The sequence below is a fragment of the Equus quagga genome, chromosome 7 (assembly GCF_021613505.1).
Source record: "Equus quagga isolate Etosha38 chromosome 7, UCLA_HA_Equagga_1.0, whole genome shotgun sequence".
NCBI classification, from domain to species: domain Eukaryota; kingdom Metazoa; phylum Chordata; class Mammalia; order Perissodactyla; family Equidae; genus Equus; species Equus quagga.
The window spans coordinates 98,771,536-98,843,624 of NC_060273.1; the positions used below are offsets into that span (position 1 = coordinate 98,771,536).

Sequence of the window (72,089 nt, forward strand, 5' to 3'; positions counted from 1 at the left end):
CAAATATTGCACAACCCAGTTCTGATCTGATATCATTTTAAAGGTTCTGGTTTGTTTCCTGGGGCCAGTTAGAGCACCAATTACTGTGCCAATCAGAGACCCAGCAGGAAAATGATGGCGCGTTCAAATTGCGTAATTTGAAAAGAATTTACAAAAGGACTATTTATAAAAGTGCAGGCAGGGTAAGGTAAACCACAAGAAACAGTGTAGTTTCATACTTGAAGAGGCAAGGAAAGGGAGCAGTCAGAAGAACCTAGTTTATAGAGTTACCTGATAGGGAATAAGACCTTTGAGCAAGAGATTGTTGTCCCCTGCCCATGGCAACCCTGAAGAGAGGTAGCTAAAGGAGTAAATACCTCAAGTCTACTTTCCCCCCTCCCTCTAATCTCCTACCAAGGATCTTCAAACCCTAGCCCAAACACAAACACAAATTACAGAGCAAGAATACATAGGATATATTTTTTTAGAGCTGTACATTTGCATAATATTTTCTTACGTATTATTATGCACAAAAGCTACATAAGTTAGAAAAGATAAAAATTGTCATCTCCTAATTTGCTGTCACAGCACCCTACGTATGACTTTATTATCATAGCTCTCCTCACACTATTCTACTTGCTTGTTCTCCACTAGACTGTGAGTGCCTTGAGGATAGTGGCTATGTCTGTTTGATTCTTAAATTTCCAGAGCCTGGAAAAACACCTGGCACTGGAAGGGGGTCTGTGATGGCTGAGTGACTAAATGATTGTGTCATACATTTGATTCTTAGCATTTCGAGGTTGGAAATGTTTTTGTAATTCGCTTCTTGTTGGAGTGCGGCCCATTTCCCCAACTACTCTGGGGAACCTCAAAGGCAGATCCATAATCTTGCTCATAGTGGATGCTGATGCTTAAAACTGTCGTCCAGGATGCATTTTTCCTGGGTCCGAGAAGAAGAACCAAGCCCACTTGTCTTGAGAAAACAAGCACATGTGGTTCACAGCAGAAGAGAAACAAATGGCCAATAAGTATGAAAATGCTTAGCCTTACTATTGATCAAAGAGACACAAATAAAATAAGAATTTGCCTCTTGCCTATAAAACTAGCAGAGAGTAAAAAGTTGGTAATATCCAGTGTTAGTAAGAATGTAGAGACATGGGACCTCTTGTGCAGTCTTGGTGAGACTACAACTTGGTACAAGTTTTCTGATGATGAGTATCAAGTTGTAAAATGTGATTATGCTTGGATACAGCAATTCCTCACTTTGTACAAGCGCACAGCATTGGGAGAGACAGTCCTTCCTGGGCATCTTGTCCTCCTCTTGATGGGTGTGCCAGGACTGCAAATCCTGCCCACTCTTTTAATGGAACTATGTCTCAGGAAAATTTTATACAGCTGGTAAACTTGAGAAATAATGTCTTCCTCTAGCTCAAGAGCAGGCTTGTTTAGTGCTTGCTATAATAGCAGTGGATTCTCCAAACTCAGTGTTCCTCAGCTGCAACCAAACCCACTGTGTGCATAGCATCCATCTGGCCCATATTGTGTCACCCCTGTGGGATTGGGTGGCAAAGGAGACCAACACAAACATGTAGATGCTCGTGCTGTGTGCTCTGGCATGAGTAATAAAGTCCTTTGTCTCTGGAAAAAAATTATCATACCAATTTTCTACAGATAAATAAACTGGAGATTGCTGAAGTTAAGTGACCATCCCAGATCACATGGTCATCTACTGGCAGAGACAGGACCAGAACCCAGGGTGACTGAGCCTCTACAGCTAAACACGGAACACCTGGATAAACAATTTGAGCAACTTATAGAGGAGTACAGGAACTTATAGGGAGTACAGCTCTCATAGTCAAACTTCATTAAACTAACCTACTGGATTATCTGGCCCTCTACAATCACTCTGAAAACATCCACACTGTTGCCCACCCCAGCTACAAGGTCATTCTCTAGAACAGTGGTTCTCAAAGTCTGGCCCCCCGGACAAGAAGCATCAGCATCCTCTGATGACTTCTTAGAAATGCAAGGCCAGACCAGCTAAAGTTCTGCAATCTGTGTCTTGAGAAGCCCTCTGGGTGATTGTGGCGCCCACTAAAGTTTGCAAAGCACTGCACCCGTGCACAGGGCAACTTCGCTCTCACCAGCTGAGTTGTAGCCTTACCAAAAGACTGCTGGGTTTGTTCCCACACCTGTTCATGCCAGTTGTACTTGTCATTCTATTTAAATATTTTAATTAATTATTACATTTACCACGAAATATGAGGGCACAAAGGAAGAGAATTGTTATTTCTTTTTTTTTGTTTTTTTTTCTTTTTCTCCCCAAAGCCCCCCAGTACATAGTTGTATATTCTTAGTTGTGGGTCCTTCTAGTTGTGGCATGTGGGATGCCACCTCAGTGTGGCTTGATGAGCGGTACCACATCCATGCCCAGGATTCGAAACGATGAAACACTGGGCCACCTGCAGTGGAGCGCAAGAACTTAACCACTTGGCCACAGGGCCGGCCCCTAGAGAATTGTTATTTCTGTGAAAACTAAACTGAATCTTTTAGAAATACTCCATGAGGACAAGTCACTAAAAAATGTTCCTGAAATAAGGAGAAAAAGTAGTAAACATCTAGTGTTTTGCACTCAGTCTGTGTCACAAAAGTCTTTAAATGTTCATTTCACTTTAAATAAACCAAATCTGGAGATCATAGAAAATGGACATGGTTTGGGCAAGAAATATGAAACAGAACACCAAGCAATGATTCTATATTCAAAGAAAAGGCCTTGGGTCTACATCAAAAGATTTGCAATTGAACACGTAATTACAAGTTTTAAGTTAAAATATGTTTAACATATGTGTGTAATGTTTTTTATAATTTTCCACTTAACTGATTTTTTTTCCTTTATTGATTGACCAATTTCTGGCCTCCACTCCTGGGGAGAGAGCTTCCCTTGGATATGATGTAAATCCTGGTAGGGGATTACAACCTGGAATGGAGGATGAGGCACAACTATCTTCTAAGTACTGTTTCTTTCACCCTTGGCTCGCGAAGAAAGAGGTTTGGGTCTCCTTTGTTTACTTCTACTCTTCTGTCTCTGAAGCAAGAGGAGACCATGGTTAAACAGACAAACCTCTGAGCAGCTGTTGTCAGGGGCGTGTTTAATGGTAATACCTGGGACATGTCAGCCCAGTGGCTGATCAACTTGTAACTTGGACTTTGGTCAGAAAATTGTTTGTCCTGCCAAAGGGTACAGAAGCAAAAAGGACAGAGAGAGCAGTCAGAAAGAAGTGGAAGCAGAAACCCCATCACCAACAACCATCAGGAGAGAAGCCATTTGTCCCAGAGAGAAGCCATTCTTCTCCCCATCCCAAGGACCCTCCTTAAAGAACTCTCCCTCAACTCCTTCTCAGAAATCTAGCTCCCACGTTGGCCCACTCCCTGGGTTCACTGGACCCAGGTTGGAAACCTGATTCCCACAGATCAATCTGGTTGCTTTCCTGCAAACCTGGATTTGGGACATAGAGACTCTAAATCTCCACTGAATGCATGAATTAAAGGCATGTACAGCTTGGGCTGGTGGGGTAGCCATATTCTCCCATGTACTGGAAGAAGCAGAAAGAGCCAGCCTGGAACAGAGAGAATGAAACATTTGTGCAGAAACAAGAGATCTTGTGAATTTGGACAGAATAACTTTCTTCAGTTTCCAGTTCCAATCCCTACTGAAGAAGCCTGATTGTATTTCCTGCCTTTAGGGAACATAAACTACCCCTGTATCCTTCTATTAAATTGCCTTTCTCCCCTAAGCTCATTTCAGTAGGCTTCAGTTAGTGGCCTGACACTATTTCTGGAGCAAAAAGTACTTAGTGCCAGGCATCTTCATGAGCTTATTGAAAACAAACATTGGTAGTTCTATGATAATGACTGTTTAAAATCTGAACTTTAAGCAATTGCAGATAGAGATAGTTTACTGATTAGTAACAACAGCCCTGACACAGAGAGACATGACACCCCAGTATGTAAGAGGAACAGCTGAGTATCATAAAAAAATAATAATAATAAAAAGACAAGGGGGCTGGCCCCGTGGCCGAGTGGTTAAGTTTGTGCGCTCCGCTGCAGGCGGCCCAGTGTTTCGTTGGTTCGAATCCTGGGCGCAGACATGGCACTGCTCGTCAAACCACGCTGAGGCAGCATCCCACATGCCACAACTAGAAGGATCCACAATGAACAATATACAACTATGTACCGGGGGGCTTTGGGGAGAAAAAAGAAAAAAATAAAATCTTTAAAAAAAAAAAAAAAGACAAGCAGAATTTGGATAATGTATTAGAGAAGAGATAGACTATTCTGTTAGCCATTCTTAGCCATGGGCATATTTATAGCAATTCTTTATTAATAAAGGAATTGGAAATTAGTATCAAGAATATTGTGTAGCATTTGTTTATTATACGTAATTGAGGTTAAATTAGTTCTTATTCCATACTGTGGATTCAGTCATTTCTCACAAATCCCATTGGCATTTTAATGAAATCTAGAGTTAAAGAACCTTCTTCCCCTCCTCACCCCCTCCCCCTAGAGCACTGTGGAATATGGACACAGTCACAGACCTCATCTACCTAATAAGGTCAAGACTCAGGTGCCCAGAGTGGGCAGGATCAGATGGGCAGTCCCACTGACTGAAATTCTTTTAACAAGCTTATTTCTATCTAGGAGTGTGACACCCTCTAGAAACCATCTAAATGTAAACACCCTTGTGTTTCCTTCTCCTAACCTCATTAAGAAAGTAGATGATGAGGGTATGCCTCAGAGGACCCACAGGAAGAGATTAAGCTGTAATTCAGAGGATAACTAGACTGAAATTACTCTGGGCGTCTCTGCCTGTGCACTGGAGAAGGACTTTGGGACTGAGGCAAGAAGGCTGAAGTGGAAACAAGGAGGCTTAGAGACAGCTAAATGGATGCAGAGTCTGAGGTTGGGAGGAGACGGGAACTAAGGATGGGGTTCTCTTCCTCTTACCCCCAGCACTGAAGTCTTTGCCTTTGGGCAAGGAGAGAAGTAAGAGTGGGCTTCAGGGAGAAGGGGTGGGGAGAGCTGGGCTGAGGCAGAATCTGACGGAAGGACGACAGTGAGGAAGGGAAGTAAAGGACGACAAATGATTAAAGGCAAGAGAGAAGGGATTCATTCAGCTGGATGAGGCAGGTGTGTGTAAAAGTGAGTGAGGGCCTCAGGCTTCGACCAAGGAACCGACTTTTAGTGTAATGGTTTCAAGGTAAGCAGAGCACATCCATTTCACCTCCCTGTTTATGTTTTAAGAAAACATCGAAAAAAGATTTAAAGGACTAAGAGTGTAGAATCTGCTGTTGGACAGACATGGTTTCAAAAGCTGGCTTTCCCACTAATTAGCTGTGTGATCTTAGTTAACTTACCTAATCTCTCCAAACCTCCCTTTATTAAAAGTAGGTGAGGGGCTGGCAGCTTGGAGGAGTGGTTGAGTTCATGCACTCTGCCTCAACAGCCTGGGGTTTCATCAGTTCGGATCCTAGGGGTGGACATGGCATCACTCATCAGGCCATGCTGAGGCAGCGTCCCACATAGCAGAGCCAGAAGGACCTGCAACTAGAATATACAACTATGTACTTGGGGGCATTGGGGAGAAGAAGGAAAAAAAAAGAAGATTGGCAAGAGATGTTAGTTCAGGTGCCAGTCTTTAAAAAAAAAAGTAGGTGATAGTAATTCTCAAGTGAAAGGACTGTCCTGAGACAGAAACAAAATAATGTGTGTAAAGCAATTGATAGTGTCTAGTAAGTCCTATAAATGGCAGTTTATCCACTAACAGATCTCAAGTATTGTGTATGGAGGGCTGATATGTGCCAGCTCCTTTTTTCAGCTTTACTACCTTAATGCAATTAAAGCTACCATGAGTTATGGATGTTTACACCAAGAGTTATTCTTTATCACTATATTCTGTTTCTCTATAATTTTTTCCATCCCCAGAGTTGACATTGGCACTATGAACATATTCTATATGAATCAATCATGTAAAATCTGTAGTCCAAATTGAAATTAGTTACATTTCCTGCTTTAAGAACAACTCAGTTATGTTATATAAATATAAATTTTTGAGTAGACGTGCACTACACTTAGGAGCATACATATATGAGCTGTCTAATATATTATCTCAAAATAGATTTACCAAAGACATGCAAGAAAATGTTTCATTATTTTATAATCTCCTTTCTCTTTCCCCTTCTTTCTCTAAAAAAGAACAGCAATACCCAGCTAAATTATTCTCATTCCAACAATATTAGGTTATTTCTTAAAGTCATCTCCCTCCTTAAATCTAAAATTTTTTCGTACCAGTATATTCAAAAGAACATGCTATGGGCAATAACAAGGAGGAGCCCAAGAGAATCTTCTGCACCCTGGAGCATTGGTTCCTTAGCCAACAGCTTTGAGGGCAGAGGGGACCACACTTTTGTTTGGCATATGAGTGAAATCTGGCGTGTCACTTCATGGTTGCCTCTCATACATATCCTTTGGTTTGTCTCCCATACCCAAACTGAATTCTCCATGCCACCTTCCCAAAAGATGTACAGTTCTCTCAACTCTTTGCAGCTGCTGTCGCATTTTGCGGTAGGACCTCACTTTGTGACCACAATTCCTCAGAAAGATCTTCCTGGTTTGATTTCTGCCCCCTGAGCTGTTCTGCCTACTGTAGTATTTATTCTTGCATTTAGTCCTTGGAAACATGGTTTCTTTTTATAAATAAGTATAAAGTACCATTATGTGTGGGCTTTGGCAAAACAGAGTATTATATAGTACCATATATAGACAACATTACCATTATCTAGGAAAGAGTTATATGAAAATGATGTATTATCTTTTATTCCTGTATAGTAAGAAAGCTCATGTGAGATTCCTGACGGGACTCTAGCCTTTTCTCTATCACCCTCACCTTTGACACACTATCTTGCCCTTTTTCGTTTTTTTTTCCTTATCCTGTTCTGACGTGAATTTTCAAACAAAATATATATACATGTATCATAGAGCCTGATTCAGAAACTGCATCCCTGCCCTATTTTAAAAGCCATTTAAAAACTTATGGTTTAGCATTAGGATAGCTCAGTAAACTCACCCACCCTCAAGATTAACTACTTCATTGCATGCAACCAGTGAGTGAGGAATCAGGAATGAGTTAATTTTCATCACAAATAATATAAGCTCAAAAATAAAAGTTTATTCTATTCTCCATCTGAATTAAGTGAATACATAAAATATGAAGTATGAATACTCAATATTGTTTACAACATTTGTCCAGTTACTGGTGGATATTTTTCTTCTTCTTGCTTAGTCAGCTATATGGTGAGGAATTTATATATGGGGCAGATAGCCAATGATTGCCAACTGGGCATGGCCAACAAACAGGATTTTCTTTGATGTCTTCTGAAAGGTCAGTGTGTGGTTGTCTAATATATATTCTGATGGTGATTATCTGACATCCATTTCATAACCCTCTGTGCCTTGTCTTGATGGAGATCAGATTCTATACTACACAAGTCACAGAAATTTAATAAGCTATCATCGACATAAAGCTAAAGGTAACAAAAGTCTGAGTCATTAGTTATCACAGTTTTTTTTTACCTTATGTGTGGCACATTCTAAAGTGAATTGAAGATGTGCAATTACCGGCTGAACTTCTGAGCACACATTATCATACTATCAGAAAAGCTATATTTTCAGAAAGGATGGCCTGTCATCATTTTGTCAGGACCTTGGAGACAAGTCCAAAAGTTCATATCTAATCAGCATAAATATCGAAGTGCCCAATAGCATAGCATTTTATTCATCTGTTTTTAATCGCAAGCCCCCTGCCAATCCATATGATTATTATAATATATTTCATACATATTCACTAAAGATCAAACTGAGTCAATGCCCATAAAAAGAAAAACAAAATTTTAAGTTGAGGTTTATGTTCCCATCATGATTAAAAATATTTATTTGCTTTATACAATATTGTCTCCTTGAAATCATTATTGTCTTCAAGAAAAAACAATCATTTCCTATTTTCTAGGTTTCACAAGAGAAAAAAATATTCTCAGAGAGTGATTTAATAGAAAGGTACCAAATTTTACTAATTTAACAAATGATTGTCCATTAGGGTTGAACTATGAAGGAGATTCTAATTAGTAAATGTTTTCACCGCTCTTTGTCTACTTTAGCCCTTGTTCAGCCTATGATCAGCTTCTATCCTTCTCATATGTAAAACAATAATCATTGAATGTAAGATGGTTAGTTACTGCCATCTTCCCACCACAGGACCTTTGGACATGCTGTTCCTTTAGCAGGGAATACCCTTCTCTGTTTCCTTAGCACAACCTACAGCTTAATTTCACTTCTTCCAGGAAGCTTTCTCTGAGCACCCTGACTAGGTCAACAGCCCACCTCCACTTTAGATGCTCTCTCATAGTGCTTTTGAACGCTCATTCTTAGAGGCTGTCACAGTTGTAGTTTTATCTGTGTCTCCCTCACCCACTGGCTTGTAAGTTCCATGGGAGCAGGGACTGTGACTACTTTACCATTATATCCAGGGCCTTCCACAAGGCCCAGTACATCAGAGGCACTAAATATTTAGTACATAAACAAATGATGAAAGTAAACTTTGCCTTTTGTATACAGCTTTTATAGGAAAATATAGTTTATATTGTAATATCAGTGAAAGCCTGGGAAAAGCCATATATTTGTAAAATATATATTTTTTTAGTCTCTCTCAACTTAGATTACCTCATGTTTAGGTGGAGCTCTCTCTCTTTCTCTACTGTATCCAGTCTGCCATTAAATTTTAGCTATGAGGCTAGAGTTAGGATGGAGGAGGATATGACAAAGAAGCAACAAGCCTAGTGCCCTGAGGGATTATGGGAAGAGAAAGAGACAGGCCGGGGTGAGACACAGGAGTCCCAGCTCTCCTCTGTCAGCATCAGCTGGAGGTGTGAGTTAAGAGGAGGATGCTCTTCTAATTCGTGTTCGGAACCCTTAAGCGGCATTCTCTCCCAGTTGGCCCCACACCAATAGGGAGGTTTGCCAATCTATTGCGCAGCCTCCTTAGACAGAGTGAGGGCTGGGATTAGCTCCTCAATTTTCTGTCAGTTCCCAAGTGACAAGACTTAGAGATTCCTGCACAACACAGAGGGTACTTAGAAGGGGGCTGTGTTGAGAGCTAGCAGACATCATGAGTTCTGCCTGGCGAGGGGAGAGGGCCACCCCACTTCAGAGGCTGTGCAGTAGACTGCTTAGATCCAGTAGACTGCTGGACGGAGAGCGCGGCAGAGACTCAGAGGGTCCACAGCCCTGGCAAGAGCCCAATGAGGCTGCATCAGAAGGGGTACCACCAGACCCTAACCAGACCAGAAGACCTGTAGCTAGTGGGCCACAAACTGAGTTTCACCAGCCCCAGGCATCAGCCACTCACGCCTGCAGGGCAGGAGGTGATCATCACTGAGGACACCAGAGGACATTGTAGAGGACACTGCATGGTTTCAATGTCTTCTTCCTTCCCCTGCAGCACCCTCTCCTACACCCAGATGTGATTTTAGAGAAGATCAGAGGAAAAGGACAAAGTGCTCAGAAAGGCTGAGCATTTACCTAAAGAGAACGGCACACACACACACAACATGCGCATACTATATAACCAGCTCTTATAGTCTATTTAAACTAAAAGACACTGGAATATTTTACAAATGGCAGGTCTCAGTTCTCCTCATTACCCAGGAGGGTGGGGTTTATGGGGGTTCATAAGGAAGATCAGAACAGAGCAGCTTCAGAAGATAAAGTAATTACATACATTTAAATCCAGTGTGAGTACAATGTATGACCTGCTATGTATTCAATCAATCAAGGAATGGTTGCTGAGTGCCCTCTGTGTGCCAGACACTGTGTGGGTGCTGGGGAGACGATGGGGAGTTAAAGTGGAAAAGTCTCTCCTCTCGTGGGCTTACTGTCTGGAAAAGGTTAGACGGACATAAGATCAAAAACCAAGAAATGCTTCATTGTGATTGTGCTCAAGGCCATGTTCTCCAGGAAAAGTATCGAGATTGGCAGAGAGTGTCACAGGGACTCCATTCACTGATGATCTCTAGAGCAGGCTCTGCTCCGAAGCCTTCTTGCCTAACTGCTGCTGGTTTTTACAGAATTAGTTCCCAATCTTAGCACAACTTGCATCCATCCATCCAGATTGTGGGGATTCACTTTTCCTGTCTAAAGTTTTGCCAAAATCAAAAATAACAACCCCAACCCTAGCCGGTTAAACCAGAACAGACTTGTTGCTGCAGAGAAGCCCCTTGGGACCTCAGGGATCTGCAGCAAGCAGAGGTGGGCCCCAGCTGTCAAGCCTTTTCAGATTGCCAGGGTAGGCTGCCTATCTCAAGGGCTACACGGGGGATACACAGAGGTAGGAGCCCTTTGTTTTTTGAAACTGCTGCACAATCATTGCATTCTAGCCTCCAGACCCAGGAGGGGGTGCTGAGCAAGGGGTGGGGTATCTGGGCTGAGCATATCATGACTCATGGTCATGAGCTCCGTCAGTCCCCTTCTTCAAGTCAGTGTTACTACTGGCAGAACTGGAAGGCTGCTGTTCAACAGGCCACTGGGCCAAGTTCACTGATCAGTCACCGCATGTAATGTTCAGCAGGCAGAGAGAGTGAACTATTATAGCATTTATTGGCTAAACTTCTGGCAGTTGAGAATGTCAGAGACTGCCCTCTTTCTACCATTGCACAAGAGGATGTGGACAGTAACAAGAAGTTAAATTATCAGAGAACTGAGATTTAGGGCAGCAATATATCCCTTTCTTTTATCTTTGTAAGATATTTTCCCAAAATTACTTTAGAGTGACCATGGAAGTAAGAGATGGGTGTTCTAGCCTAGTTCATTTTAAGTGAAAATAATTAAAAGTCCACTACTATGTTTCTGTGCATGTGGGTGTGTGCGTGTACATGTATATATCACCTTGAAAATGACCTCGGGACCTAACTCAGAGGACATCTTTGGCCTGTGTTTCTGTAATGTACCAGTCATGGGACAGTCTCCTCCTTGCCCCTGTGACAGGAGTGAATAGCCCAAGCTAGGCCTATCATATGTGCTAGAGAATTTGAATCCTGAGAGGAGGCATAAGGATTGAAGATTGTTGGACCTGAGTCTTCCTGCGGGAGCACTTAGAGAAACACAGCAGAGATCCCTGGAGCCTCCCCGATTCTGGTCCTTCCTGAAGCCTAGCTGTGCTTTGGCCCAGTATCCTTTCAGCAAATACCCTGTTCAGCTTAAGCGAGCCAGAGCTGGTTCTGTTGCTTGCAGCCAAAGAACTCTGAGTGATTCAGATACTGGTATCAAAGAGTGAGTAGGAGGCAATAGTGCCTCTGAGAATGATGGTATATTTAAAAAGACTGACTGTGTTAAGTGATATCAAAAGCCCATATATGTCTTTGCAGGAGGTTGAGAAAAAAATTCAAGGACTTCAGAGGACAGCCACGTTGGACTGAACCTATTATAAGCATCTTTCCCACTTACCCTCTCATTGCTATTCCAGTAGAGTTCAGAAGACTCTCCCTTAATTCTTGCCATGATAATTAGTTTGGTGAAAGAAGCACTGGAACCATTAAATGCACTTTACTGGCTGTCCTCAGTAAGTTGGGAAGGCTGATGAGAGAAGCTGCAATGGGACAAAAGGCAGTGACAAAAGTTCAGATTCCAGGCCGTGAGGCCAACAGCCATGGCGTGCAGCAGTATGGCAAATCTCTGCTGTACTGGGTGGGAGAATTCTCCTTGAAGGCGCCGGATGATATAGTGAAAGAAAGGCATAGTCAAATCTGAAAATTCTTTCCTCAAAGCACAATAAGAACCTCTAAGCCTTTCCATGGACTGATGAAGCCTGAAGTCACTGAAACCAAACCTGGAGATTAATTCTTGGGCTGCCTTGTTATAATATAGTTGAATTCACAACCTGGCTACATCTCTTAAGTAAATTAGGACAATGATCAAGAAAAACTAGAATCCTGGCAATTAGAGGAGCAACTATCAGGACACACTGAGGAATTGGAGAATCCAGAACCCCCCAAAATCTTCTGAAATACTCACCACTGCTTGCCTTTGCTGGGGAAGCTTACCTCCCTTGCAGAAGAAAGCTAACAGTCATGCCCTAAGTATCACTGTGGCTTGGTCGGTAACCAGAGCTCAGACTCAAATAGAATGAAGTACAGAACCAGAGTAGGGAAAACGAGAGTTACATTACAAGGAATGGCAGGAATTTACTAATTCACGTCATAAAACTTCTGGAGAATATTAATGGAAATGGATTTTGAAGGTGCTGGGTTGAGGAGAGAATATTTTCAGATGGCTTACATTTAATGCATGTGGTAAATTCCTTTTCATGAGGTTGTGGAAGGAATTCAAAGACTTCGGAGGACAGTCATGCTGGATTCAATATTATAAGCATCCTTCTCTTCACTCTCTCACCACCACCGCAGCCCTAAAGACCCTCACTCTTGCATGATAATTAGATTGGTGAAGAGAGCACCCACACCATGAAAACATGCTATACTCACTGTCCTTAGTAAGCTAGGAAGGCTGGTAGGAAAAGCTGAATAAAAAATGGGCTCCCTGAGCTCAGTGGGGTCAGGAGGATCCCTAGAGAGGGTGCCCTAAAGATTATGGTTCTGCTAATTATAAGAGACAGTAGAGTGGGTTTGTTAATCAGACCTAGAGAAGGGGGTAAAATGCAGAGATTCCTGGTTGTGGTTAATTCATGGCGTCCTCAGGAATAAAATTGACAAGCAACCTACTAAGGTCCTACTTGATTAACACAGTCACAGACTCCAAGTAGGGCAAAGGCTAAGACAAACTTGACCTGAACTCCATGCTGGAGAGTCATAGTCTTCAACCACTTCCAGATCTGAGTCAGTTCCCAGCCCTGGAATGTTTTGAATAAGATATTGTATATCCTTGAGAAGGTCCTTTCCATGATCTTACTGCTACCCTTCTTCCTAGGGACCTTGGCCATTTCCATTGAAAATCATGCAGTTGGAGAAATAACTCTAATTTTGAGGATTATTAGATACTAGCTAGCTAACATTAATTCTTTGGGACTCTAAATATCATTATGATTCATCAATCAGAGCAGGGGCATATAGGAGTCAAGTAATAAATGGGAATTTGATCCAAGTCTGCCTCACCCTAAGACCAGCTGAGCCCAAGATATTTTCTATAGATATTTTCTCACTCCTGACTGTAGGGTTGGAATAGCAGCAACCATTGATAATATTTCCAGGTTGGCTTCTGCCCCATGAGTAAGGAAAATTATGGCAAGAAGTGCCAAATTGAAGTTATCAGAGTTCCTTCTCATTATCAAAATACTAAATCAAAGCAATACTAAGGAAAACAGGGAAATCAAGGATCATTCCTAGATTTCAAGATGAATAGATGAGAATAATAGAATGAGACTATTGGTCAGAGACAGACTAACATTCTTTTTTCTGTTTAATGTGTTTTCTATAGCAGTGTAATCCAGAAAAATTTGTAGTTTATATGATCATAGAGTGTGGTCTTTTCCAAGGATATTCTAACTAGGCTCTCAATTACACTGCATTGTCTGCTTCATTCAGCAAGACCACGGCCAATGTTATTTTCCGAGTACCTACATGAAGCTAAAAAGCATTGTTTTATTATTAGTTCTTGCCACTTAGTTATATAATATGATGTATAAGACATTGTGTGTTGTAAACCTTGCCAGTGCAAATGAACTAAGATCTTCTCCAATTGAGTCCTGCCCTGCCCACCTATCTGGAACTATTCCTTTGCGCTTGTCAATGTAATTTTGTTTCCAACTGAGATATCCCTATAAATTATATATATATGTCCCCATATCTGATCAAGGATAACCTAGCAAACATAGTTGTTTGAAAATGGCATGCTACATATTCCTAATATTTTCTAGTGGTTAAAATAAGTTTGCCATATATAACAACATAAAAGGAAAGAACTGAGTTCTGAATGATGCTGTATATACAAACAATTATCATTGCTATTCTCTATCCATTCATCGCTTCAACCAATGTTTATTTATCACCTATTATATGCCAAATAATGGAGCAAAGAGAAGACAGGTCTCTGTCTGTAATGTGATTTTAAAAAAAGGAAATTATAATAAAAATAAAGATGTTTGGTTTCTTGGTATTTCAAACACGTAGGACAATGCCTAGAAAACAGAGGTGCTCAATTATAGAATGCACCTTAAAGTTTCCCCAGAAATCATGGCTCTCTACTCTCTACTGCCAGACTGTTCCAATTACTTTTACATCATCAGGATGTCTCTGAATTCAGATTTGGAAACCTTTCCTCAAACTCATGGAAAATCAATCTTTCTCTCTCACTTCATTTTTCTCCTGCAACATCTTCCATACTCTACCCTGTCACTCCTGGCCATTATCTTTTCACCTCCTACTGTACCAGTCAGCCATCACCAGACACACTATTTCATTTCTGGTCACCATTGTATTTTATCTGGATCACTGTAGCGGTCTTTCAATTTAGTCTCCTAGTTTCGATATTTTTCCCCTCTTTCATCCAGTCTTCATATGGCAGCCAGAATGATCTTTTTATAATACAACTCTAATTTGGTTCTCTCATGCTTAAAACTCTTCAATGGTTCTGCAATGCCCTGGGAAAAAAGTCCAAATCTATTAACATGATTTTCCAGAAGCTTTGTGATCTATTCATTAATCACTTTCCATCCTCATCTCCCTTTTGTTACCCTGGTGCCTTTAGCAAAGTTTTGCTTATATTCCAAATCTATTAACACGACTTTCCAGAAGCTTTGTGATCCATTCATTAATCACTTTCCATCCTCATCTCCCTTTTGTTACCCCGGTGCCTTTAGCAAAGTTTTGTTTATATTTTTCAGCTGTGCTACTGTAAATCCCAGATGAAAAAGAACAATAGAGTGTTTGTGCCAGACAGAAATATTGGAGAGGGAGCAGCACTCCCTAGTGGCCAGCATGGTGTTGGCGGAGCCGATGAGCGAGAGTTGAAGGGAAGAGAAGATGAAATCTGAACGCCTACCGTGCGTTAACAGGGCCAGCTGCCCGTTTGCAAGTGAAGCATCTTCATCCACCGCTTCCTGCATCTTGGGGAATGCAAAGTTGATGTTTTGAAGGAAGATGGTGTGTTTGTTGCTGCCTTCAACTTCAATTTTGTAACTGCCCCATAATCTTATGCTCATAACCTGAAATTTTAACTCTACAATGTTAAGAAATTTCTTTGCCCAGGAAACAACGTGGTCTGACAACAGAGGTTTCTGATGAGCTGACAGTACAGAGGAGTGGATTCCTGGCTTCCATAGATTCCATGTTTTCCATTTCAGCCATTGGTGAGAGACTTCTGAAGACTGGCGGCTTCTGACAACCTGCTCTTTTCTTGAGACACAAATGTGATGTGCGTGATTGGCCAACATCAGAGTTTCCTTGTGGTTTTATGGTTTTATTTGATATTCGCTATCAAGTAGGCAGTCATCTCAGCAAGATTCTACAGAGGTCACATCAAGTTTAAAATTTCAAATCTATTGCCAACTGTGGAAAAATCATATGCTGTAGAAGTACTCACAAATTGGGCCAGATGCATGTTTAACTCCATGAAGAATACTAGCCTTTCCTGCAGAGGTTTTGAAGCAGTGAGAAAGTGATGTGGGTTGTGGCCCATCCTTGTAGGTCCAGTTTCTCCTCCTTCTTCCACTTCACATCCATCTTCCCTTTTTGACTGCTTTATCTGCAAACTTCAGGCTCCAGCACCAGACAAAAAAGCATCAGCCTCCCACACTGTTTAACCAGCTGCCACAATTTGTAAAGTCAAATTCCTATAGTCGACTCCTTATTCTATATATATACACACACATACACATATGTATTTACATTTATATAAATATAAAATATATTTATATTCAAAATTTTATATATAGATATGTATTTACATATACATATATAGTTGATTTTTCTTCTAGTGGCTCTTCTTCTCTAATGGAGCCCTAACTGACTGTGTCTTTGCAGCTCTTCCCCTTGAATCTGGGCTGGCCTTGTGACTTGCTTTGCTTAATAGAATGTGACAGAAGTGACAGGGCCCAGCTCTGAGCCTAGGCCTCAAGAAGCCTTGCACGTTTTCTCTCTTGGAACCCTGTAACCACTGTGTGAACAATCCCTGGCTAGCCTGTTGGAAGATGAGAGAATACTACATGGAGGAGAGTCAAGTCATCCCAGACAAGGCCATTCTTGACTAGCCATAACCAGCTGTCCCACCAAAATATGAGTGATCCCAGCCATGACCAGCAAAGCTGCCTACCCCACCCCCGGCTGACCACAGATGATAAGTGAGCCCAGCTGAGAGCAGACCCACCAGCTGACCTATGATCTTCTGACCAGTAATAAATGCATATTATTTAAGCCACAAGTTTTAAGGTGTTTTTTTCCCACAATAGTGGCTAACTGATGCATCTAGCGTATTAATTTTTCCTTCTTTTATTGTGAAATATAAAATACATACAGAAAAGTACATAAAACATAAGTTTAACATGCAATTATAAAGTGAAAATACGTGTAATCACCCCCTAGGTCAAGAAAAAGGGCGTTGCCAGCACAGAAGCAGCCCCCACCCTCCCCACCTGTGTGGCTTCTCACTTGTTCCCTGATCCTTCCCCACTATCCTGACTTTTGAGATAATCATTCCCTTGCTTATTTTGATAGCTTCACCATGTATTAGGGAAAACAGTATCACTTAGTTTGCCTGTTGTCAGCCTTTATATTCTATGTGATTTCTTTTTTGCCTAGCTTATTTTGCATTGTTTATAAGATTCAACTATGTTGTCCTGTGTAGCTGTGATCTGTTCATTTTCATTGCTATGTATTGTCCTATTTTATATTTTATATGTATATTTATGAATATACCCAGGTTTATGGATATTTGGGGTATTTCTGGTTTGGGACTATTCCTAGACTTTGCCTTTAAGTTTTCTTGTCTATGTATCCTGGTATACTTGGGCACGAGTTTCTCTAAAGCAGTGGTTCTCAAATTTTTGATTCCAGAATCTTAAAAAGTAAAAATTAAATAAATAAAAGTAACTAAATAAATAAATAAATTTTTTTATTTAAAAATGTGAAGCTATTGAGATCTGAGACCCTTAGGAATATTTATTGAATAATTCATTTAAAATAACAATAATAAACCCATTACATGTTGTATTCATTTCCTGAGGCTGCCATCACAGATTACCACATACACGTAGGCTTAAAATAACAGAAATTTGTTCTCTTACAGTTGTGGAGGCCAGAAATCAGAAATTAAAGTGTGACCAGGCTCGGTTCCTTCTGGAAGCCCTGAGGGAGAACCTGTTCCATGCCTCTCTCCCAGCTTCTGGGGACAGTGGGCAATCCTTGTGTTCTTTGGCTTGCAGACACATCATTCCAGTCTCTGCGTTTGTCTTCAAATGGCATTCTCCTGTGTGTCTATGTTTGTATGTCTCAAATCTCCCTCTCCTTTCTCCCATAAGGATACCAGTCATTGGATTTAGGGCCCACCCTAAATCCAGGATGATCTCACCTCAAGATCCTTAACTTAATTACATCTACAAAACCCCTATTTCCAAGTAAGGTTGAATTCATAGATACTGGGAGTTACAATTTGGACATATGTTTTTGCGGGGACACAGTTCAACCCACCACACATGTTAACATAAACAACATATTTTTAAATGAAAAATAGCTATGTCTTCCAAATAAAAATGTAGTGATAAGAGCAACATTGCTTTACTTTTTAGTAACTCTCTTTAATATCTAGATTCACTGAGAAGGTGGGGGCTCATCTGCTTTTACACTGAATCCATTATTTGTTGTTTGGGTTGAGATATATGATGAAAATCCAGCCTCACACAGACAATCTCAGATCCTCTGAAAGGGGTCTTTGGAGCAAACTTTGAGAACAACTGCTCCAAAGTACATACTTTAAAGTATATGCAAAGTGGAATTTCTGAGATATAGATATATAGATACATACGTACATATCTTCTACTTTATTAGATAATGCCACATTATTCTCCAAAGTGGTTGTATCAGTTTACATTTCCACCAGCAGTGTATGAGGGGTCTTGGTGCTCCATACACTCAGCAATATCCGCTATTGTTGCACTTTAAAAATTTTGTCTACTGGTGGTGTGTAATATATTACGTTGCGGTTTTAATCTTATTCATTCGTTCATTCATTCATTCTTTGTTTATATTGCCATTTTATGTATGAAGAAACCGAGGTTTACAGGGCTGGCCCCGTGGCCGAGTGGTTAAGTTCGCGCACTCCACTTCAGCGGCCCAGGGTTTCACTGGTTCGGATCCTGGGTGTGGACATGGCACCACTCGTCAGACCATGTTGAGGCAGAGTCCCACATGCCACAACTAGAAGGACCCACAACTAACATATACATCTATGGGCTGGGGAATTTAGGGAAAAAAAGCAATTAAAAAAAAAAAAGATTGGAAACAGTTGTTAGCTTAGGTGCCAAGCTTTAAAAAAAAAAAAAAAAAAGAAAGAAACTGAGGTTTAGAATAGCAATGTGACTTGCCCAAAGTCAAGAGTTAGAAAATAGAACCTGTTACCGAAACCAAAGTGGGTTCCCTCCCAGCAGGTTAAATCAGACTCTTCACCAGAAGTAGCTGACTCACAAAGTAAAGTATAGTTGCAGCAAATAGGAGACAATGAGGAATCATTTCCAAAGTCATGGCATCCGCGAACAAAGGGAAGCAAGGACATTTATCTTGGATGGGGGATGAATATATTCAAAAGAGAGAGGTGGGTATTCGCTTGCACAGGCTCAGCTGGAAAACATGCTTCCACACACACTGCAGGTTATGGTAACAAGGCCTAAGCTCCTCCTGGAGAGATCTTAGCACTAAAAATAACGCAAAGGTCATAGGCATAGCTCTTGTGGTGAGGGTTGGTTTGGTTCAGGAGGTTGGTGATTGCATCTCCTTAACACAACAAAAGGAAAAACAACAATTTGGAAAAACAGCTAAAATATCCAAACCCACCCTTCAGTTCCTTGGGGTAACTAGTCAGTGACAAAATCACATTTTCTGTTTTGAAATTCATTCTTGTTTTCACTCACGCACAGATAATGCTTCTGTGTCTGACCCAGATCTCAGGAAGGTGCAATCTCCCCCCAATCTCATTTCCTAAGGACTCCTTTCCCCATGGCAGAAGCTTGGGCACCCAGGCTGCTAGAGGTCCTGCAGCTCCCCTGTCATCAACAACCGCCCCCCCCAAACCTCCCCTCACTTCCCTGCCTGGCTCCTACCCACCTGACTCTAGTTCCTTCTTACAAAACCCTCTATTCAGCCTCTGTTGACTATCTTAAAGTGTATAAGCCTCACCAAGGTCCTTTATAAAAAAGGGATTAATACCTAATTCGCGTTTATATGCACGAGAATATCTATAATTTAAGAAACCAACAACTACTAGCTACTATTCACATTATCCACTATTATTTTTTAAGCACTCTAACACAAACCAGCGATGTGATCATATGCAAGTTATTCAACTTTTTGGATCAATTACCTTATCAGTAAAATAGGCATAATAATATCTACCATATTGGGTTGTTTGAAGGATTGAAAGACATATGTCACTGATCAGGAGCACTCAATAGATGTTTATCTAACAAAAGCTTATCTAGTGTTTACTATATGACAACCACTCTTCTAAGCACTTTTTCCAAATATTGAAGACTTGAAATAATCATCCGGGTTAGGTACTATGATCCTCATTTTACAGATGCAAAGACTAAGGCAGAGAGGTTAAGCAAGTGGCCCAAGGTCACATAGCCACTAAGTAGCAGAGCAGGAATTAAAACTCCTGCAGTGTGATGGTCCCAGAATTCGCCCTCCTTGCTAAATTGCTCTCCCCAAATACTTTTTTATTATTTATGATGTAATTCTCAGCAAACTGCAAAACGCTCTACCACCGGTGATTAGCCCCCTAGCACAAAATGAGGTCTTCACAACTTCCTGGGAGCTCCCCCAGCGACGGGAGCACGCATCGACGTAAGCCCGGGAAGCACTGGCTCCTGGCTGGGACAGCCTCACGCCCCAACGACGCACTCGCAAACCGCACCCCTTCTTTTGGCCCCGCCCCGTCACGCTCAGTACGCTGGCCCCGCCCCTCAGGCGGCGGCAGAGGCCAAGCGGACGCCTCGCGAGCTTCCACGTACGCGCTCCAACGCCTCTGCCCGCAGCCCGGGTAAAGAACATCCGGGTCGCTGAAGCAGGTGCCTGAGGCCCCTCCCCTTCCTGCCGAGCGCTCGCCCCACTTCCGGCCACCTCAGGCCTTTTCCGCCTGTTCTCTGCCGGTTTTTCTCTGTTCCCCAAGTCTCTCCCGGCCCCCGGCCCCCGGCCCCGTTCCCTCAGCACCCCGCGCTCGCGCCCAGCGGTCGCCTCCTATCCCGAATCTCTGTGAGGCTCGGAGCGACTCTGCCGTGCGTCTTTGCGGGGCGGCCGGGCTGAGGCCTGCCGCGGGCGGTGCGTCCTCTCAGACCTGACCCCGCGTCTCCGCGCAGCTCCGGTGAGGCCGTCGCCGTCGCCTCGAGATGCTGCGGCCGGGGTCCGCGCGGCGCTGGTTGGCCGCCGCGGGCCGTTGGAGCTGCAGGCTGCTCGTGCTGCTGCTGCTGGTGCCGGGGCCCGGCGGCGCCTCTGAGATCACCTTCGAGCTGCCCGACAACGCCAAGCAGTGTTTCTACGAGGACATCACGCAGGGCACCAAGTGCACCCTCGAGTTCCAGGTACTGCGGGCTCCGGAAGTTCCGGGGTCTGGGCTATCACCTGCAGGGTGCCCCCTTCCTGTCCGTTTTTCTCCATTTGGCTGATTCAGGAGTCACCTCTAGGTAGCTGGTGCAGGGCATTTGGCTTTCCTCTTCCAAATCTTGGGTGAGACATTAAAGAGCAGATACTAAGATACAGGAATTCCAGAAATGCTTCCTGTAGCTGTGGCTTTTCCTTCCTTCTCTAATGTCCTTCATTTTAAGGCCTATTGAACTTGCTTCCTTAAAAGACTTTCCTTTTGAAAAGTTATTCCTGTTCTGTAGTGCCCAGTGTCCATCCCCTACCCTCTGACCCGCGCCTCCACTTTAATCAAAGTACTGCCAGTATCTTAACTCCATTACTTTTCAGTTTCTCCATTAACATTAGTGCTGTCTCTGTCATGGGAACAGCTCCATTCGAGGCCGGATGAGCATTTACCAAAGGTGTTACAGAAATAAAACTGGTGTGATAAATGAGAAGCCCCTTCTCATCTTTGGGATTATCTAAAAAAGAAACCTTATTTAACAGAATGTAGTTTCTTAAGTTGGTTAGAACCATCTTTACTCTGTTTCTATTTTTGTTAGTAGATTTATTTAACTTATTTGAGCAGCTGTTGATTGCTAGGTGCTGGTGATGCAGACGTGATCAAAACAGATAGGTCGCTGCTGTCACCCATCCTGCCCTTCTTAGTTAGGACCTGCTCATTCATCAACACTGTGCTTTAAGAGCAGAAAGTAGGAGATATATTGTCTGGTCTTCGGTATCTATGAAGGCTTCCTGTAGGAAATGATTTTAAGTTGAGTTGTACAGGATGAGTTGCAAATACTTTGGTAAGGAGGAAGAGGGAATAGCTTTTGCAAGGTCCGTGCCAGAGGAAGGGAGGTCAGCAGGGGCCAGACCATGTAGTACCTTGCCAGCCGTGTTAGAGATTTTAGTTTTTCATAAGAAACTGGGAAGCCATCAGAGAGTTGTAAGCAGTGCAGTGACACGGTCCAGATATTCATGATAGCTGCCTGATTATTGCACAGGTAGAGAAAGTATGACAGAATGTTGCAGAATGGATACAGAAGACTGACTAGGAGGCTATTGTAGTGGTCCAGGCTTAGACTAGGGTGGGAGCAGTGGAAAAGGAGAAGAGGGAAAGGATTGGAGAGAATTTAGTGGGTAAAATCAACAGGACTTGATGAGGATTTAGCTATAGGGAGTGAGGGAGGGGAGGCTAAAGATGACCCTTAGACTTGCTTAACTACATGGATTAGGATCAGGGGACAGAAAAGAAAATAGGAATTGTAATGTAAAGTTCTGTTGGAATTTAACAAACGTTTTTTGAATTCTTTTATGTGCAGACACTGCTTGGTGCTGAGAATACTGTGACTGCTACTCTTAGTGGGCTAAAAAATGAGCATCTGTTATGTGGCAGACAGTATGAGAAGCATTTCAGGTGTATTAATTCTCAGGACAATTCGATGTGAAATAAGTATAGTTCTTATTCCTTTTTTATTGATGGAAAAAACTAAGGCTTTGAGGTTAATACTCAAGGTCACAAAACTTAGCTAGTAGCATAATCAGTAGGCAGTCCCAGGTTAAATTCTTAACTACTTTGTTATACTACCTCTCAAAGTTAAATAAGACTGACTTTGACCTCAGGCAGCCTGCATAGACAAATACAGTCATATAATATTAAATGCAACAGTGAAAGTACACTCTAGGTATAGTGCTGAGAAAGGGGGAGGAATCATCAGGGGAAATTTAGCTGAAGGGCTGATGTTGACCTGAGTCTAGAAGGAGAAATAGGAGTTACTCTACAAGGTGGCAGAAGGGAAAAGGACATCCTAGGCAGGTATGTTTGTGAGACCTAATTCCTGAAATTAGCCTGAGCTGGCACTGAAATACACAAGTAGTAGTGTTGCTTTGTAACTGTGGGTCCAAGAGCTTTAGGGGCAGTTGGACCAGTTTGTCAGCATTGTTTATTGATAACAGTGAGATTGATGAGTTGCACCTGGTCTCAGTGAGACCCTCCCCCCCCAAAGGCTCTGCTATTGAGGCTGGTTACATAGCAGGAATATGGCTGTGTGACCAGCAAAATATTAAAAAAAAACCCAGCCAAGACTTTGTTTTGGGCTCACTGGTTCCAGAGTGTTCCTTGCACACTTGGGTGGTTCCTGATCTGAGAGTGAGTGTATGGCTGCCCCTGCCCACAGAGGGAGGACAAAGGAGCCCACCCCTGACCTCTGCTGACCTCTTCCTATGAGACAGCTTTTGGCTGTAATGTTTTATATTGTGTTCTTTTCTTGTAATAAACTGTAGATTTGTAAGCATTGTTATTTAGGGTCCTGTGATTCAAAGAAAACCTGTTTAACTTGCTACTGTTAGTGTAGATGTAAAGCAAAGACTGGTTCAGAGGATTTCTTGCAGTCTGGTATTTTTAGAACACAGAATGAGAAAGGGTATAAAAGAGATGCTAAGGTTACGTTGAGGAGGTACGGGGGAGTGGTATGTCATTGTTAACAGTTGGTTTGGATTTTTCCCTAGGCCACAGGGAATTATCAAAAGGTTTTAAGTGAATGGGGTATGGGGAAGGATAGGGAGGTTGCCCCCCACCCAGGAGATGTGGGGAGGGAGGGTTCTACTGGCATTTAGTGGATAAGAGACCCAAGATGCTGCTAAACGTGCTGTAATGCGCAGGGCAACACAGCCCCCTACAACAAAGAATTATCCAGCCAAATTATCTAACCAAAATTGAGAAACCCTGGATTAGAGGGAGGAAATTGGGTTGTGGGAAGACCTTTTAGGAAGTTGTGGCAATAGTCCTGTTTGGATTGTGGATTAAGAATGGAAGAGATGGGATGAATTTGAGAGAGGCAATACCATCAAGAGATTTCTGTGATTAACTGGACAGGTAGGGACACTTAATTTGAGATGATTCCCAGTTTCTATCTTACGTGACCAGACAGGTTGTAAAGGGGTACTTTTATCTGAAATAAGATTACTTGTCTTAAAGTTTGTTGGAAGAAAAGTGGTGTGATGATCAGTTCTGGTCCTGTTCAGTTTGTATATGTATTTGATTATTCAAAGTACAACAGTCAAGAATGAGTAATTGGGTATATAAAAATGAAGTCATTATTTCACCTAGAGGAAAAGTTGTTGAGGAAGAGGAGGAGTAAATGCCAAAATGATAAACTGTTTTTAGATCAAAACATTGTATCTGTATATTAATATTTACATATTTTTACAGTTTCCTAAGTGCATAATTTTATTTCATTTAATTATCAAAATGATCTTGTAACATAGTTCAGTTATTCATCATATCTCTTAAGTGACAAAAGGTCACATAAGTAACCAATCCTTCTTTGAAGTCCAAAGTTTGGTCTGTCTGTTCTCAGATCTCGAATGTCAATATTATGCTAACCAAGAGGGTTTAAGCTTGGAAAGAGAGACTTGTGCCAGCCAATCTCTTGGTTGGGAACCTTCAAACCCAGCGTCTCTTCTTCATCAGTTCTTTCTCAAGTGGATACATACACCCTATGTTTCTTCTCCAGGCTCCTCTCCCTCTTTCTTCCCATCAATTCTTTCTCGTATATGGAGGCCTTTCTCTTTTTTAATAATTTCCCCTTTTTTCTTTTTTTATGCTTGTCCAGTTACCTCAGAAAAATCTCTTCTTCCTATCTTTGTACAGCCCAGATGGCCCAAATTATAACTGATTAAGCATAAGCCTTTGAAAATAGCTCCAAAATCCTCTTCAAAAGTGTTTCATCTACCCCCTGGCTTTCTTTTCAATATGCTTGCCCTTAAATACAAGCTTTCCAGATAAACAAAAGATTCAGTTGCTTTTGTATTGTTCTGTTTTGTTTTTGCTTTAATCACAAGTGTGTAAACAATATAGTTTAATCATTTATGTTTTTCCTAGAAACAAGTTTGTAAATTATGATATACTCTTAGAACGCCCACAGGTCTATTCAGTTCGTAATGTAGTTCAAAACAAAATATGCATCAAATTCCATATAACTGACCTATAAAGAACTTAAGAAACAACCTATTTGTAATTTGGCAGTCAAACGAGTTTAAGTTCTATGGTTGAAGTATGCTTTGGGTGTTCTGCTGAGGACTGCCCTACTGTACTACCTCACTACACTACCCATGTGTGTGCTTGAATGATGCTAATAGGAAACTGGGGGAGAAAATTTGGAGAAGGAAAAATTATGTGGCAGTAAGCTTAAGGATCAAGAGTATGACTTTGGAGTTCAACTTCTGCCTCTGCCTCTTACTAGATGAGCAATCTTGGGTGGGTTGCTTATCTTAACTCAGTTTCTCTGTTTGTCAAATGGGAGGGAAAAACCCCTCTCTTGTAGGGTTGTTGGGAGAATTAAGTGATATAAGAGATCTACATTAACTAGAACAGTTGTCTGGCTAGTTAGCTAGTTTACTCTTACCTGTCACGTGGAAATTTGTCCAGTTTCTCTAAAGCTTTAGTTGAACTGAAATCTGCCTCCCAAGTTCCCATCCACTGGTGAAAATCAAAGAGTGTAAAGTTGCCTGTGATAGTAAAAGTCCTTTGCCTATAACCTTATTGCCATTTTAACAGGCAACCTGGCTAATTTCTTAAACTTGCTAGTTGCAGTGATCACTTCAATTTTTTTTTCTGTTTATAGGTCATTACTGGTGGTCACTATGATGTTGATTGTCGATTAGAAGATCCTGATGGTAATGTGTTATACAAAGAGATGAAGAAACAGTATGATAGTTTTACCTTCACAGCCTCCAAAAATGGGACATACAAATTTTGCTTCAGCAATGAATTTTCTACTTTCACACATAAAACCGTGTATTTTGATTTTCAAGTTGGAGAAGACCCACCTTTGTTTCCTAGTGAGAACCGAGTCAGTGCTCTTACCCAGGTAAATATAAAGTCAGTAATATATTGATAGTATGTTTAAAGGGGGGAAAACATAATTTAATGTGCATTAACTCACTGATGAACACGGAATTTTGAGATTTTAACAGTCTTTAAGACCTATCTTAATTCTTAGAATATATAAGGCATTTTGCAGAGATTTTAAGCCTTCTTTTTAGTGAAGTCCAATGTTAAAGGATTTTATGAACTTTTAAGTGTAAAGAAAATAAGTATTAAAATAGGATCACTTAGGTAGAAACATCAGTGGCAAAGGCAATTTAGGAATGCTAAACAGTGCTCCGGCATTCTGAAGCATTTTCTGTAATTCATGGAGGCATCGTGCTACCATGGAGGTTGGTATAACTGGAAGCAAAATGATGCCTTAATTAATATAAATATATTATATTTATAAATATATATTATATTGTACATTTATAAATATATAAATATACCACGAAGTAGTTTTATACCAATGTTTAGTGTTACTGAAGTTGCTATTACAATAACTTGCTGTAGCTTAAGGTAAAATATTACAGATTAATGGTAAGTCATCTAACAAAAATAGTTAAGGAAGGTAAATTGACATTTATTTTGAAGAAGAGCTTAATGAAAGAAAGATAGCAGAAGAAATTTAAAGTTAGTGAGCAGATACTGCTCAGGCGATGAGAAGGACTATTTTATTTCTAGTTCAAATACCATATGAGCTTAGATTATATCTAAAAGATACTCAATTAGGTATCCAAAGGAATTATTTACCCCTACTTGTTCAAACCTTAAACTGGTATTTCATTGTCCACCGATTCCAGTTAGTCTCTTGGCCAAAGTCATGTGATGATACAGGCAGTTTTAAAGAATGTGTCAGAGCCTTAATTCATAAACCTATTGCAAGCATTAACAAGATGTATTCAAATGCTCTTGTTTTTAGAAATGACCTCTTTATTTTAGCATCCTGTATGAATGGCACTTTGCTTTGTAAAAAGATTTTTCTTTGGGGCCATTGTTTATAACTTAACATTCATGAATTTTAATTTTGTATAAAAAGGTAGCTTACTCTAAAAACCTAAGTAGATAAATATAAAAAATGAGTGGTAATAAAGCAATTAGTACCACTTTACTTATTTGTATCACATTTTTAATCTTTTCTTAAGTTTGATTTTTCTACTTTCAGAAAGCTAATAAGTCTCTCATATAATAGGGATACTTCTAAAGCAGCTAGCTGTTCATACTTTAAAATTGAAAAAATTACCAACTAGTAAATATAGAATAAATGATAGAGTTTTACTAAATCACCATTATTTTTTGGTGAGGGAGGAAGATTGGCCCTGGGCTAACATCTATTGCCAGTCTTCCTCTTTTTGCTTGAGGAAGATTATCACTGAGCTAAAACATCTGTGCCAGTCTTCCTCGTTTTTGTATGTGAGTCGCTGCCACAGCATGGGCCGCTGATGAGTGGGAGTGGTGTAGGTCCATGCCCAGGAACCAGATCTGGGCTGCTGAAGCAGAGCGCTTAACGATGAGACCACAGGGCCAGCCCCAATTCAGCTGTTTTTAAAATACTTAAAATAACCTTGACTAATTCAATCTATTTTTATGCCATATCTGGCTTATTCTTGTATACATTTGGACTTTGATTTATATTCTTTTAATTGGTCAAATTTACTGACGTGCCATTCTCTTCCTCCTAATTCTTCCTCTTTGAGGAACCTGGCTTGAAATTCTGTAGCCACCAACCCTAACTGAGAAGTATTTCTGCTACGGTTAGCTTAATGTTTCATCTACCACCTTACTGATGCCACAGCTGTGACATTCCATTTTGAGACAAATAGCTATTTCATGGGATCTCTAGCCTTACCAGTTGTCCTTGTGGGAATGACTTGCATTGCCAGGACCACTGGCATAAATGAGTGAGTGAATGAGTGCCAGTTTAGTAGAATGTTAATCAAATGAGAAAGTGAGATCAAGTTGAAAGAAAAGATGAATATGCTAGATGTGTTGTACAGAAAGTATTAAACGTACTAACTGGAAATATTTCTCTTTAGATGGAATCTGCCTGTGTTTCAATTCATGAAGCTCTGAAGTCTGTCATCGACTATCAGACTCATTTCCGTTTGAGAGAAGCTCAAGGCCGAAGCCGAGCAGAGGATCTAAATACAAGAGTGGCCTATTGGTCAGTAGGAGAAGCCCTTATTCTTCTGGTGGTTAGCATAGGGCAGGTGTTTCTTCTGAAAAGCTTTTTCTCAGATAAAAGAACCACCACAACTCGTGTCGGATCATAACTACGTTTTGAGAATTGATGCACCATTGCCACTGTAATATTGCTGTCCTCTAATTAATTTTAGGTACCGAAGAACTTATTATTGGCAACATTTTTAAAACCTTACTCATACACTTGTTGGGGGGGATGTACAATGCATATCCCCAAACTGTCGAAAGGACACCTTTTTTTATTTGTAAAGGTAGAAAAACTTTGGAACTTATTTTGGGCTATTCATGTTAAATATTCAACACCAATGATCTACTCTTTTCTTGGTTGTTTATATCTTCTCTTCGCGCACTAGACTTTGGTATTTTGATTCCTTTTAGCCATTTAAAAGTACTTTTCTTATTGGTAGTGGATATTGTAAAAACCTTCAATTTAATGTCTACATGTATTATGGAGGAAGAAAATTGTCTTTTAATTGTTTATAGTAAATAAAGTTTTGTTTTTAAGAAAACTAAATGTGGTTAACAGTAGCCCAAGCCTATTCTGCACTGTTTAATATGGGGGGGAGAAACTACCGTAGAAATGTTTGTTAATATTGATATAATTTTAAGTTGATACATCATGGTATAATTTATTTCTCACTAGCTCGGAAAATGTCAGATTTTTGTTTCTTGGTTTATTCTATGATTTATAACCAGATGTTATTTTTTTGAAAAAGACATTCTTACCACACAGAAAATAGTATGTTTCAATAACATAATAGAGTTTATACAGGTCTTAAAAATTAGACTGTTATAAAAAGATAAAATAATTACAGAATAATTGAAGACACTATAGTGGAGGGCAAATGAAATGAGAAAATTTTTAGTGAGTTATCTGCACACATTGCATTTTCAGTGCTTTTACAAAGAAAAAAGGTGATCTGTTTCATTTTAACATTTTAATTGGCTGGTTCTTGCCCTTATTTGGCTTTAATGTCTTTGAGTCTTAAATTGACAGTTGTAATATGATTGTAAAAGTGCCGTACATTTTATCCTGGTGGGTGTGATGCACTGAGAAGTAAGTTTCCTTGGTTGTTTTTTTCTTTCTTTTTTTTGTCTCACACCTATAATTTGTACAATCTCTGATTAGCAGCCGTAAAATGATTTAAAAATTTAGAATGCTGTGTGTGTGTTTCTTACTTGATAATCTTTATTGATTGTACTGCATTTAATGAGTATTAAATAGTGCATATTCTGTGCACCTAAAGGGTTTAGACTGTGTTTGTATTTTATGACTTGTATGGATTGGGTTGATTGACATAAGATTTTGTTCCAAGTATTCTAGAACAGAATACAATATGATGCAAAATTGTATAGATGTTTAAAGCTCTTTTACTGCTTAAAAAAAAATTGCAACTGCGTTTTGCTGTACCTCCTTCCCCCACCCAAAGTGATGAGTACTGAACAAGACAGTTGTATTATGGAGACTTTATGCGGTACCATGGAATACTGATTGGATAGCAATGCTAGTCACTTACCACTACTGACTGGAAGCTAACTCTTAATTCTAAGCTATCTTAAGATGAATATATACACTTCTGCATGTAAATCAATGAATTCAAGTTGTTGTGCTTGCTAATTTCAAATGCTACAATGTAGCAAGAGATGACCATGTTTTCAACCCTTTAATTCTAAAATTTTTGAAGACCAAATAGCTACTTTTAAATAATATTTATCAGTGGATAAAGAACTGAAGTTTAAGATTTTGCAGCTTTATCTGTTTAGGTTCTTGGAGTTGTCCTGCAGCTTTATAAGTGTCTTTCTCTATTTAGATTTGAAAATTTTAAACACTAATGTTAATGTGATTGATAAGCACAGACATGTTAAATGTCCTTTTCTGGTTGTCTGCTCAGTTGTGCTCAGATACTTCTGCCATAATTAAGCAGAGTCGGGTATCATCAGTGTTTGGAGTTCAGCATAGATAATGCAGTTATTTAATCTATGCCTATCCAAACTTCATGATATTAGACTATTACCACAGTAACTTGATGAAACTATTGAGATATATTAAAATTTTTGAAATCATCACTCTTACCTGTTGTAGAAAATAGTACAGGCTTGGTCTAGTCTGTATGTAACTGATTAAAGTTTGATGGCTGTGTATACTCAACTGGGTGTGTATAAATTAGAAAATACATACCTATCCAGATGTAAATGTTAAGTAAGAACTTTTCTTCCTCCTATTATATAATTTGTCGCTCATCTTTTCTCTTTAATCTTTTCATAACTTGTTGCAACAGTTTGAATTTCCCAAATATGTTTGGACGTATGGCTCAGAATACATATTTAAACATCATTAGCTGAATATATTTTTAAAGTAGAATAAATAATGGAAAGGGAGTTGATATACAAGTTTATACTAAAATTTCAACTGTGTGAAGATACATTTTAAGATATTACTTTGCTAATAATCTAGACATTCTTTTTTCTATTAAAGAAACAAATGGTTTGTCGTTCACAACTTTCATCCTGGGTTGGTGATAATCAACTTTGAAAATACAGTGCACTGAAAAGCGTTTTTATTCTTTGAAAGATTTCGTTTAAATCTCTGTACTATCCATTTTTGCTTCAGTTTGTAAATGTGTAACATTTATAGTTAAATAGGACAAAGCAGATTTGATGACTACTGTTTTCAAAAATTAAGGTAATATATAAATAATTCAAAGGAGTTTCTCATTTACTTTTGAAAAGAAAAAGAGATTTCTCTAAGTTAAACATATTGGTTCTGCAGGATTGCACCATCAATTCTTCTAGAATAAAAAAATCTTTCAACAAACTGACTTCACTTGTTTCTGTCAGGATTTAAATCTTTTTAAAGCTCCTTATGAACTTGTAGCTTGGCTCATGGTATTGTAGCGAGAGAGTGATTATTTATTTGGTATTTCAGAGAAACTAGGGACTGGACAAGAAAGAAAGTTAAAGAAGAGAAATACCACCTCTAAACTGCCTCATTTTGAACCTTTTTGCATTTCTTACTGAAACTTTGGGTGAAAGACAGTTAAGCTTTCAGTTCCGTAAAAAGCTCTTAGTTTTTGAGTAAGTTAACCTTAGGTTGTATAATACAGATTTCCCTCAATTTCTTTCTTTCCCTCCATAGTATAGTCAGGGAATACTCTGGTTCCTGGGCACAAATCTATGAAAGTAGCAGAGAATTAACAGTAAACATAGGTTAACATGTATTGAATGCTTACCCTGTGCCAGGTGCTGTGCTAAGTATTTTACTTGTGTTGATACATTTCATCTTTGCAATATTCCTGTGAACTAAGGATATTATTCCCATGTTATAGATAAGGAAACAGGCATAGAGAGGTTAAGAAGCCTGCCTGTATCAGTTAGTAACTTGCAGAGTCTGAATATGAACTGTGGCAGTCTGGCTCCAGAGCCCTCTTCCTCAACCACTGCAGTATTGCCTTACAAACACCAATTTGAATAGATCTCTGAAAGCTTAACTATCTGGATTTCGGTATGGCTCAGTAGCAGTGCAGTGCTTTGGCTTTGGCGTCAAAGCCAAGCTCAAATCATGGTTGTGTGACCTCACACAAATGATTTTATTAACTTTGTATATTTCTGTTTTCTTCATCTATTACTAAGGTCGTATCTACTATAATGAGAATGTAATGAGGTGTTTATAACACACTTAGGATCAGTGCATATCATATACAAGTGCTTAATAAATAGTAGCTATATTTTTATCATTGGTCCAGTTCTGATCTCTTGATGTTTACTTTATAAAGTTCTTAGTGTGGCCTCTACTCATATAGCTCTTAATATGTAACACAAACATGAAAGTGTTTATCATGTACGTAATAGTCTGCTAGAAGTTTCAGAAATGGATAATATAGTTTGATCTCCAGGAACATAATTTAGTTTGGGGAGACAGAATAGCCAAATGAGCAAGTAATGTTACATAAGTAATGAAGCAGAATGGACTTGAAGAGTCTTCAGACATAAGGGTGCTGGAGATAAAAGAATATCTAGATGAAGACTTACTCCCCAAGGAATTTAACTTTCTCTCGCCACGGGAGGCTGAGGTTGTCTAGCTAGGCCAGCAATTGAGTGGATTAATCTGTAATTCAGGCATATGGACTATTAGCCAGCCCCATTGCTACAGATGGAAAAACATGATCTTTAACTCTGTTAATAATAAAGGTGAGGTTTGATCTCATAACTTCATCTCAGTTGTTTCCAGGTTCTGGAGGAAAGTGCAGGGATGTTATCCCTAAACCACCAAATGTGCTAGGTTTTAGTCTGCATTTCTCCATTTTATCCAGAAGATACAGTTAGGAATGATCACATTGCTTACTGAAATCAAGATATACTAGAAGTTTTACACTGATCTGGTATACAATCTGTTTTTAGTGCTGATAATTACTAGTGATGAGTGTTACCTTAAAAAGAAAAGGCAACACAAGAATTTGAGAAATAATGATTTGAAGAATAAAATCTACATATAATCCCATTATCCACTTTGATAAATTTCAGTTATTTTTATAGATATATGTATATATTTTTAAAGAAGGTGGTCTTATACCTCACTTGCTTAACTTGCATTTCCATATGGTTAAGTATTTTTTTCTCACAGGTTTATTTACCATTTGGATTTCCTTTTTTGTGAAGTCCCTGTTCAAATCATTTGCCTATTTTTAAAAATTGGATTGTTTGGGGCCAGCCCAGTGGCGTAGTGGTTAAGTTCGTGTACTCGGCCTGGAGCTCACAGGTTCAGATCCCAGGCACAGACCTAGCACTGCTCGTCAAGCCATGCTATGGCTGCATCCCACATAAAATAGAGGAAGATTGGCACAAATGTTAGCTCAGCAACAGCCTTCCTCAAGCACAAAGAGGAAGATTGGCAACAGATGTTAGCTCAAGGCCAATCTTCCTCACACGCAAAAAAATTGGATTGTTTGACATATTTTGGTTAACAGGATTGCTTTATATATTCAGGAAACTAATCCTTTGGTTCTATTTCAAATATCTTCTCAGTTTGTGTTTATCCTTCTGCTCCTAGTGAAATAAATATGTCAGTCTTTTCCTGTATTGTTGGTTTTTTATGTCGTTTAAGAAATACTTTTCTATCCTGAGGTCATGAATATCTTCTCCTGTACTATGTTCTAAAATATTTATAATTTTGTCTTCTACTTGAATTTTGTGTTTGGGATGAGGTAGGTAACCACATTCTTTTTTAAAATTTCTTGAAAACTCATCTTTATTGATTTGCCATGCCAATTCTGTAATCTATTAAATGCCCATATTTACATGAGTCTGTTTCTGGGCTCTCTGTTCTAGTCTATTGATCAGTTTGTCCATACACCAGTGACATACTGTCTTAATTACTAAAGCTTTTTAAGTTTTTGCTATTTGATAAAAACAAATCTTTATACCTTGTTCTTCAAGAGTGTGGCTATCATCTGTCCTTTGCATTTTTGTATAAAGTTTAGAATTAGCACAAGTTTCAACAAAAAAAATAAATCTGTCAGGACCTTGATTGGAATTACATTTAATCTGTGAACAGTTTCCTCTGTATAATAGTGCATTTTCCACGGGGCTGGCCTGGTGGTGCAGTGGTTAAGTGCGCATGTTCCACTTTGGTGGCCCAGGGTTGGCCGGTTCGGATCTCAGGTGCAGACATGGCACCACTTGGCAAGCCATGCTGTGGTAGGCGTCCCACATATAAAGTAGAGGAAGATGGGCATGGATGTTAGCTCAGAGCCAGTCTTCCTCAGCAAACAGAGGAGGATTGGCAGCAGTTAGCTCAGGACTAATCTTCCTCAAAAAAAAAAAAAGTGCATTTTCCAGTGAATGAACATATCTTTCCATTGTTAAGGTTTTCTTAGATCTTTTGATAAAGTTTTGTAATTTTCTTCATATAAGTATTCCATACGTTCTGTTAATCTTGTTTTCTTTTTTATTTTTTGGTGCTATTATAAATGATATCTTTAAATTTTTTATTTTCTTGTTTGTTGCTGATACGTGGAAATACAATTTTTAAATCGATTTTTCTATTCAGTAACCTTACTAAATTATCAGTTCTAGTAATTTATCTGTAGATTCTTTTGAACTTTCCGTGTATACAGTTGTATCATCTACAAGTCAGGACAGATTTGTCTGTCTTCCGTTCCTCACGCCTTTTGTTTGTTTTCTTGTCTAATGACATTTGCAGAGACTCTAGTACAGTGTTGAATAGAAGTGGTCATAACAGGCAGTCTTCTTTTGTTCCTGTTCTGGAAATGCTTTGAAGGTCTCCTGTAAGCAGTCTATGGTATTTTTATTAAATTTAGAAATTTCCCTTCTATTCATAGTTTGCTGAGAGTTTTTTTATAATCATAAATCATGTTGAATTTTATCAAAAGTCTTTTCTGTTTTTATTGAGAAAAGTCATTTTCTGCCTTTATTGTGTTATTGTGGTCAGTTACATGGATTGGTTTCCTATTGTTAAACCAACCTTCTTTTCCTGAGGTAAAACCAACCTGACCATGATGTGACTTGTTTGCTTTTTTTTTCCCCACAGGGGGCGATTTGCCCTAAGCTAACATCCACTACCAATCTTCTTCCTTTTTTCTTCTTTTTCCTCCCCGAAGCCCCAGTACATAGTTGTGTATAGTTGTAAGTTCTTCTGTGTGAGTGCCACCACAGCATGGCAAGTGACACATGAATGGTGTGGTTCTGCACCCGGGAACCAAACCCGGGCCACCAAACTGGAGCCTGCCAAACTTTAACTGCTAGGCTGTCAGGGCTGGCTCTTGTTTGCTTTTAGGAGCTGGATTTGGTTAAAATTTTTGCTTAATATCAAGATTATATGGCCTTATAAAATGAGTTGGAGAGTGGTTCTCTTTCGTTATTTTCTCGAAGAGCTTCTATAAGATTTGCATTACCACTTCCTTAAATGTTGATTAGAAATCTTAGGTGAGGGGTCGGCCCAGTGGCACAGTGGTTAAGTGTACACGTTCTGCTTCGGCAGCCCGGGATTCACAGGTTTGGATCCCAGGTGCAGAGCTATGCACTGCTTGTCAAGCCATGCTGTGGTAGGCATCCCACATAAAATAGAGGAAGATGAGCATGGATGTTAGCTCAGGGCCAGTCTTCCTCAGCAAAAAGTGGAGGATTGGCAGCAGATGTTAGCTCAGAGCTAATCTTCCAAAAAGAACAGGTGAAGTGTGTTTGGAGCCTGGCATCATCTTTATGGGATACTGATTCTTCAATTTTTTTATTAGAGTATTTCTTCCCGTGTAGTATTATTAAATTGAATATGAGAATCTGTCCATTTCATCTACATTTTCCAATTAGCACAATGTTATTCCTGACCTCTTTATCTTTTTAACATATGCCGGATCTGTAATGTCCCGCTTTTCATTCCTGATACTGTTATTTGTAGTATACAAATTTATACTACTGTTTATTGTATAAAATTATTTGTATCTTCTTTCTTTTTTACTTGACTAGTCTTGCCAGAGGCTTATCACTTTTGTTGTGTTTTTTTCAAAGAGCCAATACTTTGGTGGTTTTTCTTGTTATACATTTGTTGTCTCTTTCATTGAGTTTAGCTTTTTATGATTTTTCTAGGTTGTCATTTTTCTGTATTCTTCTAATGGATATTTAGCTCAAATTTCAACTTTCTAGTCTAACATATATTTAAAACTAAATGCTGCTTTAGCTCTATGTTACCTTTCTATGCTACGTAACAAATTACCGCAAACTTACTAGTTTAAAACAGCATACTTTTATTATCTCGAAATATCTATGGGTCAGTTTTCCGGGCACACCTTAGCTGAGTCCTCTGCTCAGCCTCTCACAAGGCTGCAATCAAGTAGTCACCTAGACTGCATTCCCATCTGGAGCTTGGGGGTCCTCTTCCAAACTCATCGGGTTGTTGACAAAATTCAGTTCCGTGCAGCTGCAGGACTGAAGCCCTCAGCCACTTGAGGCTGCCCCTCCTCATAAGCAGTTCACGTCATGACTGTTGGCTGCTTAAGGCCAGCAGGAGAGAGTCAGCTGTTTTGAGTCTCCTCTTTCAGGGGAGGCCTGACAGGATTCACCTATTAGGTCAAAGCTACCTGGAATAATCTCCCTTTTGATGACCTCAGAGTCAACTGAATAGGGACCTTTGCATCTCCAAAACGTTTTCACCTTTGCCATATTCTGTTGGTAGGAAGCAAGTTAGAGGTTCTGCCCACACGGAGGTGGAGATGAGGAGAGATTTCAGGGGGCCGTCTTAGACTTCTGCCTACCATGAACTCCATTCTATGTCTTGATACCTATTTTAGTTATTCATTAATTTCAGAGAATTTCCTGATTTCATTACTATTTCCAACTTGACCTATAGATATTATTTGGAACTATAATTTTTAATTTCCAAACATAGGTATTTAAGTTCTCCTTTATTATTGATTTCTAACATAATTGCATTGTGATCAGGGAATATTTTCTGTATGATTTAAATTCTTTGAAACTTGTTGACAATTGCATTATGACTCCATTTACCTCCCTCTCAATTTCTATGTTGTCACATTTTGTCTGTCTTTAAATATGACGTCCTTACTGTTGTTTTATATAGTCAATATTCATTTAGTTTTACCCATATATTTGCCACCTTCTTTGCTCTCCGTTTCTTGCTGCATCTTTGAGCTTTCATCTAGAATAGTTTTTCTGCCTGAAGAATGCATTTAGAATTTCCTTTAGTGCAGGTCAGCTGGTAGCAAATTCACTTCGTTCTTTTTTTTTTTTTTTTTGAAAATATATTTTGCCTTCATCTTGAAGGAGATTTTTTTTTTGAGGAAGATTAGCCCTGAGCTAACATCTGCCACCAATCCTCGTCTTTTTGCTGAGGAAGACTGGCCCTGAGCTAACATCCATGCCCATCTTCCTCTACTTTATATGTGGGACACCTGCCACAGCATGGCTTGACAAGCAGTGAGTAGGTCTGCACCCGGGATCTGAACCGGCGAACCCCGGGCTGCGGAAGGGGAACGTGCAAACGTAACTGCTGCGCCACCGGGCCGGCCCCTTAAAGGAGATTTTTGCTGGGCATAGAATCCTCTTTGGGTGATTATCTTGAAGAAATCTTCCCATTGTCTTCTGGCTTTCATTTTGTTGCTATGAAGAAATCAGCCATCGGTCTTTCGCTCCGTTGAAATTAATCAGTCTTTTCCTCTGACTGCTTTCAAGATTTTGTATTTGATTTTCTGCAGTTTCATTATGCTGTGTATAAGTGAGGATTTTATTGTATTTTCCCACTTGGGTTTTATTTGGCATCTTGGATCTGTGGATTGATATATCAGTTCTGGAAATTCTCAGCTCGAACCTCTTTTAATATTGCCCCTGCCCAATATTCTCTCTCCTTACCTTCTCAGGCTCCAAATAACCATATGTTAGACCTTCTTGGTGTATTTCCTATATCTGTTCATTTTTCTTCTGTATGTTTTGTATTTATTTTTTCTGCATCATCCTAGATAGTTTCTTCTTTTATATCTTGTAAATCACGAATTTACTTTTCAGCTGTTTTTATTTTTTATTATTTATTTATTTTTTTTTTTGAGGAAGACTAGCCCTGAGCTAATAGCTGCCAATCCTCCTCTTTTTGCTGAGGAAGACTGCCCCCAAGCTAACATCCATGCCCGTCTTCCTCTACTTTACATGTGGGACGCCTACCTCAGCATGGCGTGCCAAGCGGTGCCACGTCCGCACCCAGGATCCAAACTGGCAGAACCCAGGCCACTGAGAAGCAGAACATGCAAACTTAACTGCTGCGCCACCGGGCTGGCCCTTCAGCTGTTTTTAATTTGCCATGAGATGCATTCACTGAGTTCATAATTTCTGTTTTTATTTATTTTTTTTGAGGAATATTAGCCCTGAGCTAACATCCACTGCCAATCCTCCTCTTTTTGCTGAGGAAGACTGGCCCTGAGCTAATATACGTGCTCATCTTCTTCTACTTTATATGTGGGACAACTGCCACAGCATGGCTTGACAGGTGGTGCATAGGTACACGCCTGGGATTCGAACCGGCGAACCCTGGCCCACCCGGAGCAGAATGTGCAAACTTAACTGCTGTGCCACTGGGCAGGACTCTGTTTTTATATTTTTAAATTCTATTTTTATGTTAGTTTCTTTTTTTTTATCTGCTCTGTTACTTTTTATGGTATCCAGTTCCTTACTGAATTTTTAAGTAAAAATTTTATTTCCATGGATTATCCTTTGTGACTGATAATTCCAATATCTACAGCCTGCTATGATGCTGTTTCTGCTGTCTGTAGTTCCTGTTGTTTCTAGTTAATGTCATTTTGGTTATCCTTGTACCTCATTATCTTTGTTTACTTGAAAAACCTGAAAAAAAATACAGAAATTATTTAAGATCTGGATGATTATATCTTCCTGAAGAGGTTTTTGTTTCCTTCTGCCAAGTGCCTGAGGTCATTAGCAGTCTGAAAGTTAGGCTTTAGATTTTCTATGCCCCTCCAGATGACCCACTGCACTGCAGTTTGTAACCCCACTCCAGGGTACAGCCCTTGGGCTCCAGGCTAGAGCAAGGAGTGTTTCAGCTTGTGGTGGATACCAAACCCAACTCTTGTCTTTCCAACTCTGGTTGTTGATGAAAATACAACTCTGCCTCTCAATACTTCCTCTAGATTCGTATTCCACCTCAAGGGCAAAAGTAGCTCTGGCACTGTTTCCTCAGCTTTAATTCTCTCTCTGAATTTGACCAGCTAACTTCTATCTTTTACGTCTTCAAGGAAATGCTTAGGGGCCGACCTGGTGGCACAGCGGTTAAGTTCGCACGTTCCGCTTCGGAGGCCCTGGGTTTGCCAATTCAGATCCCAGGTGCGGACATGGCACCACTTGGCAAGCCATGCTGTGGCAGGCATCCCACATATAAAGTAGAGGAAGATGGGCATGGATGTTAGCTCAGGGCCAGTCTTCCTCAGCAAAAAGAGGAGGATTGGCAGTAGTTAGCTCAGGGCTAGTCTTCCTCAAAAAAAAAAAAAAAAGAAACAAAATGCTTATTGTGTTTCCTCATGTTTCATCTTCAGTGGGGACATTGGTCCAAATGACCTGTTTTCTAATTATCTGTCTCTAGAAATTCAAGGTCACGTCACGGTCATGAATAAAATGTGCAACATTTGTGCTTTCCTTCTCTATATCACTCCCAGGTGATTCAAGGAGTTCCAGATAACCCCCAGATGCGATCCTTTTTATCAGTGACTCATTCATTCATTCAGCAAATATTTATTTAGTGTCAAGTATGTTCCACCCTTTTGCTAGGAATAGGGATTCAGTGATAAACAAGAACTTACTGTTTTGTTGTAGCAGATTGATAAGCCAGTTGTCATAGGAGAGGCTTTTAACTCTTAAAATTATTTGCAAGATTTTACATCTATTTTCAGTCTTCTGAGAAAGAATCTGTAGTTTTCATCACATTCTCCAAGGAGTCCGTGACTCAAAAAGTTTTAAAGAATCACTGCTCTGGATGATATTAGAGTAATTTTAGCTTTTTCATATTAATATAAAGCTTTAAAGTCTAAGCCTCAATTGTTATTTATTCTGCATTGTGGGAATTGGAGGGTTGGATGTTGATTAGCTTTAAATAAAACTTTCTACTATTCAATGGATGCTTGACTAACTGTCTTCCGTGTGCTAGGCACTGGGGAGACTGAAGTAAATATGATAGTTTCTACCCTCAAGGCATCCGGACACAGACCCCAAACAGAAAATTATAATATCTCTCCTGAAAGTAGTAGTTCTCAAATGGTGGTGGTATAAGAATCACCTAGTCTACCTGTAAAAGAGATCTTTCTCAGGCTCCTTCCCCTGACTCGGAGAGTTTGATTCGGTAGATCTGGAGTGAATCTTGGAAATCCCCCCAAGGATCCTGTTGCAAATATTGTTTTGCCACATTTTGAGAAATAATAATAGTAAACACTTTTGTAATATTAATATACTGTGTTCTACATTCATGCTATATAATTTATTTACTCCTCTCAACAATGCTTTTTCCCCATTTTACAGATCAAGAAACTGAAGCACAGAACAGTTAAGTTAACAGTTAAGCCCAAGGTCACACAATTAGTGCTAGAACCAGTGTTCAAACACAAACATCTGCAGGAGCAGGTTTGTGTTTCCCCTGTCACATGTAGTCTCCCAGTCATACAGAGATATGTGAAGAGCTTATCTTGACCCTCAATGGCTCCCTCATTTCTGGGATCTCCCTGTTAAATTTCTGGCTAGTCCACTGGTCTGCTGCTCACCTCATGTGAGACCACAACTTCAGGCGGACAGAACTGTGGGCTTTCCCCATTTATTTCCTCCCAAGTTTGTGATTTTTATCAACAGCACCACTAGGTATGGACTTTTTGCCATCCACTCCAAGTAAAGTTAGCTCCCCCGAGCAGTGGAGCTCCTGGCCTTTATTGTCAGCTTTACCCTGGTAGCGCCGTTGTGCCAACTGAGCTGGGGAGGATGTAGGCTTTGGGAGATGACAGCAGTTTTCTGGCAAGAATGCCTCAGTCTATCAGAATCCAGCACTGCAGGTGTGAATTTACATAAACAATTCTTGGTCATGTTTTCTGTTTAAAATATGGTTTTGACTTCGGAAGGACTGATGTAAGAAAAATCTAACAGATTTGTGAAAATGATCGCCAAATCCCCTCCCACTACTCCCACCCAAAATTCAGCAGGGGTTTTAAAAATGAAGAAATGATTCTCAATTTGTTGTTTGCCTTTGATTAACTTCCAGAGCCCTCAAATGATTGTTTTTGACAGTTTTGTCCAGTTTATATTTTTTTGGGGGGGAGAAACTTTGATGACTCCACCATCCGCAGAAGTCCCACCTACTCATTTTGTCAGGTCTGGGATTTAATTTTACCCTACTTACAATCTAAGTTAGCCTGTTACTGTTTCATAGCTGCTGGCAGAGGACAAAAAACTCCTGGACCAGAGATAAAGGACTTTGTTACTCATGGCACAGCACTACCATCAGCATATTTGCATTGGTTCCTCTTGCTTACAAGTCCCATGGAGGTGACATGAAGATGCCCAAGTAGATGCTACACATGCAGTGGGCTTGTGTCACATCTGAGGAACACTGAGCTTGAGGAATCCACCATCTTTATAGCAAGCAGTATAGCCAGGCTGTTCTTTGTCCTGAAGGAGACATGACCTCGTATCTCAAGGTTGCCTGCCATAAACACTACCCTGAGCAATGGCACAGGTAATGAGTAGTCAGGGTCTTGCGTTCTTGGCATATCCGGCAAGACTTACAGGAAAACAAGAGCCACATGGACAACTGTCTCTCCCAGCTCATTTCATCTAAATAATTTATTAGAATAAAGCTGTTAATAATATCTTTTGTGTTTTAAATGTCTTAGGATCTGTAGTGATGTTTCCTTTTTATTTCTAGTATTCTTATTTGTGTCTTCTCTCTTTTTTTTTCTGAGTAGTTATACCAGTAGTTAATTAGTCTTTTCAAAGAACCATCTTTTTCTCTTGTTGATCCTGTGTGATTTTTTTTTTCTATATCTTTAATTTCTGGTCTTATTTTTATTTCCATCATTTTCTTTATGTGGATTTTATTTTCTTTTTCTAATTTTTTGATATAGATGTTTAGATAGTTGATTCTCTGGCTTTGTTTTCTGATATGTACATTTAAGACTAGAAATCTCCTTCATTATATTTTAGCTATGTCTTGCAAGTTTTGATATGTAGTATTTTTAGTAACATTCAGATCAAAATATTTTGTGATTTCTGTTGTGGTTCAATTTTTCACCCGTGGATTATTTCAAAATGTGTCTTTTCATTTCCAAATATATAGAAGCTTTTTGAGTTATCTTTTGTTTTTGGTATTCAGACTAATATCTAGGTGGTCAGAGAAGATATTCTGTATTATTTCAATCTTTTGATTTGTTTTGGTTTTGCTTTGTTGAAACTTGCCCTATTGCCAAAAATATGGTCTAATTTTGTTAATGTCTGATTTTGTTAATGTTCCATGTGTAGTTGAAAAGAGTGGTATTCTGAAATTGTGTTAGGTGCCATAATCCACATAGTCAATCAGGTCAGGTTCATTAATCATGTTCAAATCATTTATATCCTTACTAATTTATGTGTCAGTCTGCTGAGCATATGTAAGATATTCAGGAAAATGGTAGAGTAAGCTAAAGAGGACAGATGATCAAGCCCTTGAAAACACCAGCATTTAATGCCAAGGGTTTCAGGCGTGTGAAGCCACAGGAAAAACATTTTACATATTAGAGAAATCATCTCTTCTCTGATTTAATTAGCACTCCTCTCTCTTTTACTCTGCTTTATTTCATTCATTCACTCGTTAAGATGAATGGATCTGAAATTGTCTTGTTTGTTTACATGTCTATTGTCTGTCTCGAACTAGAAGGCAAAATCACCATGAGGACTGGGACTGTGTCTGTCTTGTTCACACTTTATCCCTAGTGCCCAGCACATAGAAGACACTAAATATTTGTGGCATAAATGACGGGTGCATTTTCTTGAAATGTATGCTTGATACATTTGATAACTTGGAAAGAAAGTTGAAGTACTTAAACTCAACCAATTTAAAATATTTTCTTAATACACGTGAATATTTATGAAGAATAATGCAAAATTTTGAGCAATTTAAAACATAAAATGCAAAGCAAGTGAATTTGCCCTTGACATTAACGACTTTAGATTCATTTATGCATGCGATGTGGGTGTGAATGGGGAGATAAATGTTTATCGATCGCATTTGTTATTAGTGGTATTTCAATGAAAAACTTTGAAAAGGTTGTCAGAGGAAGAACAGGCAGAGCAGACTGAAAGAGAAGAATTTTTAACAAGGTTGATGAGCATAAAGGCCACGTGGGTTTGTAAGATCAAGGAAATAAGAGTATTTGGATGAGACAATAGTTAACTTTGTAAATTACTAAAGAGAAACTCTCAGGAAAACGCAGGCAACAAAAGTATCAATTGGCTTTAGTAACAAGGCCACTGTTTACTCAAAAGTTGAAATAGAATTGTTGGGAGGTGGAGTGAGGAGAAGAAACCAGCTGTCAGTGGACAATGAATTGTGTTGACAGAGTGCTTAACAGAGCATTTCACCAAGTAATTTCTCTCTGCCAGCACCTGCCTTCCACGGCGCATCCTGCTGTTGTTAGGTGCCGGGAGAGGAGGAGAAAATAACTCTTAGCCCCACCTGTTGTAAGCCTCTGAGACCCAGGTATGGACCTGCAACCCCAATTTACTATTCTTTGTCTCCTCTGAAGCTTGGTATCTGGGTCCCCCTCTTTTGGCAGGAAGTAAGGATTGCCTGAGAATTAAAAGAGATGGGGCGGGGGGGGGGGTGGTTTCTGAATCGGGTTCTTAGGGTATGACTAGAATTGGGAGGCTGAGGTAGATACGGTAGGATCAAGTATGTATTTGCTTCATACGCTTCTTTTACTTGATTGGTTTTTTGTTCTTCCTTAATGTTCAGTGGAGTTCCAATCTGTTTCGGTTGTGGAAAGGAACCTGAGAAAGGAGTGTCTCAGGCTGGCTTTTTTGGGGAGGGGGTGATGAGTCGCTCATCCCTGGTCAGGCGTGTGGTTGACAGCAGCAACAGTGGGTGAGGGAGCCCCAAAGGAAAGGGAAAAGCCAAGGGCCCAGCTCGGAGGAGCGAGAGAATCGCTGCACCTCGGGAGGGGCCTCGGGTTGTTTGGGTAAGACCGGCTGTGTCCTTCCCTTAGAGTTCAGGGGCTCCTATCTGCGGGGCCCGGACTCAGGGGCGGGCTCCGGGTTGAGGCTCCCCCGGTAGCGCGGAGGCAGGGCCCGCAGCCCCCATCCCAGCAGCCAGGTCTGTCTAAGGAGCGGACACAGCGGATCCCCACCCGCCGGCCTCGCCGGCCTCGAAGTCGGGGCTTATAGGGACATTTTTAAAGATTTTATTTTTTTTTTCTTGTTCTCCCCAAAGCCCCCGGGTACATAGTTGTATATTCTTCGTTGTGGGTCCTTCCAGTTGTGGCATGTGGGATGCCCCCTCAGCGTGGTTTGACGAGCAGTGCCATGTCCGCGCTCAGGATTCGAACCAACGAAACACTGGGCCGCCTGCAGCGGAGCGCCCGAACTCAGCCACTCGGCCACAGGGCCAGCCCCTATAGGGACATTTTTAAAAAGCAGCAGCAGCGCAGAGAGAGTCCATATTTTCCCTCGGCGACAATTCCCCGGCGCTATTCGCCCCTCTCCGCCCCTCTGGGTCCGCTTCTTCCTTCTGCGCGGTGAGCCAGGCCGGTTAACCCCTGACTCGCCCGGCGGGCCGGCGAGGCCGTCCTCCAGGGGTACTTGTGGGCGCGGCTCCGAGGGGTGGGGACTCCGCGGCCAGACTTCCGCGCGTCCCGGCGCGGCGGCGGGCGGCGGTCGCGGGGACGGGGTTTGTGAACGCCTCTCCCTCCCGCCACCTCGGGGAAGTCGCACACCGACTGGGGCCGCTCAGTGGGAGAGGAAGACGGGAAGGTCGCGGGCTGGCCGCGGCGCCGCCCTCCAGGCAAGTACTGGGCGCCCGGGCGGGAGCCGCCGGGCCGGGCTCGGGGCCGCAGCGCCGCGCTCTCCCCCAGCGCATCCGGCCCGGGGTGCGGGCCGCGGCGGCGGACTCGGGGGCCCGGGCGGTCCGGCGCCGGCCCGCGGTCACACGGCTGCCTTACTCTGCAGGGAAAACCCGAACCACTTTCTGCTCTCTTGTCAGTTTCACTTTGACCAGAAAACTTGCTTTATAAGGAAACCTCAGAACCATAAGCAAGTAGCTCAGCTTCTTAAATGGCTTAATGGTTCGGCGTGAGCCTCAGCCAGGCACACTGAGTCCAGGCTGAAGGTTTTGGTTTTGTTTTTCTTATTTGGCTTCTTGTCCAAAACCTCATTTGGGCTGGCAGCCGTGAGCTAGTTTTCAGTTTCACATGAGTTAGGGCCTCCCCAGTTTTCATGGCGGTAAACTTAAAAAGTCTTTCAAATATGATACATTTTAACGCGCTAAATAGCACGTTGGTTATAAATGGAGTTAAGTAACTCAATTTTACATGTCATTTACATCAGAAAGTAGATGAGCAGGTATAAAATAATGCCTTGCCTCCTTTTTTTTGAGGAAGATTAGCCCTGAGCTAACATCTGCTGCCAATCTCCCTCTTTTTGCTCAGGAAGACTGGCCCTGAGCTAACAACCGTGCCCATCTTCCTCTACTTTGTTATATATGGGACACCTGCCATAGCATGGCTTGCCAAGCGGTGCCATGTCCGCACTGGGATCCGAACCTGCCAACCCTAGACCGCCAAAGCAGAACGTGCGAATTTAGCTGCTGTGCCACCGGGCTGGCCCCCTTACCTCCTTTTGAAGCAAAGTAAATGTTACTTATATGTGCAACTGTATGAAACTTGAAGTATAAACCACGTTTATACTGTTGAATCCTTTGCTCCTCATGGTCTGTTTTATTTATCCGTTTAACAAATGTCTGCTGATGAATCTCGTCTTTAAGTCGTCCTCCCTGGACCAAACATCCCTTTCTACGTCTCACCCATTTCTTTGCTCCTTTTAATTTTTTTTAAAAGCTCTTTGAAAGACTTGCCTCCAAGTTTCTATTTCCACTCCTCCTATTTCCTCCTCCACCCTCTCATCTCAGGCTTTTTGCCTCGATCACCCCCTGTCACCTATGAAACCACCCCCATGTCACTTGCGAAATCCAGTGTCTGTGCATAGTTTTCGCCTCGTGACACAGTTGATGGCTCCCTCCTGCTTGATATTCTTTCTTCGTTTGGTTTCCAGGATACCAGTCTCGTGCATTCTCCTTCCACCTCACTGGTCACTCCTCCTGTGTCTCCAGGCTTCTCGTTTTCTCAGCTACTAAATATTAGAGTACCACAGCGCTCAGTTGTTGGCCTTGTTTTCTTTCTAGCCATATTTCCTCCTAAGGCAATTTCTATCCCAAGCCATAAATTAAAAAAAAAATTATTTCCATCCCAAAGCCAATAAATCCTTGGCTTTATTATAAATAGCATCTATAAGCTGATGAATTCCCAATTTTTATCTCTAGCTTTACTTCTCCTGAGCTCCAGATGCATATATCCAGCTGTTTACTCAACATCTCTACTTGGAAAGTCTAATAGGCATTTAAATTAGGATGTCCAGAGTTATTGATACCGCACCCACCCAGTCCTCATTTCTGCTTCCCCATCAGCCACCTTCCTTATCTAGGGAAATGTTGTTGCCATTCAACTAGGCTGAAACTCTAGGAATCACCCCTGACTCTTCCTTTTTAACTCAGAGCTCACATGCAAGCATCCAGCAAATTCTGTTGACTCTGCCTTGACAATTTAATCTGACCACATCTCACTCCCTGTCTAAACAAACCACAATTGTTTCTCACCTGCGTGACTTTGAAGTCTCTGATTTGGTCTTCCTGCTTCTGCCTTTGCTCTTCTACAGTCTTTCTCCAAAGAGTAGTGATTTTCCCCCCCAAAATTAATCGGAACTTTCACTTCCCTTTAAAACCTTCTGGTGGCTTCTCATCAGAATCATGAAAACCAAACTCTTATAATGGCTTCAAAGCCCTGTGTGATCTAATCCCTGACTACTTGTCTGATCTCATCTCCTACCTCCCCTCTTGCTTACCCCACTGGAGGGACGTTAATGTTGTTGCTGCTGCCTTTGCCTGCAGTGGGCCTCTGCTGGACCATCACGGGCTGTATGCCTTCACTTCCCTCACTTCACTGTTCAAATGCTCCATCTCAGGGGTTACTGCCGTAGTCCTGCTGCAACATCCTTTTACTGCTGACCCTCAGGGTGGGTTACTATTGGACACTGAATGCTATTCTCTAGTATTCCGGGAAGCTTATGGCACCTTTAGAATATTGTTGGATAGTGGGCTCTCAAGTATTAAAATGCACAACCGTCTTTCTCTTGAGCCAAATTTTGATTAGATGTACAGTTTACCCTTAAATTCTGTGTTTTTATAAAATGTTCTTCCTGGTTTGGAGAAGACTGGCCCTTTAATGCCAGTTCTCATTTTTAAATATAGAAAATGAAATAAAAATATCATCTAGTTTACCAAAAAGAATGTGCAATGATTTTTCTTGCCAATTCCTTTGCTTGAGTAGGAAGTAATATTCTCTGACTTGGAGACTTTTTTTTTGGTTGAAGTAACATTGGTTTATATAAATTTCAGGTGTACATCATTATATTTCGATTTCTGTGTAGATTAAATCATGTTCACCACCCAAAGACTAATTACATCCATCACTACACACATGAGCCTAATCACCCCTTTTGGCTTCCTCCCTCTCCCCTTTCCCTCTGGTAACCACCAATCTAGTCTCTGTATCTATGTGTTTGTTTGTTGTTGTTGTTGTTATTTTTATCTTCTATTTATGAGTGAGATCAGACAGTATTTGACTTTCTCCCTCTGACTTATTTCACTTAGCATAATAACCTCAAGGTCCATCCATGTTATTGCAAATGGCATGATTTCGTCTTTTTTATGGCTGAGTAGTATTCTGTTGTGTATTTATACCACATCTTCTTTGTCCATTCATCCTTTGATGGGCACTTAGGTTGCTTCCAAGTCTTGGCTATTGTGAATAATGCTGTGATGAACATAGGGGTGCTCATATCTTTATGCATTTGTGTTTTCATATTCTTTGGATAAATACCCAGTGGTGGAAAAGCTGGATCATATGGTAGTTCTATTCTTAATTTTTTGAGGATACTCCATACTGTTTTCCATAGTGGCTGCACCAGTTTGCACTCCCACCAGCAGTGCATGAGAGTTCCCTTTTCTCCAGATCCTCTCCAATACTTGTTATTTCAGAAAAGTGAAGGCAGTTGTTCAGAGAATATTGCACAAGTTTTTAAGTTTCGTTGTGACTAAGCTGATATCAGAATGTCAAGATTTTATAGCATAATTCAGTTCTCTTTTTAAAATATGTAGGAATAGGAATGAAAAACAATATTTTCATCTTTAGGAGAAGCTGTTGGAGGAATAAAAAGTCATTCTTAATTCATAATGCTTATTTCTCATTTTAATCCTAAGGAACTAGTCCATGATGTCAGTAGCATATGTACTACCTTCCCCTCTTTTAGAAGAAAAAATTTTTCTCCTTTCAGAATTGAGATGCTTGAATAAATATGGACAATAGAAGATTAAATCAAATGTAAAAATCATAAGTGTATTTGGAATATCAAACAGAAAGAGAAGTGTAGGAGGGTAAGGGGAAGGCAGGAGTGGAGTTAGAATCAAAGCATCTGCCGCAGCTGCTGGATGTTGGCTCGAGAACGCTCGTCCACCTGCATTCCTAGCAGCTGAATCAAAAGACAGGGTCCACAAGATGAAAAAGCAGGTACACAGCGGAAGGTCAGTTTGTGTGTTTTTGCTTTTCTGCTTGATAGAAGCAGTTTTTTTTTTTAAAGTCATTAAACATTTACTTGCTCAATGATCTGTTTTAGGTAGTCTGGAGTTGAATATTCTGCCTTCTAGTGCTTAATTTGAGTAGAATTTTGGAGGAGCTCTGTTCGGTTTAGAGCTAGCAAGCCCAGACTCTTGGAAAATTTGTGTATAGATAAAAAATAGGAGACCAAATAGAAACCTGGAGATGGGCTAAACCCATCTGGATTGTGCAGATATGGCACATAAGGAGTATACTGTCGGGGCGTCAAGTTAACATGAGCTTTCTTTAAAAATACAAAACCTAGAAAATGATTTTTTTTTTTTAAGATTGGCACCTGAGCTAACAACTGTTGCCAATCTTTTTTTTTCTCCTTTTTTTTCCCTCCCCAAATCCCCCCAGTATATAGTTATATATTTTAGTTGTGGGTGCTTCTAGTTGTGGCATGTGGGATGCCGCCTCACCATGGCCTGATGAGCAGTGCCATGTCCACACCCAGGATCCGAACCCACGAAACTCTGGGCCGCTGAAGCAGAGCGTGCAAACTTAACCACTCGGTCACGGGACCAGCCCCGAAAACAATTTTTTTGTTTACTAAAAAACCACTTTTTTCCGATTGCATTATCATTGTAGAAGAGGGATATGTGTATAGCTGTACACACAGATATATGTATGTTCGCACATCTACCAAACACAGGTAACCAATGTTACCCTATTGGTGTACTTCTTTCCAATCTGTTTTCTCTAGTTTTACAAAGCTGAGATCCTCCTGTATGTGCTATTTTATAGTCTACTTTTTTCACTTATTATTATGGAAACATTTTCTCATATCATTAAAATTATTCATAACATTCATAAGCATTTTTAATGATTTAATATAATTCAGTTATATGAATAATATGACATAGTCTCTGTTGTCATGCCCCAGGTTTTGGACGTTTTGATTGTTTACCGCCAGTAGAATATTGGCCAGCCTCTGATACTGTGTACAAGTTCTCTAATGATAAGAAAATATAGTCATATAACCCATACCTCAAAATTGCAATAAAATGTCTCCATAGATCCTGTAACAGAAGAAAGATGAGGAAGTTTGAGAAACTGAAAAAGAAGACCCCTGTGCAGGGAGCTGAGGAACAAAGGGGAGACAGGCGTGAGATGAGGCTGGAGTTGAAGGAGCCAGATTACGCAGGGCGTCATGTGCCGTATTCGGAAATTTTGATTCTAAGCACAGTAGGAAGCCATTGCAGGGTTATACATGAGAACTTGATCAGATGTAAGTGTTTAAAAAGATCGTTATGGCTGCTGAGTGGAAAATGGATTAGACTGACCAAGAGTGGACACAGGAGACTAGGAAAGAGTGCAGTAGACTAGGGGAGCTCTGTTGCTCGAGAGTGAGAATGAGGTGGAGAGGGAAAGTGGAACAGTTTGAGGTGTATTTTGTACATCGGATAGGACTTGGTGACAGCTTGGAAGTGAAAGTGTAAGAGAGGAAGGGGGAAGCGTCAACGATGCCTCAGGTTTCTGGCTGTCGTAACTGGGCAAACGATGGCGCCATTTGCCTTGATGGAGAAGTCTGGGAAAGTGAGGTGGAAGCTACCTCCCTGGCCAGCAAGAAAGAGTGCTGTGTGATGCATATTATAAGACTTGTAAACAGGATATTACGGGTGTCCAGAGGAGAAGTGCTTAACTCAACCTGGAGATAAAAGGAAGTGCTTTCTACCAAATATGATCCTTGAGCTGTGTCTTGAAATGAATGTACCATATTTTTATTCACATAGTTTTTGAAAATGTAACATAATTGCTCATTAAAAATCACACAAGATATATTTGGATTAGCTAGTCCCTATTCTAACTGAGTCAGTAATTTATATGATGAGGGGGGATAAAGAGCTATCTGGCTATCTCTCTGAACCTAAAAACTGTGTTAGTCTTATATTTAGTGTTGTCTAATTCATTCATTCATTCAAAAGATATTCTTGAATGCTGACTATGTGCAAGATTCTGGAGATACAGCAGTGAACAAGACAGATTTGGTCATTGTTCTGATAGAGTTTACAGTCTAGTGGGAATGATGAGAAACTAAACAGAGAATCATACATGTAATTAATTAATCGTGGTCATGCTTAGTGCCATGAAGGAAAGATATAGGGTGCTAGACTCCTATGGAGCCCAGAACTCTAACCATTCTAATGCAAGCTTTGGTAACCTAATATGAAAAATACAGGTACTGGTTTATGTTGTCTGGGAATAAGTATCAATAGGTACTATTTGATAATTAATCCTTTTATTTTTACTGGGCCTTTGCCATCCTTATGGATTCTGTGCAATCTCCAAAAGAAGAAAATTTAAAAAATGACAGCTGATTCTAAATAATGTTTTCACAGTATAAAATCAAGATGGATTCAAATTCTTACCCATCCTATTCCTGAAAGTATTGATTACCCTAGTTGGGCTTTTGAAAATATTTCCAATGTGAAAAAGTCAAAGAAAAGTCCACACGTTCCTCATCTGGCTAGCACAGGTCTGTTCTGTTGTGTCCTGGCATCCTGGCAGAGCTTGGCACTTCCATGCTGTAATCCAGGGGTTGGCAAACTTTTTCTGGAAACGTCCAGATAGTAAATACTGTAGGCTTTCTGGACCATATGGTTTCTGTTGAAACTACTCAACTCTGCCTCTGTAGCATGAAATTAGCCAGGCATGGTTATCTTTCAATAAAGCTTTATAAAAACAGGTGGCAGGCCGTGTTTTGCTGCTAACCTCTGCTGTATGGTTCCTTGTCCTGACTTTGGATCTTGTACCAGTCACAGTTTGGCTTCTGAGAACAGAATCTACTCTAGCTAGTTTAAGCAGAAAGGTATACATTAGAGGGTATTACAAGATTTACAGTATCATTGGGAAGGTTGAACGGCTAGACTGTAGATTGAGTTTCTAGGAACACCTCATAGCACCACCTATCAGAATTGGTCTAGGGTTACTGGTGCTTTTGCCATGACCAGGAAACCTGCCAAATCAGGAAGCTGCCAGCTTCTGAATCACATCCATTCTGCTAGAGTCTTAACCAGCAAAATGGGTGCCTCATGCTCTTCCTCCCTCCTTATTTAACTTAGACATCTGATTGGTGGAACTTACATGACATCTGAAACCCTAGCTTCAAGGAAGTCTCAGAAATATAGTTATTAATACTTGTGGTATAGGAAAGTACACTAAAAGGGAAGTGGAATAAATTTGGGGTGTGCAGATCTGCTATAGGACACCGCTTTGGCTACTAACATCCATACCCCTCTTCTTTCCACACCTAAAGTTTTAGACAAGAACAATAGCAATAACAGTACGCTCTCTCCCTGGACAATGCGACTATCCCGCATCAAAACAAAGGCGCACTCACCTTCTCCCCAGAAGGCAAAACCCCAAATCCCTTAGGTCACCGCATGATCTGCAGTACTCTTCGCAGACGCTATCCTGGGACCTAGCACACTCAGGAGTTAAGTGGCCTCTCTGCTTTCCCAGGGAAATGGTAGGTGGGAGAGAGACAGAGCTGCCCATTGACCAAGAGGATACCGCTCAGCTCTGAGAAGCTCCCATCCATATTTTTCACCCTCTTTCTACTAGCAGTTCCCTAGTTTCTAAGTATTCTGAGTATCTCTTCTCTTAATGAAATCCTCTCCTGACCCTATGTTCATTTGTTGCTATTGGCCACCCACCAAGTTAGGAGAAGTGCAGGCTTGGGAGGAACAGTTGCTTCTGCTTTCTCTGTCACCCACTCCACTTCATTACTGCCTACATATCTTTGTCTCCAGTATCACTTTCATAGTTCAGGGCTCTGCTTTCTCACCTAGGTTATTGTGACGGCCTCTCAGCGGATTGTTCTCCCAGTCTAAGGCCTCATAGTCTTCTAGCCTAGACTCCTTACTAAAGCTATTGTAAACTGTCTAAAACAAGTCAGATCATGGCACTCCCCTACTTAACACCTACCAAGGGTTCTCTGTCTGCCAACATGATCAAATTCAAAGTCCTGAACATAATATGTTAGATCCCTTATGTTCTCTAATCCTGTTTATCTCTCCATCCTTCTCTCTCATTACCCCCACTCCACCCACCCCCACACACAGGGACTTGAGCCATATAAACACGTGGTGCAAAAGAATCCTAACATAATTTGCCCTCTGGTGCCTCAGTGTTTTTGCAAATACTGCTCCCACTATGTGGAAAACGTCTACCTCTCTCATCCTTACTAATGCGGAGCGTTCCCTGCTGCAGGTGTCCCTCCCGAGTGTTTTCCCGGCACCTGTTATCCAGAATGAGGCACCAGTGCACTGAGTCCTAATAGTCTACTGGTCCTGGCTTCACATCCCTGAAATCCGGCAGGTCTTGATGCACAGTAAGTTTTCAACAACACCTATTTATTAATAACATCAAAATTTAATTATTAACTCAAGTGAAGAAACTATTGATTTTACATATATTTTCCACAAGATGGTGCTGTTCAGATAGTAAAGAAAAAGGCTCTCCCAGGCTGAAGGATTGAAGTCCTGGGTGCCTTAATTTTAAACGTGTTAGATTTCGGAGGCAGTGATTTAAACACAAGCTTTTTCTGTGGTAAACACATGGACAGATTTAAAATTGTATATATGTGTATATTTTATCCAATTATTACTGATCATTATTTTACTTACTGCTGTTTGGGAGCCTCTCTTTGTAAGTGGTCATAATGTTTTAAAAATGCAGACATTAACTCTTAATTCTAGGGCAACAAACTTTTAAGGAAGATTGTGTTGGGGTTCTCCAGAGAAACAGGACCGATAGGTTAGAGAGAGAGAGGAGGGAGATTTATTTTAAGGAATTGGCGCATGTGATTGTGGGTCTGGCAAGTCTGAAATACACTTCCTTTTCCTATCTATACACCCTTAATAATCTCATAAAGTTTATAGGTTTTAAATATAATCTCTCCACAGATAAATGCCAAATATACATCTCCTGGCTGGACCTTTCCCCCAAACTCCAGACTCTATATTGCATGCCCACTCAACATCATCAGCAAATCTTGTTGTACATTGTGCTGTGTGCATCATATTGGATTATATCAGGAGGCACTTAATGTCTGTTTGTGATCAGTAAGAATGAGCACTTGAATTAGGGTGATGAATCTGCTATATCTTTGAATTTTTCTGTTAGGTTCGTTGGGTTTTCTATTTCAGATGCATTGGTTTTCATTATACTGGTTGCTTTTTAAAAAAAATCTCAGGGCTGGCTCCATGGCCGAGTGGTTGAGTTCGCAAGCTCTGCTGCGGCGGCCCAGGGTTCAGATCCTGGGCGCTGACATGGCACCACTCGTCAGGCCACATTGAGGCAGCGTCCCACATCCCACAACTAGAAGGACCTGCAGCTAAGATATACAGTTGTGTGCTGGGGGGGGGGGGGGGGGGGGGGGGGGGGAGAGGGGAGGTGGGTGTGGGGAAAAAAAGAAGAAAAAAAAAAAAAAGATTGGCAACAGTTGTAAGCCCAGTGCCAATCCTTAAGAAAAAAAAACAAAAAACAAAGGAAGATTGGCAACAGTTGTTAGCCGAGGTGCCAATCTTAAAAAAAAAGATTAAAAAAAAAATCTCCATAGTTATATTTTTTTACTGACAAATAAAAATGGCAAGTAATAGGATATATTGGAGTATATGAGGAAGCCATTTGGTGTAAACCTAATTTGGCCTGACCTTGTCTTTCCAAAAGGGCCTGACCGAGGCCATTGAGCATGCATTGTATATCTGCTTTAGAGATTCCCTATGGCAAGAACAAAGGCCCTTGAGATAAAGGTGCAACTTCCCTCCCCCTCCCAGAGTTGGCATTTCCTTAAGGATTAAGCATCTTTCCTTAGGCTAGGAACTGATTGCTGGGCTTACCTGTGACCACCCAGCTCGAGACAATAGTCTTGCCTCCTGCTATGCCAGCCAAGATGGCAGACCCACTACCTGCTGTGTCCATCAAGCCTTGTGCTGACGGGGCAATCTTGTGACTATTATGGGAGGGACATTTCAATCATATGTAAAGCATCCTCTTTGGGGGTATATAACCACTCTGGGTACCTCACTTCTTTGGTGCCCTTTCTTCCTTCCCAAAGGAAGAAAGGCCCCGGGCCATGGTCCTCACGTTTTAGCTCAGAATAAATCATCCCAAATTTTCATTTATAGATTGGTTATGGATTATTTTCATTGACAGTACAAATTGCTTTACTTTTATTGTCTTTTGTTTTCTTTCCATATTCTGTGATTTTTTTTTTCAAGCTTTCCACCATGTTTAACTGACATGGTTTTGAGTCATATTTATTCCATTCTTTGCCATTTCTATTTTTTCCTAATGGTGTTGTGTCTTTGATTTGTCTACATTCTTGCTTTTCATCTAATTCCATTTTCTCATCTTTAATATTTTTGTTTCAGTGATTACATATTCTCTTTGGTGTCTCCTAGAGCAGTGATGCTCACACTTGTCTGTGGTGATAGAAGAAGCATGCACAGAATGTAAACCATCTTGCTTTCTTCATTGAGAATGTCTTGCTATAAAAAAAGTCAGCTGAACTAAACAGCAGAATTAACTGATGTAGTTGATTTACATACTGGCACAATCTCCTTATCCTGTCATAGATTGGCACCAAACAGTTCAGGGACTAGCAGCTTATCCATGGACTACACTCTGAGTGGCACTGTCCTAGAGCGTATGCCTTTGTTGTGTAAATTTTTCTTTAGCTTCTTTGTTTTAATATCAGTAAAAATTCCTAACATTTATGGAGCACTGTTGTAAGCCATTTTGATCTCCATAAAAACTCTAGCGATAGGTACTATAATCATCACCATTTTACACATGGTGAAATCAACGCACAAAGATATCAAGTAACTTGTACAAAGTCTCATGGTTTTTCTGTCACAGGGCTGGAATGTACACTCAGGCAATCTGATTCTAGAGCACATAGTCTTAATGACAATGCCATTTTTAATTGTCTTTTGTCTGCTATGATTCTTCTTTGCATTCTTTTTTATTTACTGTAATATTTTTGCCTACTTGCCAAGTATGCATATTTGCCATGCTGTTCTTTTCATCTTACTCCTATATAATGTGGGGGATTCTATTGGGACCCTCTTTGGCCTAGATATAAAATGGATATAAAGTGAATATGAAGTGGACTCTCCCTCCTTCTTATCTCAGACCTGTTGATCTTCCCTTTAGAATTTCACTTGAAGGCCTTCATTCTGATGGGTTATATTTTTCTACACTTCTGTTGCCCAAGGGGATGTGATTAGCTCAGGTGGGCTCTAGTCAATAGTAGTTGGTGGGTTTGGTCTTCTGAGGCAAGGGGTGGAGGTGAGGGATGTCATTCTCTCAAGTTAAAAGCAAAAAAATGTTCAGTCTTACAGAGAACAATTTAGCCAAATCTATCAGTATTGCAAATGCCGTTGTCTTTGGATATAGAAATCCCATTTGGGAGAATTATTCTGCAGATGAACTTGCACACATATGAAATGATTTTTGTACAAAACTGTTCATTGCAGCATTGTTCATAATAGTAGTAGAGTGGAAACAACTCACATATCCAAGAACAAGGGACAATTATGGTACATTCACATGCTCGATGATTATGTCATTGTAAATAGAGTGAGGAAGCTCTGTATGTGGTGATCTGGAAAGCTCTGAGGTTATGGTATTAAGGGGAAAAGCAGTCTCTCCCTCCTCCTCCCCCTCCCCCCTTTCACAGTATGTCTGCGTGTGTGTATGTGTGTGTGTGTATATATAAATTACGATACTTTTTTTGAAAAAAGCATAGGACAAAAAGAATATATATTCATGAAGAAATAGTGGAAGGACATAGGAGAAACTAATAAAATTGGTCACCAGTAGGAAGCCAGTGGGGTAACAGCATGGATAAGGAGGACACGGTTGGGGGTGCGACTTTTCAACATAAATGTTTTCAAAGTCATGAGGTGTTTTAATCACTTCCTTTTCTAAAAGAGTGAATACACACACACATATGTTTTTATTCTTGTGAACGACGATCCCACGTGCATCTCCCCAGCAGCCACCCTCACTCTCCTCCCACTTAGCTGAGAGGAAGGAGGTGAAACCTAAATGTTTGAACCCAGGTGCTGACCATCCAGGGGAGGAGGAGTTTCCAGGATTCTTTTTGCCAGCCTTCTCCCCTCCCCTATTTCCTTCAGCATTCCTTCTGATCTAATAAAGCCTTCCTTATTGATGGAGTTAATTGGCTCAGAGGGAGCACAGTGAGGCCCTCTCTTTTCCTTCCAGCCTTGAGAACCGCAGTGATGAATCCAGACCATTTCCCCATCTCTGAATCACTGTGGTGGGAAAGATCTCTAGCACACAGCTTCCCACAGCTTTTTCCTCTGGCTTTCTCCTTCCTCTCTGCCCCCAGATCAGAAGGTTATAGTGCAGTTTTTCAGACATTGTCATTAACTTTCTCCTCTCTGGTCTGCTTAGGGCGGGGTGAGTAGGAATGCTTGGAAGTTGGAACAGCACATCATAGATTTCTGGAGTCTTTTGCTCCTTTTTGCTGACTGGTATTTAAGAAAAATAAGACATAAAGTTGTAATTCTTTTTGTCGTTGTTGTTGATTTTTATGTATTTAAAAAGATTTTGTGATCTGGCTTGACACACCATTTTACCTTAGAAATTTTTGACACTTTTAATGAATATCTGTTATATACTTCAACAGCAGTTATCTGCATCAGCTAGTGATTAAGATAATGATAAGTTGCTTTAACAAAGCTATCTCAGCGAAAAAGTGAAGATCATTTTAATTGACATAGTAAATAGATGCCTCTGAATGGTTTAACAATTGTTTTTTTTATGCAGGGGAAACTTCTTTCTGCAACTTTGTGTGGTAAAACCTTTTTTCATAATACAGTAATGTCAGCAGTTAATCCTGACCAATGAAGAGGGTCCAAATTCATTTAGCTTTATTATTTGAGATGTATGTATGTAGCATTTTAGAGTTGTTATGTGTTGGAATACCTTGTGGTAGCTGGCACAACATACTGTAAAGTCAGAACCTAAAGCGCAGGCATCATAAACGACGGGCAGTAGCCAGCAATTCATGCACTATTCAGAGGCTGTGGCAAACTCTTTCACTCGTTATATACATTAGGAAGAAATTCTCTGTGTTTTTTCCTGTCTTTTCTTCCCATAACAACTTTCCACCATTTTTGCTGGACGGTTTCTTATAAACCTGAATTATTTTGGTATATGTAGATGTTATTATGAATGTAATTCTAATTTCTTCTCAAACTCTGGTCTTTGCCCGTGAACAATAAATAAAAATGCTCTGGAATATAGCCCCTGGGCCCATATTTGAAAATATGGAACCTATATTTTTCTATTCTAAATTTTCTGTCTTTTGATAAAAGATTCCCCCTTGAAACTGCCTATTTCGGGGGTTATATTAATAACATTGCCAACATTATCTGAAGATTTATTTAAATTCGATTTACATGGAGTACTTTTCTTTCACAGCTGATCTCATTCTTCCAGTCTGAATTTAGAATTTTTAAAATAAAAGGATGAGTATAGACCATAATGATTCTTTGTTGATTTCACTGGAGAAAATCACAAGTCTTTGTTTCCAGATTTCACTTCCAAACCAAATGTTAATTTTTCCCTACATGAATAAATGTTTTTTTAAGTATTCCTTACTTTTCACAACCCTTATGATAATTTCTCCACCAGCCCCACTAAAACAGCAAGGCCTGACCCTAGACAAACAAAAAAGCTCTGAACAGTGAATGCTGGACATCATTTCATTTGACATTTCAGATCTTCTCTTTATGCTGCGTCAGTAGAGCTGCCTGCTAGCCATCTTTAGGGTATTTGTATTTTGTTTTGTATTTGTGTTTGATACAAAAACAAATTCTGTATTTAATATTTTCATATTCTTTAGATTTTCCTATTTCTAGTTTATGCAATAATTTGATAATGGAGAAGATGGATTTAAACTCCATATGAATAGAGTGGCATGGTACCTTTTTACTAAAATACCCAAAGTAATTTATTTTAATCTAATGATTTATAATAGTGCTATAATACCATTTAAAATTCCAAATGTTTCCTCTTATATTAAAGAGGACCCTCTGTTTAACCTACCCTTGATGACCTGTGGTAGCCCTTGTGAAGCTCACAAAAGACAGGTGAGGGGCTGGCTCCGTGGCTGAGTGGTTAAATTCACCGGCTCCGCTGCAGCGGCCCAGGGTTTGGATCCTGGGTGCAGACATGGCACCTCTTATCAGGCCACGTTGAGGCAGCGTCCCACATCCCACAATTAGAAGGACCTGCAACTAAGATATACAACTATGTATGGGGGGTTTAGGAAGATAAAGCAGAAAAAAAAAGGTGATTTTGTTTCCAATGATCTGTTTGGGATTTCTTTCTTGGGACCTAAATATAATCTTTTTGAGCTTTTCAAGTTGAATGAAAGTTTTCATTTTTAATATTTTGATTAAATTTACAATATTCTGCTTTGTTATTTCTTCTTTTAGGATGAAAAGAAATGCTGAGGAATAAATAAAGCTTTTCTCCTCTGACTTGGATGTTTATAATGGGTATCGGGAAGTCTAAAACAGATCCCTGCTCTCTTTCTCTGTCTTGGAGTAAAAGCCACAGTATGGATACAAGTCAAAGACATCATGAGTCAGACTCCAAGAAATCTGAGGAAATCTCCCTGCGTGATGCTGCTGAGCATAGATATGTGACAGAGATGCCACCAGAAAAGCAGGAGAAAGCTGAAGGAGGGGTAAAGATGCCTGAAGAGGAAGCAGAAGAAGAAGTGTTCCTCAAATTTGTGATATTGCATGCAGAGGATGACACAGACGAAGCCCTCAGAGTCCAGAGTCTGCTAGAAAATGACTTCGGCATCAAACCTGGAATAATCTTTGCTGAGATGCCATGTGGCAGACAGCATTTACAGAATTTAGATGATGCGGTGAATGGGTCTGCATGGACAATCTTATTGTTGACTGAAAACTTTTTAAGAGATACTTGGTGCAAGTTCCAGTTCTATACGTCCCTAATGAACTCCGTTAACAGGCAGCACAAATACAATTCTGTTATCCCCATGCGGCCACTGAACAATCCACTGCCTCGAGAAAGGACTCCCTTTGCTCTGCGAACTATCAATGCCCTAGAGGAAGACAGTCGTGGCTTTCCTACACAAGTAGAAAGAATTTTTCAGGAGTCCGTGTATAAGATACAACAAGCTATCTGGAAAGAGACAAGAAACATGGTACAAAGGCAATTGATTGCCTGAGATGGAATACTCAATGCACAGCCATCTCTTGTTTTGTAAAACAAATCCTTTATCTTCACTTGAGAAAGCAATGTCTAGGAAAAGTTTAAATAAAGGAGAACCTTACTCTTACAGAAACCTCTGGAGCACAAGAAGGATAAATTTCTGCAGGACAATAGATAAAATTGTGGTACTTTTTGATGTTTTGATAAACTCGAGATTGTCAGAATTTGACGAACTTTCCTCTCACGGTTTTCGTAGTTCATGCATATGACAAAGGTTATTCTCAACTCATTTTCCTTGTATTGAACCTTGAAAAGAAACTTTTACAATAGACATTTAAAAAATACAGGAACACTTTCGTTCTCTAAATTTTGTTCTCAAAGGACATGCAGAAGAGGGGCCAGCCCAGTGGTGCAATGGTTAAGTTCACACCTTCCATTTCAGCGACTTGGGGTTCAGAGGTTCAGATCCCAGGTACGGACCTACACACCATTTGTCAAGCCATGCTGTGGCAGGCATCCCACATATAAAGTAGAGGAGGATGGGCACGGATGTTAGTTCAGGGCCAGTTTTCTTCAGCAAAAAAGAGGAAAATTGTCAGTGGATGTTAGCTCAGGGCTACTCTTCCTAAAAAAAAAAAGACATGCAGAAGAAAATGGCCCCTAGAGATCTGATCACCCTCTCTCTTGAGGCACCCCTCATGAATGTTGCAATAAAGCAGTCCTGGTATTGTCACCCAGAAATATGGATAGCCAGAATGGAACATTTAGAATGTTGAGTGCTGATAAATATGAAATTAGAAATAGATGTGAGAATGTTGGGGCTTTTTAAAAGAATCCAGTCAACTGTGTTTTCCTCTCTGCTGGAATTTGCATATTTGGAGGCAGTTCCCCCCACTGACTAGCAGCCCATTTGATAGTGCGGTGGTTAGGGACACCACGGAGTGGTGTTGAGGTGTCCCCTGGAGCCTAAAGCTCACCGTGTTAGTCATCGTCTGTAACGGGGGCTTTATTTGGAGAACTGCTGAGAGGAGTATGTGTCGTTGGCCAGATGTTCTGTTGTAAAATCAATGACCTCTTTTATGGCAGCCTTTGAAAATTCCTCTCACACACAACGCTCTATCCAGGAAGTATTTCTCTGCTAGGTCGTCAGAGTAGCCTGACTGTGCGTATGTATTTTGTAGATTATTTTTGGACTTGGGGTAGAAGTAGATGTGTTTTATCACTTTCTCTTCTAGTGTCCCACACTCATAGCAAGCTAGAGAAACCTCAAACAGACCTCGTCCTTTTCCTCACAGCCCTTCTGCCACAGTTGAGATGAGGGAGAAGCGTCGTACAGACAGGATGAATCACATCGCGTTGTAAGGAGAAGAGCACCTGACGGGGTGTCAGGTTCTAGTCCAATCTCTGCCACTGAGGCTGAATGTGACCGTGGGCAAGCTGCTCACCCTCCTTTATCTGTGAAATGAAAGGATTGGATTGATGGATCTCTAAAGGCCTTTGTCCTCTCCCAGAATGTGAACATCTGGGGACCAGAAAAATGAACAAGCAAAAAAATAGAATTTTACAATGTGATGTGTAATATAATAGTTGCAGGAGGCTTTATATATGCTTGCAGTGAAAGGATATGTTTACAGCATAACTGATTTCCAGTGCTGTGCATTACATTTTTATAGTCACAAAAAAAGAATGATAATACTTGCTTGCTCAAATTCTTTCAAAATACATTTTTTATAGGGACGCTTGAGCAAAAACATTCTGCCTAATTGTGCTTCATCCTTATCCCCACTTTTCCAAATCTCCGACTAGTACTGGGGTCTGCTCACATCTTTCTGCAGTCCACCTCTTCATAGCCGTGAACCAGAAGGTTCCATGGGGAACATTCCCGCATAATCCTACTCTATCAGTACTTATTAAAGGAAGAGGTTGTTTTCATTGTGCGGTGACATTTTCTTAACCTAAAGTCCCTTTCTATCTTAGTAGCTTACTATTCACTTTTTCAGTTTTGATAAGTATTCATCTTTTTTGCCATACTGCTTCCTGTATCTCAAATTTCATATGCTAATAAAACATTAGCCGCCCACCCTTCATACCTGCCAAACCTGGAGCGATTGATGCTGAATGGTATTTTTAAAATAAATGTTTTTATTCTTTACCCTTGACTAAACTTGATTATTTCTAACTCCAGTGAAGATTGTGGAAAAGTGTTTTAGAAAGATGCATCAATTTGTACTCCTCCATAGAGTGCTAGGCACAATGTCTTACTCAATTTGGAGTTCAATATATTTTTTTATGATGAAGAAAAATGTTAAGTACTGAATAACTGTATATGTTGAAATTAACAGTTGTAACAAGGGATTATCAAAAATAGCTAAACTGAGGATGAATATAGGCAAAGGTGTGGCCTTAGTTGTGTGTTTGTGTGTACATATGTACAAGTGTATAGATTCAGATTTACACACCGGGAAATTATGGAAAATGTTGCCACATGCTGGAGAGCTTCCATCCTGAGTGACAGAAAGAATAGAAGTGACCAGGGGCTGGGGAGGGAAGAAGAAGGAGCTACATTTAATGGATGTGGAGTTTCTGTTTAGGATGATGAAAAATTTCTGGAAATGGATAGCAGTGATGGTTGTACAACATTGTGAATGTACTTGATACCACTGAATTGTATGGTTAAAATGGTAAATCTTATGTATATTTCTCACAATCATAATGTTTTTAAAACCCAGGTTCTTTCCATCTTTTTGCTCCACCATCCTCAGTTGAGCTCCTTTCAGGGTTGTACCATGGCTGCTCACGTCAGGCACCATATACAGACATGGGAGCATCCAGACTAATGAGATGATGGGAACGGTCTACCCTAGTGAGGAAAAGTATTTCATTACTGAACTATTGAAAATTGCTTATGCCTGGTGATGATAACAAGCCGTCTGACTTCTAGTTTTATTGTTATTTTTAAATTCTCTCCACCTGCACCCAGGTGGTCGTCTCCCACCACCGCCTCCTCCCACACCCTCGAGCACCACCATTATGGAGTCACACCACCTGGGATTGAGTCCCACCCTTGTCCTCTGTAAATTGTGATCTTGAGCAAGACACCTAGCCTTTCTGGGTCTCGATGTCCTCATCCAAAAATAAAGATATCTCCCTGGTAGGGTTATTTGAGGACTAAATGAAATAATACATATGACACACTCAGAGAGTGCCTCACACGTAGCTAGCATACCAGTTCTATGCAACTAGAACTATTATTGTTGCCTAAACATTGACTCTGAAACATGGGATGGGGGAGAGGGCAAATACGCGTTTATAACTACCCACGTTCCTATTCTTGGAACCCTTGCACTTTATAAGGAATAGGTTTCAAATAGAAAGAAAGATGCTGAGCCTTGTTTCCGTGTGCAGTACAGTTCCCATCCGGGCACAGAAAACTGAGAGGAGCCCCCTGATCAGCAAGAGATGTGAGAGCTGTTAATGGTAGCTGTGGATGTGGAGGGAGCCCGGGGCAGGGAGGATGCAAGAGCTTGGCCTGTGACTGTAACAAGTTAGCAAAGTTGGGTCTGAAACTAGAAAAGCAGGCAGTGGAGCCTAGGAGGGCCATCTCTGAAGGCAGTTCTGGGGAATGGCCGGTGTGGGTGCCTCAGCTGTATTTTAAATCTTGTACACATTTGACTTAGGGGAAGGAGGGAGATAGCCCTTATAACGCAGCCCTTTTTTGGGGCTGAGCAATTCCCAGATGATTTTGCATCATTTGGGGGTACGGGTTGGATGAAGTTTAGTTAGACTGTTTCCTCTTGGGGTGGGCAGGGTGGGGTGAGAAAAGCACTCATCTGCTTTACTCCTTCCTGTCCTTACAGACTGGAGGACAATGTTGCCTGCTGGTCTTAAGCCCTTCTAGTGCAAGTCACGGATGTTCTCCACCTCAGGTCCTTGTCCTTCGCCTTGGCAGAGCCTGAGGCATTAGTTGGGCCTTAGAGGGGACCCAAAACCTCCTGTAAGGGCCCTAGGCCTCAATGCATAGGGAGTGACACAACTAGCCACAGAAATAGCTTCCGTGGGTCCTCTCCTTGACTGCAGCTCATTCTCAAACCCCAAGCCTGGTTGCTAATTGAGTATTGTTCCAAAGCCTGAAAAAACCCAACCCCTTAATCCCAGGTGGTAAATAATAAATTCACATGTAGACGAGATTTTGCAGAGCCATCTCTCTGCTCAGCAGAGGACCCTCCAAGAAAGAGGTCACTATGATTTTCATAGACTCTCTGTGAGGAAATCTGAGTTGGGACCCAAGTTGCCAAGGATGTAGGGTGGCTCAGTATAAATAGCCAATTCAGGAGAATCGTCTCAGTGCAGGTCAAGAAACCACATGTCGCACTTCTCTGTTGAGTCAGGCTATTTCCTACTTTAGGTAAACCTGTTCATCCATGGCTGGAGTGGGGCTGGCCCAGGACTTGTGAGCAGCTGTGGCCGTGGCCGCACTGCTGGTGAGGTGAGACTTAGTGTGTTTGCCCTGGGCAGTCAGCCCTGTGTCTGTGTCTTTCCTCCTATCACAGTCTTACATTGCCCAGTCTTAATGTCCAGTACCTGCTGGACTGTCCCAATATGTGCCTGTACCCTCTATACTTGTGGGAAAGTCTGAAGGGCAAGGAGGAAATTTCAGAAAGCTGCCAAGCGCCTGAGGAAACAAAACCATAGCATCTGAAAATTGATGTCCTTAAGCCAGTGGCTAAAGGGAATGAATTAATACAGCAAAACTGCAGTTGCTGTCCATGAACCTGATGTTTCCGAGGAGATTCCAAGTAGAAAAATGAATTAGATTTTGAACATTTAGTGGCTGGATAAGAACAATATCCTTTATAAATTTTTTTTCTAAGTCATATTTGGCAATCCTCGTTGTCAATTAACACATTGTTTGAATTGGAGTAAATAGTACTTGAAAGTGCCATTAATTGATAACTCGGCATGAAAATTATTTGATTAAACGCTCAACAAGTTAACCTGTAGGCAAAAAAAAAAAAGACGCTTGCTCTCTCTCCTCTGCCAGTGCACCGGCTTTCACAACTGTTTACTCCAAACTCTATGCACGTTTACACCGCCCCCTTTCTGGCATGAGCAAGAATTGTTCTGGAGAAAGTAACTGCTTCATTTGGTATAGCGCTCCTCCCATTCTCTTCAAACAGAATTAATTCTGAGTCACTTTACTCTCTGAGGTGAATAAATAGAAATGCCTTTTTTTTTTTTTTTTTTTAGGAAATAACAGGAACCTGCCTTTAAGCAGTTTCGTAATCTAATTAGGAATGTTCCTTCCAGCTACCTGCTCAAACAACAGGTTTAAAACAAGCATATCTCTACAAACTGGCTCCTCCCAGGGGATTTCCATAGATGCACTGGACAGAACACATAACCAACTTTACAGATTTCTTAAGTATGTTTATAAATAAAAACACCATGACATGAATCTAATATTATATTGTGATGGTTGCACAATTCTGTAAATATACTAAAAGCTGTTGAATTGTACACTTTAAATGGGTAAATTTTGTAGCAAGTGAAAGATATCAATAAAGAATGAAAAACAAAACAAAAAACTCCACAAGTTGCAACAACAAAATGCTATAGTGATTTGGAACACAATTTGGCAATAGCTAGCAATGTTGAAAATGTGAACCTAGCCATTCCTCCTCTGAATTGAAACTCTCCCACAGGTACCCAAAGAAGTATGTGTACGGAGGATGTTTATTGCAATATTCTTTGTGGTAGTGAAAAACTGGAAACAATCTAAATATCTATCAGTAGGAGAATGCAGAAATACATTATGGGAGGTTCATACAATTGAATAGTACAGAGCGTTTGCAATAATAAAGCTACATGTATCAACATGGATAAATCTCAGAAACAATGCTGGGCAGGGTGGAGCAACATATAAGACAGCACTGTTTTTTAATGGATACACACATAGGTGATGGTATATTATTTTCCATGCTTTCCTTTATATTTGAAATAATTAATAATTATTTTTTAAGTTAGCACACACATGCCATGTTAAGTGCTGTAGCATTTCCTTACACGTATGATGATTTGAGTAATGAAAAAGAGAGGAAGTCTCAACAGATACATAGAGAAATATATGCTGGTAAAAATAGCTTTCATTTTTTGTCACCTACTGTGTCAGGCACTTAACTTACATTCTCTCCAATATTCCCCAGTTTCCACATGGTTAGTCTTATTATGTCGCATATAAGTCCTAGGAAAGAAGCTGGAGACATAAGTAATAAGCTCAAGATCACAGGCTGGTAGGTGATGGAGTCATTGGAATATTGAGTCATCTGGCTCCAAAGCCTGGTGGTTCTTTGGCTCCACGATGCCACCTTTCAGTGGATCTGTTTTCTTACGGTGGAGAATCTTAGGAGCAGTCAGTAGTACAAAGAGAAAACCATAGCAATTTCTAACTAAAAGCAAGACACAGCATGGCAAGGTGCCCTATTTTGAGTCTTCTTTGCCTGGTATGAATGACTCATGACTGGGAGTCGGGAGATACCTGTCCTAAGTCCACTGTGCCACTGTCTAGCTAACCTTTCCAGTCTTCAGCCTTCAGGACTGAAGTTTTGTCCTAAATTTGGCTTAAGACTCCTATTTTGTTTTGCTTTGTTTTATTTGCTTTCTTCGCTCACACTAGGTGACACATATGTTAAATGCTCTGATTTAGAGTGAAGAAGAAAAATGAGAGGGGCAGAATAAGTGGAAATCGTGTTTATTTCGAGAAAATCAGTGTTGCAAAGCTCCTGGATACATATAACTGTCTTTTTGTGTCTTTAGAACAAAAAGATGGCTCAGCAATGTATGAAACGGTGACTAAAGGAAACAAATACAGACTTTCACATACACTCTGATCTATGAGTTTCAGGAGGGCCTAGTTCTAACAAAAATTATTATTTTTCATGTTTAGATCATACTAAAGGTAAAATTACTATGACACAGAATGCCGTGTGTTTTGATGAGAGTGCAGCCTGTGAAGCCATGGTATCCGGGTTCAATCCTATCTACCATTTACTCCTTGGCTAACTTTGGGCAAATTAGTTGAACTTTCCGTGCTTCACTTGCCTCATTTGCAAAACGGAAATCATAGTAACGACTACCTCTTAGAGTTGTTGTGAAAAGTAGATGAGTTAATACAGGTAAAGTGCCTAAGACAGGAGGAGTAAGGCATTCTAGGAAGTCACTTTCATCCTGACCTTGCCTATTATTCACAGCTGACTGCTAAGCAGTTAGCTAAGCAATTAGATCCAGACCTTCAGAGTTACCCTATTTTTTCCCTTCCAGACGATATGGGTTCACTTTCTTCTGATAAATTTGCCTAAAGCCAGGGAACAATTCATCTGCCACTTAAACAAGAACAGATTTATTGCTTTTAACTTAAAAAAAAAGGAAAGACGTCTGTAAAGATAAGCTCCGCCTCGTGGTGGGCCTCATCTACACCGCCTCCTTCTAGCCATGGGTGGCAGGGTGAGGCAGTCAGACATCCAGTCACTGGAGCAGAGGCAAGGGAGGGAACTCAGAGCCTGTGCTGTAAAGGGGAGGTGACATAAGAATCAGCAGTCACTGACCCCGGTGACTTCAGTACTGTCTTTGTTTCACTGCGTTTTATATTTGCTAAACAACTGGAAGGCTCCTAGCCATTCACTCATTGGCCAGTCTAAGCGTGTGCTCTAGTAGCTTCATCCATTGCTAGCAAGTGAGGAGAGGAAGGTGAGAGCAACTCTAGGCCTGATTTCAGCCACCTGGGAAATTCTGGCATTGCCTAGTGCTCTGCTAGAAGGTTAGCATGGAGAGTAGGTAATTCAGACTACGCAACAATCGAGAACTTAGGGAACAATAGGTCCTGGTTATTATCCTTTTGCTGAGATATTTCCTTTATTTTTTTTGGACTGCCTCGTTAGGACCCAGGCTATTTTCTGTGGTTACAAATGCCTGCTCAACTTAAAAGATTTAATTTAGTCCTATTTAATTTTTAAAATACATAATGCATTCAAACGCTTCCAAATTCAAAGACTACAATGAAGCAATCGAGTTTCCATTCTCAAAGCCAATTAATATTACCAGCTCCTTGTGTGTTCTTCCAAAGATACTCTATGTATACACAATCAATAAGTCATGTACATATGTACATATATATTAATCTATCCATACCTATCAATCAATCTATCTCAGAGGTCATCCCATATCAATACATGAAGAGTTTCCTCATTTCCTTCTTCTAGTTAAGTATCTAATTCTTCATTGTTTTAATGTACCATAATTTATTTTAACCAGTCCCTATTTATGGGCTTTTAGGTTGTTTTCAATCTTTTGCTATTACGATGCTCCTAGAAACAGCCTTATATGTATGAAATTTTGCACATGTATGAATGAGTGCTGGGTAAGATAAAAGCCTAGTAGTGGACTTGCTGGGTTTATGAGCATATGCATATGAAAGTTTTATAGATACTGCCAAAGTGCTCTTCACAAAGTTGATCAATTTATACTCCCACCTATATTATATGAGTGCCTGTTTCCCCAGATCCTTCCAAGAGTGTGTCAACAAATTTTTTGATCTTTACCAATCTAATAGGTAAAAAGCAGCATCTCAAAAAATAGTATCTCATCGAAATTTTAATTGGCTTTTTTTTAAAAAGTGAAGTTGAACATCTTTTCATACACTTCAGAGCCTTTGGTATTCCCTTTTCTGTGAATTATCTATGTACAGTCTTTGTCCAAGTTTCTATTGGATTATTGGTCTTTTCATGTGGATTTGTAGGAGCTCTTTATGTGTTGGATAAATTAGCCTTGTCTGTGATTTAAGTTGCAAATATTTTTCTCAGTGTAGATTTCAATTTTGCTTATGGTAATTTTTTTCCCAAGTAAATATTTTTTATTTGTAAATAATAGAGTTTATTGGTTTTTTGTTTTATCTGAGTTTTTTTTCTAGTTAGTTTTTTTCAAGCTTAGATAGAACTTTCCTAGTAGTTCTTCCCCGGTAATAATAGTTCCCTAGAAGTAGAACTTCTTCTAGTACCTTTGTGGTTTTATTGTTCACATGAAAGTCTTTAACCGTTGTGGAATTATTTTGGTATAAGGTATGAAATGTTGGTGTAATTACTTTTTTTTCCAGTTGCTCAACACCCTTTTGTGATAATCTAGCTTTCCCCGATAATTTCAAATGCCACCTTCATCATTCTGGTTCAACACTAATGAATTATTAAGTGTTTATATATGTATTTGGGGCCTATTCCTGGACTCCATAGTATTTCCTGTTAATCTGCCAATCTATTCATGCGTCCTTATCATGCTGTTTTAATTATTGGTCACTTTATAATATGCTTTAATTTCTGAGAAAGCTAATCAATCCTTATTACTCTTCATTTTCAGAATTTTCTTTTCCTATGCTTGTTTACTATTTTATGTGAATGTGAAACATTAATTTCAATATATTGATGGTAAAATATGCTTAGATTCCAACAAAAATCCTTTTTTAGCTTTTATTAGGACTGCATTACATTTATGGCTTAGTTTAAGGAGATTTGATATCTTAATAACACGTCTCTCACCATCTAAGAACATCTTATGCCAAAGAGCAACATGGATGTGCCATCCTGGGAGCTTTTAACAAAAATGCCAAGATTAGGGGCCGGTCCCATGGCTGAGTGGTTAAGTTCGCGGGCTCCCCTGCAGGTGGCCCAGTGTTTCATTGGTTCAAATCCTGGCACCGCTCATCAAGCCATCAAGCCACGCTGAGGCGGCATCCCACATGCCACAGCTGGAAGGACCCACAACGAAGAATATACAACTATATACCAGGGAGCTTTGGGGAGAAAAAGGAAAAAAATAAAATCTTTAAAAACAAAAAGCCAAGATTTTGTATGCACCATGTGTGTCAAGGGTTTAAAACAGGCCTTACATTAGTGTACCAATAATTTTTACTTTATGACTTGGGCAAAATATTTCAACTCTCTGTGTTGTGGTTATGTCTCTAAAATTAATAGTAAGCATTTTTAACTTAAAGATATGTATTAATAAGCTTAAAAACTCATATTCTAATAATCATGTTTCAAAGCAAGAAAATAGAGATATGTAGAAAATGGTGTATATAAGAATGTCTATTTTTGCATTTTTTATAATAACAAAAATTGGAAATGATGTAAATACACACCAGTAGAGGTTTGATAGAATTATGGTAATCCTTATCTTGAAATACCATTCAGTTATTCAAAACTTCTCTTTTCATAAATATGTATTACCATAAAATTCCAGTTATAATTTTAAGTGAAAAAGCAAGAAACCAAAAGTATATTTAGTGTGGCTGTAATTTGTTTTTAAAAGTAGAATGTGTACATATTATGTAGGCTTTGGAAAAAGACAAGAAGGCAGTAAACCAAGATGTTAGCATTAGCCATCTACAGAGTTGGATTGTCAGTAATTTTAATTTTTTTCTTTGTGTTTTATTGTATCTTGCAACTTTTCTACAAGAAGCATTATGATTTTATAATAACGTAATTCTTAATGAAAATCTTAAGTAGTTTGCATAACAAGGTTGTGGTTGAATAACAGGCATAGGAGGTATATTAGTGGTTGAAAAATACTTTCCAAAATCAGAGCAGCCTATAAATGCTGAATGTTCCCCCATTTTTTAAATGACATAGTTGCCCTTCCTGAAGGAATTTTTATTGAAATCATGGTTCCATTAGTGGATGGCCGATATATAAAAATATAGCTTTAAAAATGGTGGCTTGGGGGCTGGCCCAGTGGCGCAATTGTTAAGTTCACATGTTCCGCTTTTGTAGCCCGGGGTTCGCTGGTTTGGATCCCAGGTGTGGACCTACTCACTGCTTGTCAAGCCATGCTGTGGTAGGTGTTCCACGTATAAAGTGGAGGAAGATGGACATGGATGTTAGCCCAGGGCAAGTCTTCTTCAGCAAAAAGAGGAAGATTGGCAGCAGATGTTAGCTCAGGGCTAATCTTCCTCAAAAAAAAAAAAAAAGGTGACTGTTGGGGCCAGCCTGGTTGCTTAGTGGTTAGGTTCACACACTTCACTTTGGCAGCTCAGGGTTTGCAGGTTTGGATCCCAGGTGCAGACACGGCACTGCTTATCAAGCCATGCTGTGGTAGGCACCCCACATATAAAGTAGAGGAAGATGGGCACGGATGTTAGCTCAGGGCCAATCTTCCTCAGCAAAAAAGAGGAGGATCAACGGTGGACATTAGCTCAGGACTAATCTTCCTCAAAAAAAGAAAATAGTGGCTTGTAGAAAAAATTTTTTAAGGAAACACAATAGTCAAATTAAATGTGCATAATTAGAATGAAAAATGATCATTGAACAATTTTATTATATGCCAGTAGCTTGACTGCATACTTCTTGTAAACAAAACAATAAAGAAAATCAACCATTGTTCCAATTTTGTTGTCAAAAGAAAATTTTAACTGTATATAAATCAGCAAGAAGAAAAAAAGGCTAATTATATGATTGTGATGTGGACCCTGAGCGGGTGAGGACGCCCGTATGTCTGCCCTGTTTTTAACACCGTTGAAACATCTATTTCATGGAGAGCAGCATCTGCAGCCCGAGGTGTGTTTACGCGCTCTCAGGGTGAGTGTCGTAGACTGTCTGCTGCTGAGCCTGTGCAGATGAGTTATGTTTACCACCCCCACACACAGCAAAAGGGGAGAACTTGAAATCAACTTTAAGAAATGACCATTTCTCTGAAGTTGGTTTTACTTGAAATATTTCTAGAATGCATTTTCTTTCTTCCAAAAAGCATTTTATTGCTGAGTTTTTAAATGTTATTCCTGAATTTTCTAAGAACTTCAATTTATAACACACATGGATTTTTCTGGAGACTTGGATGATTAAGTACTTTGAGCTGAAATTTTGTTGTCACGTTACTATAAATTTTAGGCAATGAAAGTACAGTAAGGTTTAAAATGAAAGAAGATTTGTATAATAGTAACTCTTTGTTTTGGGGATTGGGGAGAATAAAAATTTTCTTTGAAAATATGTGGTTTTTATTCAGTGTTGAGCCTGTCATTTAGACCTTCCCATGTAAGATATTTGTTACCAAATGTCTTCCTAGGAAGTGATGGTTTTTCTAAGGGTGAGAAATGGGACTCATAGTTCCCAATTGTTGCAGCATAGAGCTATTCCTACCCTCAGCTACACCTTCATTCAAATTCTTTTATTGAGCACATACCATGCACCATACATTGTGCAAGAGGCTGACTATACAAAGATAAATAAGATGTGGCCTCTGGTCCTAAGAAGTATTTAGAGTAACCTCCACATACCAGGTATTGTGAAAGACAGGAGAAAGGCACATGGCTCTGAGCAACCACCTAGAAATTTCACCCAGTGGGTTGCATCCTCAGTGGAATGGGGTAATAATGCTGCTGCTGATTGATGATGAAGATGGCAGTGATGCCAGAACCAGGCACTG

The 72,089-nt window shown here is 40.2% G+C and overlaps 1 protein-coding gene across 1 annotated transcript; it reads left to right on the plus strand.

The window, feature by feature from the left end:
* The first annotated feature begins 20,317 nt into the window (after window positions 1-20,317).
* Window positions 20,318-60,129, plus strand: LOC124242064 (TIR domain-containing adapter molecule 2-like). The gene is made up of 4 exons (XM_046666606.1): window positions 20,318-20,821; window positions 25,490-25,735; window positions 27,771-27,898; window positions 58,995-60,129. The coding sequence occupies exons 1-4, from the start codon at window positions 20,630-20,632 to the stop codon at window positions 59,641-59,643; spliced, it is 1,215 nt and encodes a 404-aa protein (XP_046522562.1). The 5' UTR covers window positions 20,318-20,629; the 3' UTR covers window positions 59,644-60,129.
* The last annotated feature ends 11,960 nt before the right edge of the window (window positions 60,130-72,089 follow it).

Coding starts and splice junctions, on each gene's coding strand:
- LOC124242064 (XM_046666606.1), top strand. CDS start 20,630: ATGCTGCGGCCGGGGTCCGCGCGGCGCTGGTTGGCCGCCGCGGGCCGT. Junction 25,736..27,770: donor GAGTCAGTGCTCTTACCCAG/GTAAATATAAAG, acceptor ATTTCTCTTTAG/ATGGAATCTGCCTGTGTTTC. Junction 27,899..58,994: donor AATACAAGAGTGGCCTATTG/GTCAGTAGGAGA, acceptor TTGGAGTAAAAG/CCACAGTATGGATACAAGTC.